Source organism: Pinus tabuliformis, chromosome 3_2, assembly GCF_031772625.1.
Source record: "Pinus tabuliformis cultivar Carrire ecotype Pingquan chromosome 3_2, CPIR1, whole genome shotgun sequence".
NCBI classification, from domain to species: domain Eukaryota; kingdom Viridiplantae; phylum Streptophyta; class Pinopsida; order Pinales; family Pinaceae; genus Pinus; species Pinus tabuliformis.
In genome coordinates, this window is record NC_142302.1 from 132,746,785 (window position 1) to 132,818,873 (window position 72,089).

At 36.1% G+C, this 72,089-nt stretch overlaps 1 protein-coding gene across 2 annotated transcripts; it reads right to left on the bottom strand.

Moving 5' to 3' along the window:
• Positions 1 to 42,680: 42,680 nt before the first annotated feature.
• Positions 42,681 to 51,834, bottom strand: LOC149180182 (uncharacterized). 2 transcript variants are annotated; one of them, XM_089415940.1, is made up of 8 exons: positions 51,597 to 51,834; positions 50,965 to 51,409; positions 49,480 to 50,721; positions 49,172 to 49,369; positions 48,623 to 48,816; positions 45,138 to 45,502; positions 44,505 to 44,910; positions 42,681 to 43,341 (listed from the first exon to the last, which is right to left on the bottom strand). In XM_089415940.1, the coding sequence occupies exons 4-8, from the start codon at positions 49,272 to 49,274 to the stop codon at positions 43,153 to 43,155; spliced, it is 1,257 nt and encodes a 418-aa protein (XP_089272066.1). In that variant the 5' UTR covers positions 49,275 to 49,369; positions 49,480 to 50,721; positions 50,965 to 51,409; positions 51,597 to 51,834; the 3' UTR covers positions 42,681 to 43,152. The 2 variants fall into 2 exon arrangements, with proteins under 2 accessions (XP_089272066.1, XP_089272067.1); XM_089415941.1 differs by having other exon boundaries at positions 50,965 to 51,451.
• Between the last annotated feature and the right edge of the window lie 20,255 nt (positions 51,835 to 72,089).

Sequence of the window (72,089 nt, forward strand, 5' to 3'; positions counted from 1 at the left end):
GAGGTTTGGGATCTGGTAGAGTTGCCGGCTGGAAGGAAACCCATTGGCAGCAAATGGGTGTTCAAGAAGAAGACTAATGCAGAAGGAAAGGTGGAGAAATACAAAGCTCGGTTGGTAGCAAAAGGTTATTTCCAGGTGCCGGGAATTGATTTTGGTGATATTTTTTCTCCTGTTGCCAAGGTAGCTTTTGATTTTGAGGTAGAACAGATGGATGTGAAGACAGCATTTCTTCACAGGGATTTGGAAGAGGAAATCTGCATGAAGCAACCTGAAGGCTTTGCGGTGAAGGGTAAGAAAGAACTGGTATGCAAGTTAAAGAAGTCTCTGTATGGGTTAAAACAGACACCAAGGATGTGGTATCAGAAATTTGATACATTTATACGGGGACTTGGCTTCACCAGAAGCAAAGCAGATCATTGTGTGTATTTTAAATTAATTGGTGACCGTGTTATTTATCTGGTCTTGTATGTGGATGATATGTTGCTGGTTGGAAATGACAAAGAAATTATCTAGGATTTGAAGACCCAATTGTCCTCCAAATTTGACATGAAAGATCTTGCTGCTGCAAACTATATTTTGGGCATGGAAATTAAAAGAGATCGGGCAAAGAGGAAGCTCTGGTTAAACCAAAGGAAGTATGTCGAGACAATACTGCAGAGGTTTAATATGCAAGATAGTAAACCGGTGAAGGTTCCTATTCATGTAGGTGTGAGGTTATCTGTTGAACAGTGTCCCAAGACACAAGAAGAGGAAGAGGACATGTCCCGTGTTCCATATGCAAGTGCAGTCGGTAGCCTGATGTATGCAATGGTCTGTACTAGACCAGACATTGCACATGCAGTGGGAGTATTGAGCAGGTTTATGTCAAAACCTGGGAAGGAGCACTGGATAGCAGTGAAGCGGGTTTTCAGGTATTTGCGTGGCACTAGTGATTATGGTTTGTGCTACCAAGGAAGACCAGGATTGGACAGAGTGTTGGATATTCATGGTTTTGTTGATGCAGACTGGGATGGAGATCTGGATCAGAGAAGATATACAAGTGGGTATGTGTTTAACCTATTTGGAGGTGCAGTCAGTTGGATGAGTAAGAAACAATCTGTAGTGGCACTATCAACTACAGAGGCAGAATACATGGCAGCCACTCATGCAAGCAAGGAAGCAGTTTGGTTGCAGAGATTGTGTTCAAGTATGGGGTTAGTACAGGGAGCTATAAGAATAGACTGTGACAGCCAAAGTGCAATTTTCTTGGCAAAGAACCCTGCTTATCATTCAAAGACAAAGCACATTGATGTTCAGTATCACTTTGTGAGGGATATGATAGAAGACAAAAAGGTGTTGTTGGTAAAGGTGGACACTTTGAAGAATACTGCAGATGCATTGACAAAATCTGTGAGCTCTGAGAAGTTCTCTTGGTGTAGAGAAACAATGGGTGTTTCAGGGCTGGAAAAATGACTAAGCTCTCCTGTGGCCCCCTGTGGAAAGAAAACAAAAAGTGGGAGATTGTTGGGTTGTGTTATATTCTTTCCATGACTAACCCACGTAGTTGAACGGGGGGTTAGAGGGGGGCGAGAGCCCCCCTTCGTTGCGCCGATTGCGCAGCGGGGGGGTCACAGGGGGGGCGGCAGCCCCCCCTGTCCAGGGGGTTTGAGGGGGGCGGGTAACCCCCCTCTACGGGGTACGGGTAGCGCCCCGGGAAAAAAAAAAATTGGACCCTATATTAGGTTGGGCGAACCTACCTATGGTTTTGTGCATGATTTTCGCACATGGTATTAGACGCGATGGTTTTTCGGTCCATGGTATTGGATGCTTTGGCATGTATAAATATGTATTGTAACATTGAAAGGAACATAATGAAAAATCAAGCTGGTAGTCCCGGTTTTGGGATCTAGGGAAAAATCTCTGTGCATATGTGTTTTATGGGTTATGCTCTCGCATTGTTTATTTTCTTTGTTTAAGAATTCGTATGCAGGTAATTTCTGTATAGGGTTAAAACCTAAAATCCTCATAGATTCCATATATGTAACAGAGACTTGCAAAGACATATTTGTGTCTATGCCAGGTTGTTTCGCCTTCACCTTCATATGTGTTTTGTGACAAGTCATTTGAGAGATCATATGGGATTTCAAACTCATTTCCATAATGCATACATCTTGGAGGATAAATTGTACAGTTAGTCATGAAAGATGTGTGGAGATTCAAAACATACTTTGAGGACTCAGAATGTCACCTGGCCCTCCTTCTACCGCCAGAAATGTTGACAGTGTTGGCCCCGCCAACATGTCAGGGGATCTCCTCACTAAGAAGTTCCAACTAGACCTTAAACCATTTGGAGTAGGAGTCCCAAAAGTGGGTAGTAAAGTTATGCCTTGACTGCGATACCACGTAGAGGTAAGTAAGATATCCTTGTCAGAAGCAAGTATGTGACCTTGCAGCAAGTCAAGAGAGATGCATGGGGATGTTCTAACACACGGAGGGAAAAAGGAAGTGTGCCCCTTAGAAGCCTGTAATAGTACGCAGCCTGAAAGGAACACATGAGTTAAATGACATCACAAGCTAGAAATCATAATGGTCGACAATCCAAAGTGATGGGTTAAACCAACAACTCGACTTCAACAAGATTCATACAATCATATACGAAATAGTTCATACACAAATGCATCGGTTAAACAACATACATTGCTAAAGTCACCATAATAGTCGAACTACAATAACAACATATGCATGAAGACATGTTGCCTCTATTATATTATATAAAGTGAAAGTTCCATCCATACATACAACCATGATAGCCGTTATCCCCAATAGTGGAACATTACAGTCAACACTGCCTTCTCCTCCAAAGAGATGTACTCGCTCTACACTATGGAGAAGTCAAGGCTCATCACAATACTCTCCAAGCCCTTCTCTAAGAAATGGCTAGCAAAATCTTGGCTCCCAAAAGCCTCTTCTATGAGTTATGAGGTTCTTTATAACAAAGGGTGGGGTGACCCTTAACATTCCCCTTTGTGACACTTGGACTACCCTCATGACTCTTCAACTTCATTACATAACTCTTTACATTACATATGAATGTTTGCATTCCATTAATGACACTTGGAATTTCACTTTACATCATGTTTACAATAACGATATATTTTCCACATATACCCATGTGGGACAAAAATAGGCTTGAGTTAGTTAGATAAGACAACACTAAGCCTCAGATGGTTGTGGAAAGACCATCTCATTAACATCCTCTCTGTTATCCTCGATGACGAAATAATGTCAATCTTGGTATTGTGCAATGGTGTCTGCGTACTATTTAATGATGTCTTTTTGGAAATGAACTCTTTCCTCCATCGCTTCTAGGTATACTAACCTAGAACCTCTATCCAACTCTTCCTCTAACATGCACAACTTAGTCCTAAGCACAGTCGGACCGACAACATATCTCTGGATGTTCTCTGCATTGATTTGTAATTCTAGGTTGGTGGCCATGTGCATCAACTGATCAAAGCACACGATGAGATCCATTCAAACTTGGTTCTTCTCTTTGGCTTCGGTGAATGTTCTGATTGATGAGATGTCATAATTTCTTACCATGATAGCCAAACTCCTAAACAATCGTGCATACGAAGCCTCAACATTGGTGATGAGTGGCGGGAGTTCCTCATAGTTTCATATCAGACTCTGGATGCATGCTTTGTCCAACCCTAGCTGCGGCTTCATCATCTTGTGAAAGTGAAGTGGGGCTCCCTTGTACCTCATTTTCCATGTCTATACATGATCAACAACGGCATGTATATCTGTGAGTGTTCGCGCTATCTTGGTGCAGTGCTGCTAATGACCATGTAGATGGAAAACTGCCTTGTGCTAGTACATGACTGTCTCAAGAGCCAATACTTTAGAAAGTATCACTTTCTTCATCTCTTCTCTGGCAGATCATGTTGATTGTTCCTCTCTCTGCCTGGTTGCTTGTAATTCCTTAACCATGTGCTCAATTTCTACTATCAAGAACTTCACACTTGAGCTCATGGTTTCGGCATAAGCCTTCGTAGCATCTGCCAAGGTAGCTGGATGTCTTTGCACATCTGACACAATCACCCATTCTTCAAAGTGTGTAGGTGATGCATGCTCATCCAGGATGTGCGCTTTGTGTTCCTGTACAACTCTATGTTGTGACTCATCAAAGGTTATGTTGTACACATTTGTTCCCCGATTATCCTCAAGGAGAACGGTAACCCCTTGTTCACTTGGGACTTGCTCTGTTGCTGGAGCTGGTGAAACCCGTGGGGTGACCTTAGTTGCTTTTGGCATGAGGTCAGTGTCCTGATCGTGTTCTAGTTGTTCCATCTCTGTTTCCATATGTTCAACTATCGGTTCATCCTACTGAGCAAGTTCTTATTCCTACAGCTGCTCACCTTGTTCCTCATCTGTTGCTAGTGGATCTGAGTCTTCAACCTGTATCGCCACAGTTTGTGTTGTCTATGCACCTTGCACTTCCTCCTGTTCCTATTCATGTTGCGCTTCCTTCTCTCTTCTACACAACTCTTGTTCTTCTTTGAGCTTCTGCTCTACTTCCTACAACTTCCTCTCCGTCTCTTCTAGTCTTTGCTTATCTCTCCTTTTCTGCACTCCTCTCCTATTTTATTGTCACCTCTTCGCTTCTATCTCCAAAGCTACTCTCTCAACAAGTGGATCTTCCTTAAACTTGTAGCTTTGCTCTGCCTCCTTGCTTTCAACAATCTTATTCTTGCCTTTGTCTTACGCGGGTTTGCTTCTTGTTGTTGTTGTCATTGTTTCTCCCTATGGTGTTGTTGCCTTGAGTGCTACTAGCTATTCTACTGCCATACTAACCAATTCATTGAGCCTGGACGAGTCATAGCAATATCTCCATCGTTCTTCCTTTGTCCAATGACACGCCATATGGATCCAAGGATAGTACACTCTTGAACAATGGTCCCTAAATAAGTCATGTAGATCATACAGATTGAAACTCTTGGTGTCGAAATGAAACTTCTTGAAATCCTCGACCTCAACATCAACTTCTTTAAAACTCTGGATTGCATACAACCCAATCCGCAAAGGAAGTATATGCCATGGTGTTTTATTATTCCTGTGCAATCCAATTGATAACGCTGTCAAGATGTGGTATGCAACCTCCTGCATGACCAACTTGTTCGTGGCAAACTTTGACAACAAATGTGGATCCTTCTCTGCGTTGTACATCCTGATGAAGGTGCCATCAGGTGAGGCGTACCAATTTGTAATGTTCAGCAATGCCTCCATTTCTACCTGGGACATGCAAGGTGGATATTGTTCAAAGATCATCATGTGGAGAGGGGCAATGGAGTGGTCAGATAGTCTATTCATGACTCATTGGTAGCTGCACTTTGAGAGAAACTTGTAATATACATTCACAACATTCTTTGAAGGTGTCCATGCCCAACACATGCCAGGAAACTATTGACGAGAAAAAATTGCATCAAGCAGGTAGGCGGACACGAAGAATCTTGTTTGCTAATATTTGGGCTGACTCTGGGCATTTGATACATGCACTTTCATTTGGAGAGCCAACATGTCAAACTAGTTGAAAGGTTTTCCTTCACTTTTCAGTTGATCCAACATAAAAACCCAACTCTACAGGAAGGTCTTCTTACTCTCTTGGCCATACAAGTGACATGCAAAGATGATCAAGAGTTGGTAAGACTTCCTGAGTGTCTTTTTCTTGTAGATCTGGTTGGGTGTCATCCTGAACTTTGATGGATCCCTTACCCAACGCTTCAAGATGTCTCTTATGTTCGCATTGTTGTTGGGAGTATAGAACAGTGCATCCATCCTATTCATTGGTTGCAAAAAATAATACATCTACTGATAATATTTCGTCTGGAAGGTAGGAATCTCTACTCCACTGACACTTCTCAGTATCATTGTCTTAGGATCAGTGTGTGAGACAATCTAGTGGATCATGTCTGCGCACGGGAATATGAGATACCTGCATGCAACCTTGTACAATCTTGTCTTATGAACGTTGACATAGACCTGTCGGTCCTCCAGATTCTCCTCAATTCTACCTACGAATATAGTGTTGATGTCTTTCCATGTGATCTTGATGTCTTTCTCAATGAACATGTGTTTCTACAGAAATGGGCAAGCTCATAAGCACCTATTCAAACACATCTCGAGTACTGCTTTCAACTATGTCCTTTGATCCAGCTCTCTTGGAGGCCATGTTACCTATACTACTAAGAAGATGCTCAACACCTGTTGTACCTAGAGACAGAGAAGAAACTCATGGAAAGCCAATGTCAGCTGAAAAACATAAAGTAACTCAGGAATCAATCATGTGGCGAACTGGGTGATCGTTGGACAAGATTGCACTACATTGACTCTGAGAGATTGGGAGATTGTCAGCTGGAACTGCACATTGCGTAATCCCAACTACCAAGGAGGCATGTTGCTGACTGGAACTACGCAATGTGCAGTCCAGAGAGGCTGACTGTGGACTAGAACTGTGCAATACACAGTTTAGTCTAGCTGGGTTGCTGGCTAGAATTGTACATTGCGCAGTCCCAATGGGCAGGACTAAGCATTGTCTCCCAGAATTATGCAAAGCTCAGGTGGGAGCCAGTGTGGGAAGCCTTTGTGCAATTTCTGGAGGCCAGGCAAAGCTTTGACCTCCAGGAACGCACAGTGCATGCCAAGAGAAGCAAGGTCTGGGCCAAGGAAGCCCAGATCTGCCCAAGGGCAACCTGAAAATGGGAAGGACTGAATGTGTGTGCAAATCTTGTGTAGATATGAGTGAATAAACATGCATGCAATTCAAGCAAGTGCAGAAATCACTCAAATAGCAAAACAACAAAGCTCATGAAGAGAGTCATTGCAACGACGACTGTTAGTGTAGAAACAGGGTCATGAATGAGACACTAAGGAAATGTAATGGAAAACTAGAAACAACACTTCTACAAGTTATAACACATTGAAATGTCGACAGTTGTTCAATAAAACAAGGAAAATAGCACTCACACAATGCAAGAAATCAAAAGCAACAAAAGACATGAAAAGCAAAAATTACCCAGAAAAGTTGCGTCGATTGTGTCAAAGGTTCCTAGATGCCCCAGGAATGCCAGAGCTCCAAGATCAAATGTGAATAATGAGCTCTGGGGCGTCCATTAAATAGATTTGTTAGATTTAGGATTTATGATGCGCATGCCACCAATCTAGGAAAAAGAAACACTTGGCGGGAAGTTTCTAAATCAGTTTTGCATGTAACTCGCAACTGCTAAAAATAGATCCCTAAAATCTAGGGATACTTTTTTGCTTTTTACTTCTTTTTTCGTGAAAAATTTGTCATGCATGCAAGGAAGAATTGTGATGTTCTAGAGGGAAACGAGCAACCTACCGGCACATGCAATGGACAACAAGTGAGCAAAAGCTTTTGTGTTTTTTCTTGGTTGAGTGGCCCCGGTTGGCTGGCCATCTCTGCACAATTTTCCAGAGCAAGGTTGTTGGCCTGCTCTGCACATTTCTGGATAGCAGTGCTGGTTGTCCTGCTCTGCACATTTCTGGAGAGCCATGCTAGTTGGCTTGATTTGCACAATTTTCCAGAGCAAGGATGATTGGCATGCTCTGTGCAATCTTTGAGTGCAGGGCAGTTGTTGGGTTTCTTTGCGCAATTTCTGAGTGCAAGGCAGCGTCCCTCTAGGATGTCACAGCTTCCCTCTAAGATGGTGTAGTTTTTCCAGACAACACAAGACCGATTGTCAACCAAGTGTCAGGTCAGCGTGTGGTTAGTCGATAGAACAAGTGAGTGAACACAAGCCATCAGGCGAAAGATAAAATCAAATGAAACACATGTACCTGAGCAATGCAAGATGGATGCTAAGATTCCGAGGAGGGAGGCTCCAAAATGAAGCGAAGGAAAAATTTTGGAGGGTGGTTGTAGCTGCTACAATAAAAAGGTTCCATGTAACTTAGAGTTTCTTGATGTTTTGTACTTATAATATCCATAAATCTCATCCTTTATAACACCCTTTTTTATTATTCATGGAATAAATTCATTTATGTGCTACGTTATGTATTGTTTGTTATCCCTTTAAGACTAAGATATGTTGAAAGTTGTCCTTACTAGCCCTGATTCTTGACCATTTAAATGTCAAGAATAGGTAAGGCTACTGAAGAATAAATCTTTTGTAGATGCCATCTTTAGGAAAATAATTGATGTTTAAATTCTTTCCCTGCATTTTTGAACCATCAAACACTACTAATATTGTTCACGTAATGGCACCTGTCTTCACCATGCTACAATGGAAAATAAATGTGACATTTGACTTTGTTCATAACATGTAAGCTTATAACAACCTTCTTCTTCAAATACCATTGTTTCCTGAAACAATTTTTTATTATGAACAAAATTGGTTGAAGCTTTTCCTTTTCTCCTGAAGGAACAAGCTCCTTGGTCATGATTTTCATTACAAGTATGAATTAATTTAGACTTATTAAGAAGACAACAAAAAGTAACTTGTGAATATCTAAACAAGTTACAACTTCTATTTGATCATACCAACAAAGAAAATGGCATCGGTATTTACCCTTTGGTACTAAACAACAAAGTGATTGAACCTTGGTTTGCTAATGGTACCTTATGCTTATGTTTTTGCGCTGATTTTATGAGTGAAAATAGAGATAAAATCAAAATAAATCATCTCCAAGTCATGTCGCCTTCTACAGCTGCTAATAGTGACAATATCAAGTGCAGAAATTTGTTATTTCATTGCCATATGAAGGGTGCCTTTAATGTGACAAGCATGAAAACCAATAAGATCTAAAAACAAGTCTCAATTGTTGTAAAATGTTGATTTGGTACCATGAAGAAAGGAATAAACAAATGTGCAATGCACTTAGATAGTGCACCCTCTTGTTGGCTATTGTGAAAGAGAAATTAGAATAAACACCACACAAATGTGCACTTGATGCTAGATTTGGGATTGATATATAGTTGGAATTTTTTATTCCATATGTGTTTCTTCTTTCTGAGTTTAAGACAGAGAACACACTAGAGAAAATGAAAAATATTATCACTTATCTTGTAGTTTTCAATGCATTAAAAACACTAAAATGAAATGCGTCTAGTGCTACACCCTGTTTTCTATTTGCATATGTTGGTTTGGTTATGAACACGGCCAAATTTCTGAAGATATTCGTGTTGGCATTATGACACAGGTTTGGCGCTATGACACAGGTGTTTTCCTTGATGGCAACTCACTCAAATGACAGATCACAATTCAGGCTCTTAGAATGAAGGAAAAAGAGATATACACAGGTTACCCTTAACCAAGCCGCGTATACACACGAGTTCGCCGACCAAAAGGCACATATGCGTATACACGCACTTTCACGCAAGAAAAGGCGCGTACATGTTGGACAATTTGGTTTTGGTCCGTGGTATTTGGACCACGGTATTTTGACCCATGGTATTGGTCCAAGGTATCTTGTCCGAAGTGTTTCCCCCAGGTATTTGGTCCAAGGTATTGAGCCTAAGTGGTTTTGGACCATGGTATTGAGTAAGGCCTAAGGCTATAAAAGGAGGAGGAGATCATTAGGCAAACTCACTCAAGTATTGAATATCTAATGAAGAGTAAGATCTATCATTGGGTTATGGTGCATAGCTGGATCTGAATCAAGGAGGAACCTGAGCGCTTGAAGAAGGATAAGTTCTATTGATGGGTCAAGATCTTAAGGCTTGAGGAGAAGTATCTTTATGTGGTTTTGATCTTTTATCTGAATATTTGGTGCATGTCATAATCTGTAAATCTGATGATCTGAGTATAACTAATGTCTGAATAGTTGTGAAGGTTAAATCATCTTTTACAGATCTGTACGCAGGTTCAGTGTATCAAAGGCGTGTATACACGTTGGTTCGGCATTTCAAAATAGTGTATATTCAAGTTTGTCTTGAGCAAAGTGCGTATGCATGCAAGTTCGACACATTGAAGTAGTGTACGTCTCATAAAATATATTTTAGCTACTTCTGTTTATTGTTGCAGTGATCTGGGTTTTGGTTTGGGTTCTGGTACTGTTACTATATTCCGATTACAGCATTCAGAGAAGTGATTGTTTGATTCAGTATTGGTTAGTGCAAGGGAGATTGATTGATGCAGATATATTTTGATGGGTGATTGATGTTATTGATGGATCCAGTCTGAAAATTTGTGAAATGTGGTCCTTGGAAGAAAAGAGAAGGTTGTAGCCTTCTGTAGGTCAGCACCTACGTACTAGTACATCAGCTAATACAAGAGCTAAGGGGGTTGTAGCTCCCTTCCAAGAGAAGCTATAGAACGAGAGAAGGTTGTAGCCTTCTGCAGGTAGAAGCTTGCGTACTAGTATAAGACTGCACCAGTACAGAATTATTGTAAAATGAAGTTTCTTATTAAAAGAAGATAGAGACGAATTACAGCAGGTGGTTTCACCCACATTGGATTTCCACCTTATATCTTGTGTTCTTGTGTGTGATTGTCTGCTCTGTTTTTATTGTACTTGTTACTGCTTATATGGTTCTGATACACAGATTAAAGATCAACTGACTAAATTATAAGTTTACAAGGTATACGCTAGTTGCTCTAAACACAGTTGCGTATATACGCAAGTTGCATTAACAGAAGTAGCATATATAAATCTGTTTATGAAATTAACTATTGTTAAATTTCTAATACTAATTCACCCCCCACCCCCCCCACCCCCCGCGCCCTCTCAGTATTATTTCCAATAATTGGTATCAGAGCAGGTCCTTCAGAAGAATCTTGATCGCTTGAAGGAAGATCTATCATCATGAGTAACTACGAAAGAGAGGCATCCATTATACCACCAATCTTTGATGGGAGAAACTTCGTCTATTGGAAGGTAAGAACCACAACCTATCTTCAAGCTCTTGGAACAGATGTTTGGGAAATCGTGGAAGGAGGATACACATTTCCATCAGCAATTCCTACGGATACAGTAGGTAAAAAGAAATATGAAACAAATGCCAAGGCTGTCAATACTCTATTGGGGATTTTGTCACAATCAGAATTTGTCAAGGTTATGCAACTCAAAACCACCAAATAAATATGGGACAAGATCATTCAGGTTATGTAGCTCAAAACCGCCAAAGAAATATGGGACAAGATCATTCTAAGCTATGAAGGAGATGATCAGGTAAAACGTGCAAAACTACAATCTCTCGTAATTCAATATGAAACTCTCATAATGCACAATGATGAAAGTATAGCTAATTATTTCTTACGTGTAGATGAGATTGTTAATCGCATGAAAAACTTGGGTGAAGAGATAAAGGAAGTTACTTTAGTTGAAAAGGTTTTAAGATCCTTGTCTTCTAAGTTTGAATCAAAAGTTTATGCCATAGAAGAAAAGCAGGATCTTCAGAGTATCACTATGTCACAGCTACACGGAATCTTAACTACTTATGAAATTAGAAAATGGGGTCCATCAAATATGAGAGAAGCCGCATTCAAAGCTTCAGGAAGAGGAGAACTCAATGAGTCAGTACATATGTCAGAAGGAGAGGAAGAATCAAACATTGTCAAGAACCTTCAACGGGGTTATGGAAGATTCAGAGGTAAACTACCTTTCAAATGTTTTGCTTGTGGAAGAGTAGGTCATTATGCTGTCAAATGTCCTCACAAAGATAAGCTTCATAAACGTAAGGAATCAGCAAAATAGAATAGAAAACAAAGTGTAAATAAGAAGAGCTACTATACACATGAAGATAGTGATAGTTTATCAAATAGTGATGAAGATAAAAATAGTAATGATTATAGACTTCTGATGGCTTTTGAAGATGATGATTTCTTGGATGCTTTAGATGAAGATGGTCTCCATGAAGAAATTTCTAAACTTAAAATTTGTTTATAAGAAAAGAGTATGATTATAGATACTTTGATATTCCAACTTGCTGAAAGGGAAAAACACAATGAAAAGTTAGAATGTGAAATTGTGGGTCTAAGAAAAGAAATTGAGAAAACAAAAGCTCTCAATCTTAGGTTTTCTAAAGGATCGGAAACTTTAGATGAAATTATCAAAGTGTAGCATTCTCCTTTGATAAAGATAGGTCTTGGATATATTGAAGAACCATCTCAAGCACAGAATCCATCAACCTCCAAAAGCTATCTTGATGCAGCAAGGAGAAATGAACAGGTTGACAATCGTCAGCAGAGGCTTAAAGCAAATCACCAGGTAAATCGAGTTCAATATACTTCAAGGATGAACAAAAGCTATAACCGACCACAGATAAATCATTCTCAATTTGCTTCAAGAATGAATGTCAATGGAAACTACAATCACCAGATCAGTAGATTCGATAATCACAGGAATTTCTTTAATGGCCAATGTTTTTCATGTCATAACTTTGGACACAAATCTACTCAATGTGTTGCTTACAAGACCATCATGACTAGAGAAGCACGAAATCAAAGGAATGTGACTGGGATCATGAAAAGGACCTACAATAATTTTTCTGCTCTTGAAAATGAAATAGAATGCTCTATCTGTAACAACTTCAGTCATGAAGACTCTGAATGCAGGAGTAAATTTCGGCAAACATCTCAAAAGGAGCAAGCTTCATTGGGTCCCAAAACATGGAGGAAGAAAGAACCGCAAACTGAAAAATGTGATATATCCTTATATGTAGAAGGACAAGAAAATCAATGGTACATCAATAGCGGATGCTCGAAACGCATGACAGGCGATAAAGAAAAACTTCAGTCATATAATGCCTTAGAAAAGGAAAGGAAGGTCTCATTTGGAAATGACACTCTTGTAGTCATAAAAGGTAAAGGCTCTATTCTCTTAGAAGAAAAGGTTAAAGTTGGGAATGTTATGTATGTTGATGGTTTAAAGCATAATCTATTGAGTGTCAGTCAAATGTGTGATCAAGGGAATGAGGTAGTATTTCGATCAAATGGATGTGTTGTTCATGAGCTTGATACAGGAGAAACAATGATCAAAGGCATAAGAACTCCAAATAATTTATACATACTCAAGGGAGGACAACAACAGTTCTATCTCAGCAAAAATGATGAACATTGGCTATGGCACAGAAGAATGGGGCATCTAAGCTTCCCTCAGATAAGGAAAGCATGAAAATTCCAAGCTGTTCGCGATCTTCCTGACATCAGAATTCCAGAAAATACAATATGCAAATCATGTCAATTTGGTAAGCAAACTAGAGCACATTTCCCTGAGAAGGAAGGATCAGCTACTAAGCCTCTTGAACTTGTCCACACTGATTTATGTGGTCCATCAAGGAAAAAGTCACCTCGTGGAGAAGAATACTTTATATTGTTCATTGACGACTTTTCCAGAATGTGTTGGATAGGACTTCTAAAGCATAAAGATGAAGCATTTGAAAAGTTCAAAGCCTTCAAATCTCTGGTTGAAAATGATCGCAAAATCAAATGCCTCAGGTCTGATCGAGGAGGGGAATTTACCTTGGATGAATTCTTTGACTTCTGCGAAGAACACAGAATAAGAAGGGAATTCTCTACCGCAAGGACTCCTCAGCAAAATGGAGTGGTAGATTGGATAAACAGAACTATTCAACAAATGGCTCGTGCTATGCTAGATGAGTCTAGAACTCCTACAACCTTCTGGGGTGAAGCTGCATTTGCTGCCATCACTATTCTCAACAAAATAAACGTTCGGGTAAACAACACTCAAACTCCACATGAACTTTGGTATGGTAAGACTCCTACTGTAAAATACTTCAAAGTTTTTGGAAGCAAATGTTACATCAAAAGGACTGATGAAAAACTTGGCAAGTTTGAAACTAGAGCAGATGAAGGCATTCTCCTTGGTTACTCTTCCCGAAGTAAAGGATACAAGTGTTATAATAAAAAACTAAGTAAAATTGTTGAAGGAATTGATGTAGTGGTTGATGAAGCACGCGAAAATCCAAAGCAAGTAAAAACTGATGAGTGGGAAGAAGATGAGGATTATCCTTCCACATCAAATCAGACTAATGCTGAAGAAGAAGAAACCAATGAAGCACCAGAAGAGTAGATAACGGCAAAAGAAAAGAGTCCATCCAGATATGTTCAAAAAAATCATCCAGAGACTCAAATTTTGGGACAGAAAGAGGCAGGTGTGCAGACAAGAAGAACTATTATAGAAGCTTCAAGCTATCTAGCATTGCTTTCCTCCATCGAACCGCAAAATGTACATGAAGCATGCAAAGATGAATTTTGGGTCAAGGCCATGAATGAAGAGCTTGAGCAAATTCAAAAGAATAGTACTTGGGAATTAGTTCCTAGACCTCATGATAAGAATGTCATAGGAACCAAATGGATATTCAAAAACAAGCTGAATGAAAATGGAAAAGTCATTAGAAATAAGGCCAGACTTGTTTCTAAAGGGTATGCTAAACAAGAATGTATATACTTTGGAGAAACTTTTGCACCTGTTGCTAGAGTGGAAGCCATAAGAATGTTCCTTGCTCTTTCTAGCTTTCAGAAGTTCAGACTTGTTTGTAAAGGGTATGCTCAAAAAGAAGGTATATACTTTGAAGAAACTTTTGCACCTGTTGCTAGAGTGGAAGCCATAAGAATGTTCCTTGCTCTTTCTAGCTTTCAGAAGTTCAAAGTATATCAAATGGATGTGAAATCTGCTTTTCTTAATGGAGGTCTAGAAGAAGAAGTATATATTGAGCAACCAGATGGATTCACCCTTGGAAATGATCCAAAACTTATATGCAGACTCAAAAAGGCTCTCGATGGTCTAAAACAAGCTCCAAGGGCCTGGTATTATCGACTTGATAAATACCTTCACCAACAAGGTTTTTCAAAAGGATCAACTAATAGCAATCTATATATAAAAATTGACAATGATAAATTGCTAATACTTTTTGTGTATGTTGATGATATCATTTTTGGTAGTAATGAAGAAGCCATGAGTCAAAAATTTGCTTTGGTAATGCAGAAATAATTCGAAATGTACCTGCTTGGTGAGCTCACATATTTTCTTGGTTTACAAGTTCAACAAAATAAAGATGGTATTTTTCTATCACAAACCAAGTACCTCAAGCAGATCCTAAAGAAATATGGCATGGAAGACTCTAAACCAGTATGTACCCCTATGGTAACAAGATGCAGCCTCAACGCAAATGATGAATCAGCAGTAGTACATCAACCAACCTATAGATCCATGATTGGCAGTCTGCTCTATCTAACAGGTACCCGACCAGACATCATGCATGCAGTAGGAATAGTTGGAAGATTCCAAGAAAATCCAAAGGAAGCACATATTCAGGCAGTCAAAAGGATTTTCAAATATCTTCAAGGAACACAAAACTTTGGTTTATGGTATCCTAGGGATACAGATCTTACACTTCATGCATATACATAAGCAGATTGGGCCGGAAACGTGGATGACAGAAAAAGCACTAGTGGTGGTGCATTCTATATGGGTTCCATATTAGTATATTGGTTCAACAAGAAACAAAGTTCAATTGCATTATCTATAGCTGAAGCAGAATATGTGGTTACTACATCTTGCTGCACACAACTCCTTTGGATGATGCAAACATTGCAAGACATTCAAATCACATGTACTCCACCCATCTCCATTCTATTTGACAATACAAGTGAAATCAGTATTTCAAAGAATCCTATCATGCATTCCAAGACCAAGCACATACCTATCAAATATCATTTTCTGCGTGAACAAGTGCTTAAACAAAAGGTCAAGTTGGGGTATGTTCCCTCCAAAGAACAGGTTGCTGATATATTCACCAAACCGCTGCCCAGAGAGACATTTGAATATCTCGGACAGAAGCTGGGAGTAGTTGATGCATCATCTTGTTGTTGAAACCTATATGGTTCAGAGAAAATTGGTTGTACGCGAGTTTCAGGGGGAGCATATACTTCTAATAATGCATTGTTGGCATTATCTTAGAAGATCTTGGTTCATTTTCACAGTTGTTTTTTATTCAAGTGGGTCATGTGCAGAGGGAGATCATGGTTGCTGATGGTGATTGACAAATTCTATTAATGATAGTTGTTGATAACTATATTGTTTTAGATATTTTGTCTCTATGTCATGTATATCTTTTATTATTAAGGTCATGTAATTACCTATTTTGTTTCCCCACTATGCCTGGGATGGATGATGTAATGTTCTTGTCTTATCATGCATAACCTTTTGGTGTATCCCCACTTGTTTGGGTGGATGAGACAATCTTGGTATATCCCCACTTGGTTGGGAGATAGATGTATGTATGAGTCATTGGGGATAGGAAGGTCATTTATGATGTATAGAGTCTTGTTCTTCTTGTAGAACATCTTTTTGCAGACCTTGCTTACAGTCAAGGGGAGCATGATCAGCACACTTCAGCATATCAGAGATTTTAGCATGTACTCAGGGGGAACATAAACCTTTGCCCTTGATGATAAAGGGGGAGAGTGACTTGGGGTCACCATCAAGTCCAAAGGGGGAGATTGTTGGCATTATGACACAGGTTTGGCGCTATGACATAGGTGTTGTCCTTGATGGCAACTCACTCAGATGACAAATCACAGTTCAGGCTCTCAGAATGAAGGAAAAAGAGATATATGGAGGTTACCCTTAACCAAGCCGTGTATACACGCGGGTTCACTGACCAAAAGGCGCATATGCGTATACACGCACTTTCATGCAAGAAAAGGCGCGTACATGTTGGAGAATTTGGTTTTGGTCCATGGTATTTTGACCCATGGTATTGGTCCAAGGTATCTTGTCTGAAGTGTTGACCCCAAGTATTTGGTCCAAGGTATTGAGTCTAAGTGGTTTTGGACCATGGTATTGAGTAAGGCCTAAGACTATAAAGGAGGAGAGATCATTAGGAAAACTCACTCAAGTATTGAATATCTAATGAAGAGTAAGATCTAGAATTTTGTCATTGGATTATGGTGCATAGCTGAATCTGAATCAAGGAGGAACCTGAGCACTTGAAGAAGGATAAGTTCTATTGATGGGTCAAGATCTTAAGGCTTGAAGAGAAGTATCTTTATGTGGTTTTGATCTTTTATCTGAATAGTTTGTGCATGTCGTAATATGTAAATCTGATGATCTGAGTATAATTGATGTCTGAATAGTTGTAAAGGTTAAATCATCTTTTACAGATCTGTATGTAGGTTCAGTATATCAAAGGCGTGTATACACACTGGTTCTGCATTTCAAAACAGCGTATATGCAGGTTTGTCTTGAGCAAAGTGCATGTGCACACAAGTTCGACACATTGAAGTAGCGTACATCTCATAAAATATGTTTTAGCTACTTCTATTTACTGTTGCAGTGTTCTAGGTTCTGGTTTGGATTCTGGCACTGTTACTGTATTTTGGTTATAGCATTCAGAGAAGTGATTTTTTGATTCAGTATTGGTTAGTGCAAGGGATATTGATTGATGCAGATATATTTTGATGGATTGATATTATTGATGGATCCAATCTGAAAATTTATGAAACGTGGTCCCTAGAAGAAAAGAGAAGGTTGTAACCTTCTGTAGGTTAGCACCTATGTACTAGTACATCAGCTAATACAAGAGCTAAGAGGGTTGTATCTCCCTTCCAGGAGAAGCTGGAGAACGAGAGAAGGTTGTAGCCTTCTGCAGGTAGAAGCCTGCGTACTGGTATAAGACTGCACCAGTATAGAATTATTGTAAAAAGAAGTTTCTTATTAAAAGAAGATAGAGACGAATTGCAGTAGGTGGTTTTCACCCACATTGGGTTTCCACCTTATATCTTGTGTTCTTGTGTGTGATTTTCTACTCTATTTTTACTGTACCTGTTACTACTTATATGATTCTAATACACAAATTAAATATCAACTGACTAAATTATAAGCTTACAAGGTATACATTGGTTGCTCTAAACACAGTTGCATATATATGCAAGTTTCATTAACAGAAGTAGCGTATATAAATCTGTTTATGAAATGAAATATTGTTAAATTGCTAATACTGATTCACCCCCCACCCCCCCGTCTTAGTATTATTTCCAACAATTTGAAGAAATTTTAATACTATAAAACTTCAAAATGATAAATAGAGGAATAATGAAGTGTTGTGATATTCCATAATTCAATAGAATTTGAAAAATGTATATAGTCTCCTTGAAGAATTGAATAAGGCTTTGACAACCCAAAAAAATTTACAATTCAAGTGAACAAAATTGTAAATATAAGCTCTAGTGAAATGAAAACATTTATTAATTCCTTTGAAACTAACTTACCTAGATAACTAAGAAACCTTAATGTTAACATCTTTTAAAGGTTACGAAGAAATGACTTTGAAAACTTTGATACAAGCAATAAAAAGGCAAGTCCCATCACTAACTTCGACCTCTGGAGTTTTGGTGTTTGGAATCAATTTGCAAGTAGTCCCACCCGTGTTGTAGTGCCTTATAACTCTGAAATTTACAAATGAAAACTCTTGACAAACTGAACTATAGCATCATTCTGCAACTCATGTCCTTCCTTTTTCCATTTTAGTGATAACCAAGATTGCTCAAGAATTCATGCTTACCACACTGCTACTAGTGTATAATCTAACTGACAATTTTTTACACTGGTGGCTAAAGCTTTCATTGCTAGCAAAGGATGAGGACTTTGACAGGATTTGTGTTGCTTGAATTCAGGTTGAATTCGTTTGCATGCAACATTTAGGCTGAGGAATGCTCTCAAGGTTGACAAAATTAGAAGGAGGTTAACAAAACCAAGTGAAACAAGGCAATAATTTTTGCATGGATCATTCATAGCATTCAATCTACAGGTCAAATAATGATACTTGAGCTCCCTCACATTGTTTATTCAATGGATGGCACCATTACTTTGAATTGGAGGCAGGAATACATGTGGAGACAGAGCATATTTCAAAGTTCAAGACAGTTTGGATGTGCAAACAAGTTATAGCATAAAAGGAGTCTATACACAGCTTTTAGAAATAGAGTATTATGGTGAAATAGAGCCTAGTATTATGGTTCAAAACAAATAATTTGGTACACATTCTTGTAGAAAATCATAGCCATGGTTTTAATCATAGTTTTTACTTTATATACACAACGTACTCCACAGTTCAAAGCATCATTTTCTTCGGCAAAGGGTAAGTTGTGACATATAACACAATTTTTTGTAGCCTGTAGGTTAATGTCTTTGGTTTAAGAATGAATTTCATTCAAACTCGAAAACCATGTAATCATAACTAGACTTGGTAGCTTTGGAACGAGAGCTTGTAGAGGTCCTTTCAAATTCTACCCTTAGAAGTTTTTGTTGCCCAGTGTAGAATAAGTTGGTGATCCCAATATTGAAATAAAGTTTCAATAAGGAATAGAATGTTAGGATTTAGACTCTAGAATGGAATGGGATAGGCTTAGGCTAGAATATAATGGAAAGTATAATGGTAATAAGGTTATTGTAAAAAGTTAGAAAATAATGGAAAGTATAATGGTAATAAGGTTATTGTAAAATGTTAGAATATAATGGAATAGTTAAAGAATTAGGATATAATGGAGATGGAATGGTAGGAAATTAAGGTATGATTAAAATGTGGCACAATAACAAATTTTGAGGTTTACACCCATCGAAACTTTTCGGGTAACGATGCATAAAGAGGTATTATTATCATTCTTTATTTCAAAATTTTCAACAAAATTTTAAGACATTAAAAAGTAATCCTTGCGAAATTGTGTTACCACTGAAATGATGTTGTTGTTGGTCTTCAATCCTTCTTTGCATGTTTGATTTATATTTTGATATTTTCTTCTGCTTAAGGAATGATATGTTTCTTTATTCAAAGGGTCTAGATCTTGTTTCCTTCTGAAAGTTGGAATGTCCTCATCAACTTTTGAAATGATCTTGTTTCCTTTTGAAGATGAGATTACTCTTTTTGCCTTAACAATAGAGTATTTAGCTAAAGTATTATGTACAATTATTCATGCAACAACCTCAAGCTTATCTACAAGAATTAAACAATTCATCCTTACAATTACTCAGTGAACTCATATTATCATTTAATCTGCATAACATATTACCAACAATTTTGAACATAAATAGTAACCACCTAGTATATCTTTTATTAAAAAATTGCGTTGGCCAATTTTTTATTTTTGTGATGAGAATTAGAGTTTAGGTTACGCCAATATCCTAGATTTTCACAATGAAAGTCCTTATGTTTTTAGTTTTCCGTTTCACATATTTTTTTTCTTTGTCTTTTGAAAAGTAGATTCAATATGGAAGAGGGGGTGGATAGAGCAAGGAAGTGTAGTAACCTTATAAAAGTAAAATGGGTTGAAGTCATGATCAAGTATTATTAGTCAAATGGAGAGTTTAATATTTACTATGTTTACAAATGGAAATTTGGACTTCAACATGCATGGATTGTGAAGCTTGGAAGAAGGAAATTGGCATAAAACAATATGAATGAATGACATGATGAGGGCTTCTGGAAGGATTCTTTGTTTACAATGGCATGGTGGACATGCTATGGAAATTGACTTATTTTTTGATAATTGTATTCATATCATTTTCCCTTATCTCAATCCATCTTTAAGCATTGTGAGTTTGTTGGTGTCGTTGGTTGGCAATGGGAAGTTTTTTGTAGCACCCTTCAAGGATTTTCAACTTTCTTGATGAATTCAACATCAAATGATGTTCCACTTTTCTTGACTTGGATATTTTTATGTCATACTCTCATGCATGAATTTACAAAACTTGATCTTGAAAATCACTCATCCATAGATTTGACCCCTTGGATCTTCCTACGAGCTATAAAAACTTATCACTTCCTATAGTAAAACATGAGATATTGGAATATGTGAGGTGTATAAGTTTTATTTTTCTAGATTCATGCAAAACAATTACAAAAGAAATGCAGAGGAAACAAATCCAAGGAAAAATGAATAAAGATGAATAAGGATAAAAGAATGATAAAGGCTTCCTGTGCAGAGAGATGGTGCAAGCAAATCCATTGGGGCCATGGACGCACACTGGTAATGAAGCAATACTTGTGATTTATTGCATGACTTTGTCGAGGCTATGGATGTTCACTGGCAGTGGAGCAAGACCAGAAAATCACTTTAAAGTTCTGAATATAATAAGCCTTGTGTCATGTTTTCCATGTCAATGTCGAAGACTTACAGTGAGAATTCTTGGTTGGGTGTCTAAGGACTAACAGGACTTAGTTGTGAGATAGATGGATGAAACATCTATAAATGGTCAGGTAGCTTAAAGTGGTACCCACAGTTTCAGTTCAACAATTTGGAAAAATCTTCCATTGATTCACCTGGTCTCATTCTAAGCTCCTTTTGGTCTCAACCTTAAGTCCTTGACTGTTCCAGAACTCAAAACCTTCCTAAGTGTGAACAAGACAAAAGTAGGTGGAAAGAAAGAAGAGCTTGTTCAATGTATTACAAGCTTGTTATTTGATTAAAATATTTACCATGTTGGATTTCTTAGGTTGGTTTCAGCTATTCATGTTTTCATGAAAGGACCTCACTTCTCAACTAAGTTATTCACACTAATTGAGGAACTTGAAAAGGATGGTAAAATGGCAAAGGAGAAACAACATAAAGGATCGCCTCTCACATCACATTTATTTTTGTTTTATTGTTTGGTTATCCTTGTAAAAATACTAAATTATATAAAATTCATGTAACTTATAAAAGTCATTAAGAATATAAGAGTCATGAGGAAGTCCAAGAGTCGTGGGGAAGGTGAAAGGTCATTCCCATTTGTATAAATGTACCCTCATGCCTATAAAGGAGGGACTTTTTGCACTTAAGCTAGGCTAGGAATTAGATAGTTGGTTTATGCTTAGGAAGCTTGAAGCATTTTGCGCTTGGCAACTTTTAGGCTGAGTGGTGGTTAGGCTAGGGTTTATGTATGAGATGATATGAGTAGCCCTCATTCCCCTATTGGGTTTGGATGGGATTGTGGCACATGTATCTGAATTGGTAGCATTACTAATAAGAAGTTCTTCAATTTTGGCACAGAGTACTAGATAACTAATATTCCAATCATGTCTGCATGTTTATTTTCATATTAGCTTTATGTTAATGAACTAATTCGTGGTTATTACTTATATGTTTGCTTTGAATCTATGTTTTCTTATTCCATGCAAATGCTAGTAAGTAATTGTGAACTAATTTGTAGTTGGTCTCTATTATTTTCTTGCTTCTATGTTTTAGATGATCTCAACTAATTGGTTCCTCTTAAGACATGTCGTTCTTATTATTCTGCTATTATGTTCTTGTACATAGTTCTACTAGTTTGTCAATTATGGGTTGATTTTGTCCTCATACTTCAAGCATTTCATACTTTCTCTCATGCTACTTTCTCTACATTTGACAGCCAAGAGTAACACACAGATGGTGGCAGTCGAGTCCACATACTGGATGGGGCTCCTATCCCAAATGGTGTGAGGTCTAATCGGGAATTCACACAGGGGAGACCCCCCAACTGTTGGTGGTACATTTTTCCCTATCATCACTATGTAAAACAAAATTAAAACTAATTAATCCAAATCCAATAAAAAGTAACTAATATTATCAACCTAGACTGCTTGAGATTACACTCACAAAATATCAAGTTGTGAGGTGAAGTATGCCTTTTGAGGAGGCCTACATAATGGTGGACCATTCGTTAATGTAGGTTATTGATTAAATAATAAGTTTCAATCGCACATTTTTGAAAGAAAAAATAGAGCACATGACTCACTTAGAACTACTTGATTGATAAAGTATCCACTAGTGCCTCACAAGTTCAATTCCAATTGTTAAAAGTAAATGAAATCTTTAGGAAATGAAACATAATGCTACAACAAATAAGCTTCTAAAATATGAAACTAAAACAATGAGAAATTGAGCAGTAAATTAGTGAATAATTAGTAATCATATAGCATAAAAGGATAAAATGGTGAGGATATGAACATGGAACCATTAGTTGATATGAACAGTAAATAAATTATAGAAATTAATTAATAAAATTAAGAGATTATACTAGCAAAGTATCTACATCAAATTTACACATGAAACAATAGTGTAAAGCAAGAAGAATGAGGACCCCTTAAGCTCCAAACTATGTATTCAAGTACTCTCAGCTATACAAACTCAATGAAGCTACATATATTAATAAATAAAGCAAGTCCAAAGCTACAGTAGATGTTGTCTCCAACGCATACCATTAGTTGGGTATACAACCCAAGGGCCTAACTTTCAAACCCATTGCTTATTGCTCAATGCTCACAATAGAAAGCACAAATTAATTAAATATGTGTGGCAACAATTCGTGTAAATGCTAGTTATCAAGAAAAAACTAAATTGACTAGAGAATTTCATTGAATTAACCATAGAGCATATTGAATGTGTTTACATATGTATATTTGATTGATATTCACAAAAATGAAAAGAGAATGGGGTCTAGCTCTGAACTTGTACTCACACAAAATTGGCATTCATAACCATAATCCTCACATAGAAATACAACTATAATATACAATATTTTGCCTGGGAAACCCTAATTGGAAAATCAACATTCAAATAGTTTTTCTCAATGTTTATTCTTGACAAATGTAAGGTTACAATATAGTTTCGTAGCTCTCTTTACCATTTATCAATTTACATATGCAATATTATCTTCTACATCCTCTTGTACTCCACCAAAAGAATCTTTTTTAAGTCAATTTTCCAAATAATATAAGCAAAATTGGGCTTGGATGGGTTGTTGGAAGGCTAAGCATCTATGTCCCTTCATTTCCCATTATGTAATGCCCTTCTCTCTTATTTAATCCTTTTTTATGAACATTCCTCTTTAAATTTCCCTACATTATGTTCTTCTTATGTTTAGTACTTGCATTGTTTTTTGTTAACCTTCAATTTTGTACACTACTTGTGTGTACCAATTCTCATTAACTAGTAATTGTTTTTTAATCTATTTTGGATCAAGGAATGTATTTAACCAAGTGATATTAAGTTAAGAATATTATGTATGTATAACTTGAGTGGGCCTAGTGGTTTAGAACATGTGTTTCCTCCTTAGATATCAATGTTAAAATCCAAAAGATGGTAGTATGTACACTAGTTTAGACTAAGAAGTTAGATTGCTATGTAGAGAGGGGTCTCTTATCTTAGAAACAAAGTGGTCTCTTAAATCATTTTTTTCTCTAGCTAGGCCATGACCTTAAGAATATATTATTATTATTTTGTTTTTGTTGTTTTTGTTATTTTTGTTGTCATTGTTGTTGTTCGATTTAAACTCTTTAAATGAGAATGTATTTTATTCCCGATAAGAAACTTACGAGTGTCAATGGGAATTCAATAATTTTCATAAATCCTTCTCATGTTGCCATTATTGTCTTCACAAGTGAATATATAGAATTAGTATACAAACAATGGCCATTGATGTTATGTTGAAATTCAATATTTAAACTATGGTCATTTTCTTCTGCATGTTCTCTTTGATAATGATTACGTTACAAAGCTTCAATTCAAAGCCTTTCTTATATGTCTTCATTCTAGTCTTGATTTGGTGATTTGTAAATTATCATGGATATTCCACGATAATAAATTGTCAAAACAAATTTTCTATTAAGCTAAAATATTTTATTATGCAAGTTTATTTCCTTGGTTCTCAAATTTATTATCACTAACTTTTTGCTCAAATTTATGAAATTGCTAAATTACAAAAATGAAAAAAAAAAAAAAATGAACATGCCATCCACACAAATGAACACAAGATATATCTTAAGAAATTCAAAATGCAAGAAAACCAATTAGGGTTTCCCAGGATACTTACTATGGAAGGATAATTCAATTCCATAGTGAGTATCCCTTGTGAAGGATGGACATTTTAAATTCAATCATGGCTTAACTTCCACCTTAAATTTGCTCTATTAAATTGATGTGCCAAAAAAACTCCTTGGTCACTTTTGGTCAGTTACAAAAGAACATAAGGCAACAATCAATAATTCAAGGGATTGTGGAGGATTTCAAATATATTAAACTATGCCTATTTACCCTTCAAAGTGGCAAAGAGACTCTAGACTCTCTTCAGTGCTAGTGAATGATAGTGGAAATTGAGTATTTTGCAAAGGTCTTGTTAAGAACTATATTTTTTTTTCGCAATATTTTATGAGTTTAGCTTCAGAAATTAAAGAAGACTTGAGTAGTGGTAAATCTCAACCTCTTCTATTTTCACATGAAGAAGAGTATTGGGTTTTAAGAAAATTAAATGCACCTCAATCACCTAAGTCACCTAAATCTTCTCTAATGAGGGAGGTTTAAGGCATTGCCTATCCAACAGATAAATGCATGTTTCTAGCTAGCAATGGTTTAAATCTGATAAAACAAAATGCCATGTCCTAATTGATTTAGTGTATTCCAAGTTTGTTTTGAAGATTTTGAACAATTCAAAGACCCCCATAACCCCTTCAACCATGATGGAACTATGACCTAGATCATTATTTGGGTTGAATCATGAACCACCTCCCTATTCCATTGAAAATGATTGTAACATACCCAGTTCCCTCAATGATTACAAAGATTACAAGGTACCCAAAATTTTAATTTTCATTTTATTAGCTTGAAAATAAGCTCCATTACCACTTCGTAAAGCACCCTTCCACCCCCTTGGGTCATTCTCGAGCAATGGAAGGTGTTACATCAAGCTAACCCAATCTCCAATGTCTCATTATGGAAATGAGATCACAATTTTTCTCAAATTTCAAACTTATCAAAACCCAAAACTAATGTTTCCATCATGTTCACCTCATTGATATTTTTCCAGCAATATTAAGTTTTTCCTCCATCTGACGCCCGAATTAAAAGTTATGAGCTCTTAAAATCCACCACTTAATACCTACCATTTAAGCAAGGTTTTGCCCTGTGGCACCCACATAGTGCCATGTCACCTTTGGGAATAATCACACCCATGTGGCTCCTATTAGGGTCCAACCCTAACCCCCTTATTTATGTAATAAGGTCCAATCATAGTTATAGTTAGTTAAAGAGTCAATAAAGCCCATATTAATAATTGTAAGTGGTTAACCCGCATTTAAAGAAGGGGCCACAATTAGTTGCAAATGGGCCATGGTATTAGATAGATGGTATTAATAAGAACCATGGCACTGACCCATGGTATTGCATGTATGAATCCTATATAAATGATAGAGACTCCCCATTGAGGAGTGTCGTGTCTTATTTTGTAATCGAGCCCTGCTCTATTAGAGGTTGCCCCCTCGAAGAGGCAAGTGAACATTGTTTTCCTTTCTGAATAATAAAATACATGTTGTTATTTCTCATTGTTCTGTGTTCTGGGTTATATTTCTTTGCATATTTGGTATTCTAGTATCTTCTCGCATGTCAAGAGAATAACAAGTGGTATCAGAGCACTTTCTTGGGAAAAGTGGAGATTTTTTTTTAATTATTTTTGCAGGAACCTTTTGGGGCGGCGAGTTTGCAAATCAAATGGTGTTCAAGAGCTACTCGATACCCAAACTCCACTCAGGCCCTAAACTCAAACGGGCCCCCGAACTCCACTCAGGCCATATACTCAAACAGGCCCCCATACTCCACTCAGGCCATAAACTCAAACGGGCCCCCAAACTGGTTTAGGCTTAGACCCACCGTCGAGCCATTTAGGTCATTATGCCCTTGGCCATTCAACCCATTCGGGTCGCTCAACCATTCAATAATTCGGGCCTTCACTACGGTTTCTAGTGTGAGCAACAGGGAAAATTTTAAGGATGGAAGTTTATCTTAAAATTTAGAAATCTTGCGAATCCCACTAGTCCATAATATGAAATATGTAAAATATTTGGGGATATTTTTTGTAAAAATATTCAAATTTCTGATAATTTTATATAGTCTCTACATAAAATTTTGGCGATTTTTAGGGTTAAATATTTCATACTAAAAAATTTGGGCGAATCATTTTTAGAAAAAAAATGGAAATTAATGAATCTTTTTTTGGAAAAAGTATAAAAAATTAGCCCACCTGTGAATATTAGCCCCTAAAATTTTCCTTAGTGAGCAACTTCGAACTCCCAGACTAATATGTGGCACATGCTCTTTCAAGCTTGGGCCCGCATTCATGACTATTATCCCCCGAATGCCCCTAGCGCATCTGATCTCCTGAATGCCCTAGTCTGGCCCAACTTATGATAATAATTAAATATAAATAGCTCAAGGGCTTCACTCTAGGCTCCCGAAAGCATCTGGTCTTAAGCCACATTTAACAAAAACAATGAATATCTTTGATCTCATGAACTCTTCTAAGCATCAGTTCATACACCAACACATTTAGGGGATTTACTCCCAATTTAAACACAACCTTTTCAACACAACGACTTAGCTACACGATGTGCATAATGATTTAATAGAACACATTAGATACACAACTATTTAAAACACATTTATTTATTGCATGAGTAGCACTTCTTCACAGTATTAAACAAGACCAAGAGCCTTTGAATTTAACGGGAAAATCAAGCATCAAAACAATCGCAATCACAGATCCCTACAGCCCATATGCAACATACTATTTTCCACATATAGTCAAGATTTCTTTCTTAGCAGCCTCAAGGTAGTATTCCAATTTATTCCAATTAATTTCATGCGGCAATTTTCACGTAAATGTTATATATCTCATGTAACTACAACAAATATAGAGATCCATGGAAACTCACATACAACCATTAAAATAACAAATCTCTGTGATTACAAGCATACAACCCTTAAAATGACAAATCTCTGTGATTACAAGCACAAGGGGCCTTTAACACTTGAATAACAATTATGTCATGGAATGTTCTTAGTACCATAGTAGTTTAACCAGATTCTTGACTAACTGCACTAATCATGCAAAATCCCCTACTTATTAGGAAGTATATCTAGGTACACAAGAAACTACAATCCATGCATCTTGAGAACATTCATGCCTCCTATTTCATTATAAATACATACAGGAATACTCATTCCTCCATTAACAGTTTTGATGTATATCAGTCAACCTTGCACACTTATGTATATGGCACAACAAACCAACAAGACAATAGCAATTCATAGATCCTTGTTCTTATCCCATCTACAGAGGCATAAGAATCTTAGTATTCACATAGAGATCTCAGTCACCTCCCTAAGTTAGAACAATCCATACACTCTTCACACAAATTTAATTGCTAAGAAAATCACTCATAAGCATGGTGGTAGCATTGGCTACCCAAAATTACTTATTATAGGGATACCTATCATTAAGGTATCACAGTTAAGCCTGGGTGGTTTATGGTTTCCATTTAGAGACATATCATAAAATTGTGCAATTAGCTAAGAATGTCACAACCACATGATTCAAGCAACTCATAACATCATATGTATACAAGTTAACAAGTCAAACATGCTTAGAATTGTTGGGTTGTGTTATATTCTTTCCACGAATAGCTCTCCTAGTTAACCGGGGGCTTAGAGGGGGGGCCGAAGCCCCCCCTTCGTTGTGTCGATTTCACATCGGGGGGGTCAGAGGGGGTTTGAGGGGGGCATAGCCCCCCCTTTGTTGCGTCGATTGTGCAGTGGGGGGGTCATAGGAGGTTTGAGGGGAGTGGAGCCCCCCCTTCATTGCGCTGATTACGCAGCCGGGGGGGGGGGGGTCACAGGGGGTTTGAGGGGTGCAGGTAGCCCCCCTCTAACGGGTCTGGGGCAGCGCCTTGGGGAAAAAAAAATTGACCCTATATTAAGTGGGGCGAACCTACCTATGGTTTTGTGCATGGTTTTCACACATGGTTTTGGGCGCGATGGTTTTTGGCCCATGGTATTGGATGCTTCGGCATGTATTATGTATTGTAACATTGAAATGAACATAATGAAAAATCAAGCTGGTTGTCCCGGTTTTGGGATCCAGGGGAAAATATCTGTGTATATTTGTTTTATGTGTTATGCTCTTGCCTTTATTTATTTTCTGTTTTTAGAATTCATATATAGGTAATTTCTATACGGGGTTAAAACCTACATTATTTAGAGACATATCATACAATTGTGCAATTAGCTAAGAATGTCACAACCACATGATTCAAGAAGCTCATAACATCATACGTATACAAGTTAACCACTCAAACATGCTTAGAACATATATATTTCAAGAATATATACTCTTTATTATATTGATTCAAATAGCAACAAAAGGTGGGACTTCAATTTTCCACCCAAACATAAACTAACTATAGTCGATATTACTTGCATTTGTCACCCCTAAGCCAAATCCATGATCCAAGGGGATTTCCTCAAGCAGAATCAATTGGATTTATGCACATCTCGAAGAGAATGGGAGTTTTCTTGGCATAACTTCTCTAAGCTTGGACACATCAACCCATATTCCCTCAGCCTTAGTAGGATATACCAGCGCTCAACATGCGCTCGGGCTATCTCTTTCTTCATCATTTTTCTCATCAAATTTCCTTTCTCGAATCAACCGCCCCCTTGTTGTTCATGTCCCCCAATCATTCTCCTTCTAGTAGATATGGAGAACATGGGTCTTTTCTTGAGAATCTCTCTTGACAATTGTTACATGGGTGGGTTTTTTGTCTCCACCAGCAAACACCACTTAGCTCCATTCCCCCGCACACCCCGAAATCATGGATTCACGACCCACTCTTCAAGCCATCAAATAAATTATAATTTTATAATCATAGTATACTTACATTACAAAATCGGGGGGATTACACCAAAAGTTTTTCGAACCCCGCCCACTTAATGAGAACATTGTCCTCGGCCTTTTGTTCCTGAACACAATTTAGCAGTAAGCACAAAAAGAGTCAATCATAACACATGTATCATGGCATATTTCATGGCAATCAGTGTGTATCATTGGGTTCTAGCATCACTGCAATGGATCTATTCTTGAAGTCTTCAATTCCAATGTGTTGTTGCGCATTTTGATATAACCAAGTTGTTGTTAGTTTCCTTGCAGTCAGCCTCATGTATTAAGCTAAGCAATTCAATACTTCACCTTCATCAAAAGTGCATGATTCTTATGAGATCATTCATAAAAACTTTAAATCAATCTAAAACATACTTCCATCAACATATTTATTTATGAGGTTAACCATGAAATTTTTTATCAATTTGGATCACAACATAATCCAATAAAACCTAAATTAAGTCATTACGAATTAACACTTTAAACCAAAATAAATCATAATATTAACATACATTTCTTTAATCTGATAAATAATAGATATATGTGGCTTTCTCTTTGCTCCTACACTGAGTGGTTTATTAGTCGAGGCAAGCACTCAGTGTTGTATCTGCTCCATAGCTTTGTCTTTATCGAATAACGATGTCTTTACCAAGGCCATCTAACTTGAGATTCTTATAAATAAACAAGCACATAGTGGCATGGAAAATATACTACTCCACGTATTGTTTTCGTATCGGTTCCAATAAGACCCTCCCCCTCTTCACTCACCTTCCAATGAGTGTGGGCACCACCATTCAGGTAGCCTTCTGTCAACAAGAATATATTTACCACCCTCCAATATCACCACCTCTCATGCCTGGGAAACCTATCTTCTCCAAGTAGTTTACCTTTCCTTCAATAGCATCACACCTCCATTAAAGCAGGTGTCAATGTTCAACAAGTATATAAGTGGCTAGCTAGCACTTTGGTGGTAGTAACTATCAAATTGTATATGCCTAATGATTTGACCAAGGACTCTAGTTAGTAGTTAGTATATTCGTTGATACCACAATCAACATTTCCTTGTCACATACATAGTATAAATAGAGCACATAAACATCACAAGTATATGATCACAGTAACAATTAACAACAAGAATTCTCACTTTCTCAATGGATCCTTCACATCACAAGGAGTCTCGTTGGATAACATCATTACATTATCCCAAACATGTCATTCATACATTCATCATTATGAACATTAACCAACCATTCTTCCACAAGAATGATTCCTGAAAATAAATTGTCAAATGCAATGGCATAACATATATATTGATTTCATCAGTGACACATTCGAAAAATAGCACATTCATAGTTTTAAGGTTAGAAAGCCTTCTAGTATGCATGTGGAGCATGCATTAATTTGAAACAACAATTTCAATTTTAACCAAAGGAATTCTTACCTAATTCCTTTCTTTTTATTTATTTACCTACTGCCATTACCAGCGCTTCCACTAAGAATTTTTGCGGTTGCGATATTCAGCGATTTATTTAACTCAACGTGTCCTCATCCATGTTGTTCATATGCTATCAATTTTCATCCTTTTCCCTTTTCCATCCATACCAAAATTATCAAGGAGTATCATCATAACATACTTATCATACATGTGGTCTCAAAGTTTAGGAAACTTCCCTTTTATGTCATTCTCATGGTTGTCATATCATTGTCCACTTTATTCTCATGGATACATCCAGTCCAACTATTTGGACCCATCCAATCCACCTAGTTGTTATGTCTCTTCTTCCACCCCTCTCACTGCCATTTATGTTACATGCAAGGCTTAACTAAGGTCTTGCACCTCCAATTGGGTTCTACTTTAGCTCTTCTCCAGAGGTCCTCTTATTTTCTTTCAATACCCAACAACCAATCAAGACCAAAACACAAAGGCAAGAATAAAGGAAAATGATAACAACGAAAACCATAATAGAAACAAAAGAAAAAATAAAAGGCGATATGGCCTTGCTCAAGGTCAATAGTCAAAACATCAAAGAAAATATGAAGCCAATCAATAAAATGTAAAAAATATAAAACATTCATTAACCCATAACAACTCAATCCCATGAGTTCCATTGTCCAATGTATATTTCACCACCATGTGTATAAAAGCATATTGATACTTTTCCAAGGTTTTATGGCAACCTTAAGATTTTAACATACCTCAAAATAGCTCTTGGAGCGATCATTTCTTTTAGTGGAACTTCCCCTTTCTTGTTCATGATGTACTTGGTTCATGCTATGCTGCACCATACCTTTGTCTATGTTTTTATTGCTTATGTGTTGTCACACACACTTAGTTGTTAGTTATATCAACATAAACAAAATCAGTGGTTACCTGGCCATGCTTAAACCAAACATGTTGATCTACAATTGTTCACAAATCTAGAATTCATGTCAGTCACATGTTCCAAGACTTGGGAGTACATATCATCATGTTTATAACCATGTTATCACAAGATCAGAAGTTAGCCCTTACCAAGAGTAGCATCATCAAATTTTGAAATCAATCTTTTACCAAGACTAGCATCATCAAATTTTGAAATCAACCTTTTAATAAGGCTAGCAACCATGACATAATCTGCAATCAATGCACAATCATCATCCATAGTGCTACAATTAACACCCATTGCACTCCTATGCATATCAGTTGTCTCACACATTGTATTAGTACAACTGTCTTAAAACATGCTCGTTCTTTTATGCAATCTCATAAGCACATACTCATGTCATGCACTTTAATCAAGCATTCAAACAATACTCTAAATGTAAATAAAGTTCAAGAATCATAATCAATAAAAAAGTTAACACTTGTTTGGTGGAGACCACTAACTGGTAGCGGACCTCTTATTAATGGATTTACCACATTTTCACAACATGTATATCAATAGACATAGGTATCACCTATGTCATTTTCTCATCATCACCTTATTTTCCATAGCCTTGTTTCCTCAAGACTACATGAAACACTTTCATTGGCTCCCCCATTTGAGTTGTCAACCTACTCTTGGTTGCATTCTTATCATTAACCACTATTAGACATTTGAATCATGTTATGACAACAGACTACTCTAAGTCTTTATGCATGCACATCCATTATCGTATGCACCTGACATACCTTCATGCATCTTGACATGTCATATTTAATATCTATTTGATGGGCATATATCTCTAAACTAGTTCATCTCTTGCATTTTATCATGTCTATACTACTATTCATAAACTTATGATAACTTTTCAAATCATCAAAGAAAAGTATAAATTAGCAAGAGATAAGTTAAGAGATTCCCCCTCATAATTTTCACTGCCACATTCAGTCATGAACTTTTGCAATATCGTTGGGTTGCTCTAGGGAATTTAGTCAACATCTCCACAATCGACCAACCTAGCAGTCCTAGGCCTACCTGGTTGATTCCGAGAATTGGTCAGGCAGGCCCAAGGTCGTTGGGCTGGCCGACCCTGGGCTTAGAAGGCTGATTCCGAAAATTAGCCTAGCAAGCCCAGGGCGGGTGGGGCCTTCAGTTTTCAATTTTTAATTTTTTTGTTAATTTGTTTTTTAATTATGTTTTTTTTAATGATTTTAATTTGTTTTTTAATTATGTGTTTTTTTAATTGTTTTTTGGTGTTTTTTTATTTTTATTATATTGTTTTTGTGTTTTTTTATTGTTTTTAATTTAATTTTAATTGTTATTTATTTATTTTTTATTTATTTAATTTTTTTTTTGTTAATCTTCTATTTTTTTAATTAGATTTATTTTTAAATAATTTTTTTGTATTTTTTATAATGTTTTTAATTTTTTTTTCTCAATTTTTTTATGTTAATTTTTTTTTGTAAATTTTTTATGTTTGATTTATTTTTTATCTTTTTTATATATTTTTTATGTGTTTTTTTGCCATGTTTAAAAAAAATAAAATTGTTCAAATATATATATATATATATATATATATATATATATATATATATATATATATATTTGTAAGCTTAGGTGGGACCTTCTCATTTTCGAGTTTTTACATGTCCGTTATTCACCCCATTTCCAGGGAGGGTAGCACAAGAATCGAACCCAAGATCTCCGGTTCGGTGAGACTTCATTTCCACGGCCATTGCCACTTGAGCTACCCCATGCGGACAAAATTGTTCAAATATATATTATTATTTACTTATTATTTTTTATATTTTTTATGTTTTTGTTTTTGTTTTTTGTTTTTTTTTTAATTTGTGTGTGTTTTTCAATGTTTTAATTTTTGTTTTCTTTTGTGTTTTTCATTTTTATTTTTTTTATTTTTTTGTTTTATTTTATTTTTCCTACAGGGTCTATGTTGAACCTCGACTAGCAACGCGATCTCATTATGTATCAATTTGATTGTTGCTTTTAAAGTTTTTGTTATAAAGGATCGAGTCTGCCCTAACGTTGCGTCAATTTCATAGTTCATATTTAAGTTTTCATTACAGTGGGTCAAGTTTGCCTACAGTGTGTCAATTTGATGGTTGACTTTTAAACTTTGTTTTGCAACCTGTTAATTTGATGGTTGACTTTTAAACTTTTTTTACAATGTGTCAAGTTGTCTTACACTAAGTTTTTGAAGTGATCATATTTTTAGCATTTAAAAAAGAAATTACTCTTGGTATAATGACTCTTTCATTTAGGTGCTCATTTTTAAAGTTTATTTATTCATAAAAAATTCCTTAATGTCATGGTTGAAAAATTGTTAAAAACTTAAGGTTTCCGAGCATTTCAGTATTCTAGCATCAACATTTTTCGTTTTTAGGTTGTTTTTATGTTTTCTTTGGGTTTTTTTGTTAGAGTTCTCGTTTTGAGTTTACAGTTCTCGTTTCAAAGTTTACATTGTTACATATGCATGTAGTAAATAATCACGAGTGAAAATCAATAAACAACAAACACTTGCGCCAAATAATCATTCATTAAACACAGAGCTCCAAATTTTTATCTCCAAAGGTGTTGAACCTATATGCTCTTATATCACTTTATAACATAGCTAGTTCTGTCAATGACTTACAGAAGTTATGGTATAACCAAAATTTTATTTTTCCTTTTACTAGCTTGACAATAAGCTCTAATACCACTTTGTAACACACCCTCCCACCCCCTTGGGTCATTTTCGGGAAGTGGAAGGTGTTACATCAAGCTAACTCGATCTCCAAGGCCTCCTTATGGAAATGGGGTCACAAAATTCCCCAAATTTCAACCTTCTCGAAACCAAAAACTAATGCTTCCATTGTGTCTAGCTCATCGAGAGATCTTCGATGATATACAATTCTACCTCCATCTGATTCCTGGATCAAAAGTTATGAGCTCTTAAAGTCCACCACTTAAAACTTACCACTTAGGCAAGGTTCTACCATAGTACCATGTCACCTTTGGGCATCAACGCACCCATGTGGCTCCCACGTGGCGTCCAAAATCTACTCAGGCCTCGAACTGAAATAGGCCCTTGAACTAGTTCAGACCTAGATGCACCTTAACACCACTCGAGCCCTCATCCATTCGACCCATCTAAGTCACTCGACAATTTGAACATTCGTGCCTTCACTGCAGTTTTTGGTGTGAATAACTCTAAACTCTAGACTACTATATGGCACATGCTCATTTAGGCTTGGGCCCACATTCAAGCCTTCTAATCTCTCAAATGCCCCAAGCACATCTTATCTCCCAAATGCTCTGTCCAGCGATATTGATGATAATGATTGAATATATATAGTTCTCGCAAACGCATCAAGTCTTATGTTATAACTCTGATACCACTTTTTATAGATCTAACCCGGAAATATTATAGATCTTATATGAAAATATAAGATAATGCAAATAAACCCGGAAATAATATGAAATGATTCTTTATTAATCAAACACTTAAGGTAGGGCAACACCATACATTCACTCCTTAAGGAAGGAGAGCACTCCACAAGCCATATGCATGTTCATACAATAATCCTTGACAATATTCCTTGACACTCCTCCTTGACGTGGAGTCTCTAGCCTCTATATAGGCCTCATACATACAATACCATGAATCATTACCATGGTTCCCTCATACCATTGACTAATACCATGGGCCCATTACATTATTACTAACTACTTGTGGTCCCTTACATGATATGGGTTAACCACCTTATTTATTACTATGGCCCATCCCATTATTACCTTGGGTACCTCCCTTGGTACCCCATATTATCCCCCCTAGGTATATAACATTCCACCCCCCCTTAGCATGTTTCGTCCCCGAAACATGGGAAGAACACAAATAATAAGATTTACTCAAAAGAGTAGTCCACTGGTACCATGCACGTGCATCTAGCCATCCAAGAGAAAGGTGAACCCTCGATCTCGCTCGTTTGAGATGGAAGTTGACCGTGGCAGCGCTTCTGTGTTGATGTGTAGTAGGTGGATCTTCGCTCCTCTCTATCTGTCCTGCGGGGGTTGTTGTCTGTGTGGCTAATTGGTTTCCATCTTGATGGTTGTCTTGCGGGGTGATGTGGGTGGTGATATGTTGAAGTTTTAACCCATGATGCCTTTTTCTTTAATTCACCCCTTACGGGAGCCTCACTGTTATCTGGTGCATGTTGTGGTGCCTTCTGTGGTGTCTTATCTTTCAATTTTACTTCAACCACTAAGCCCTCCTTTGATGTATTAGCACCTGTAACCTTTTCTGCTTCAGCCTCTGTTTGTGTTTGATTGTCTATCATCACTGGCTCATCATCTAATACGTCAGATCCCGGAACATCTTCTGCTTCAGCCTCCTTAGACTCTACCTGTTTATTAATGGAAATATCCTGTAATGTAATTTTCTTCTTTTTATACCAGAGCTTCAGGAATTTATTCTGTACATTAATATTGATAGTACCCACTGATTCCATCCAAGGTTATTCCAAAACAACATCCATGTTATCCATATTTGAAGCATAAAAATCACCATGCAACACATATTTATCCATAGAAATCTTCAAATCCTTGTACACTTGAACATCCTCATCATCCACTTGTGTGTTTTCAATGTGTTTTGCTGCAATTTGCAATTTTTTTGCCAAGTTGACATTTATGAGATTTTTCTTGCAACTCGGATTTATAGACACAATGACTTTCTCCTTCTGAATCAATCCATGAACCTGCAATAAGGAGATAGCATCAGAAAATAACCCTTTAGGTTCATTGGTTTCCTTCTTTAAAATAAAATCTTTGCTAGGTTGTGTGTCTCTCTGTGTGGGCTTATCCACAAGATTAGCTTTACAGTCAAAGTGGTCCATAAGATCTTTTGTGAATGTGTCCCAAGTCAAGAGCTTTCAATAGCAACGTTGATGCCATTGCCACCATTGTCGTCTTTGATTGTCCAAGTACAGTTGTCCCACACTCAATTGAGTCTCATCATCCATGATGTAATTCAATCTAAAATATTTCTCCATTTGTGCTAGCCATTTGGCTGGATGAAAGCCATCAAATTTATACAAATCCCTGAAATTATGACCAAGGGCCGCCATCACAAAAAAATGGGCGAAAATTTGAAATGGTCACAATTCTGTCAATATTGCTCAAAATTCGTATTATGACCTGTTTTAATAAATGGAACAACCATTCTGCATCTGCCCATGTGATAGAAATCCTGATCCAGATACTGGAATTTCATATGGGCGCTGCTACTCTCCTACCGTCACCACAATTTCTGCAAAAAAGAGCTGATATTAAATCAGCGATATCTCCCTCATCCGGACTCCGATTCAACTGATTTTTTTTTTGAAATTAGGTATTTTTCACAAAGATTCAAGATCTACAATTATATTTTGCAGATCTTGCACCATGACGTCCAGATCTGCGCCGCAAACTCGCTGCCCTGAAAAATTGTCTGCAACCCCACTGATTTTTAGATCAGCGATATCTCCTTCATCCGGACTCCTATTCGACTATTTTTTTTTTTGAAATCGGATATTTTTTCACTTAGAATCCAGATCTACAATTAGATTTTGCAGATCTTTCACCAAAACGTATAGATCTGATCTGCAAACTCACCGCCCCGAAATCCTGCAAAAAATATAAAAAAAAATTCTCCACTTTTGTGGCCAAGAAAGTGCTCTGATACCATTTGTTATAGATCTGATACCACTTTTTATAGATATAACCTGAAAATATTATAGATTTGATATGAAAATATAAGATAATGCAAATAAACCCATAAATAATATGAAATGATTCTTTATTGATCAAACCCTTAAGGTAGGGCAACACCATACATTCACTCCTTAAGGAAGGAGAGCACTCCACAAGCCATATGCCTATTCATACAATAATCCTTGACAATATTCTTTGACACTCCTCCTTGACGTGGAGTCTCTAGCCTCTATTTAGGCCTCATTCATACAATACCATGGATCATTATTATGGTTCCCTCATACCATCGACTAATACCATGGGCCCATTACATTATTACTAACTACTTGTGGTCCCTTACATGATATGGGTTAACCACCTTATTTATTACTATGGCCCATCCCATTATTACATTATTACCTTGGGTACCTCCCCTGGTACCCCATATTATCCCCCTAGGTATATAACAAGAACAAGGAATATCTATGATCCTAGGAAATCCTTTGAGCATCAGTTCATACACCAACACATATAGGGATTTACTCCCAATTTAAACATGACCTTTTTCAACACAAAAAAACAACGGTTTAGAACACAATGATTTAGCTTACATAGTATGCATAGTGATTGAACCTGACAAATTAGATACACCGTGATTTGAAACACATTTATGCAACACTTCTTCATAGTGTTAAACAAGACCAAGATCATTTGAATTTAATACGCAAACCAAGCATAAAAAAATCGCAATCGCAGAGCCCTACAGGGCCACATGCAACATACTATTTTTCACATACAATTATGACTTCTTTCTTAGCAACCTCAAGTTAGCATTCCAATTTATTCCACATAACAATCAAGGCATTTTCCAATTACTTTAATGCAACAATATTCATGTAAATACTCTATATCTCATGCAACTACAACGAATATAAGGATCCATGGAAACTCACATACAACCCTTAAAACAACAATCCTCTGTAATTACAACCACAAGGGACCTTTAGCAAGAATAACAGTTATGACATTATTTTTTCTGAGTACCATAGCAGTCTAACTAGATTCTTAACTGGGCACACTAATCATGCAAAAGTCCCTGCTTATTAGGAAGTATATCTACATACACAGGAAACTACAAGCCTTGCATCTTGAGAACATTCATGCCTCCCATTTCATTATAAATACATACAGGGATACTTATTCTTCCATTAACAATGTTGATTCATATCAGGGAACCTTGCACACTTATATATATGGCACAACAAACCAACAAGCAAATAGTAATTCATAGATACTTGTTCTTATCCCAGCGATGGAGGCATAAGAAGTTGAGTATTCACACAATGATCTCATCCACCTCCTTGAGGTAGAAAAATCCATACACTCATCACACAATTTCGAAGATCGCTCATAAGCATGGTCACAACATTGGTTGTCCAAACTTGCTAAATTATAGGGACATTGATCATTAAGGTATCACAGTTGACTCTGAGTGATTTATGGTTTCCATTTAGAAACATAACATACAATCGTTCAATTAGCTAAGAATGTCACAACCACATGATTCAAGAAACTCATACATCATACTTATACAAGTTAATCAATGAAACATGCTTAGAACAGATATCTTTCAAGAATATATACTTTTCTAAATGTATTGATTCAAATAGCAACAAAAGGTGGGACTTTTATTTTCCACCCAACCTTAGACTAACTACAACCATTATTACTTGCACTTGTCACCCGTGAGCCAGATCCACATGATCCAAGGGGATTTCATCAAGCAGACTTCGCTGGAATTTATGCTCATCTCTAGGAGAATAGGAGTTTTCCTAACATAACTTCTCCAAGCTTGGACACATCATCCCACAATGCTCAGTGAAACAATGTAGGGAAATCCATTTCCTCAACCTCAGTAGGCTATACCAGGATTCAACATGCATTCATGCTAATTCTTTCTTCATCATTTTTCTCATAGAATTTCCTTGCTCGAATAAACCGCTCCCTTCTTGTTCACATCCATATTTATCCTTTGTGTGTGGTTGTTCATGTCCCCCAATCGTTCTCCTTCCAAGAGATATGGAAAACATGGGTGTTTTCTTGAGAATCTCTCTTACTAGTTGTTACATTGGTGCATTTTTTGTCTCCACCAACCAGCGACACTCAGCTCCACCGTCCCCTTCCCTGCCCCACCCCCCGCAAGGGATCGTGGATCCACGTCCCACTCTTCAGACCATCAAAATAAATTGTAATTTTATAATTAGACACACTTACATCACAAAATCAGGGGGAATACACTAGGGGTGTTACAATGGCACTAAAATATTGGTATAAAATTGTTATGATTTGCCTATGGTTTAGCACACCAACGTTCAAGTGGGATCATTTAAAACTACTTAATTCATCACCATAACCTAAAATAATGAACTCGAATCCTATGCAAGGGAATGACCAAATAAATTAACACTTCCCTCTTCTACTAGCTAACAAAGAGACTATACTCAAGCAAAGCATATAAACACACAATAGTTACTATAATAGGAAATTAGGAAGGCTTGTTTCCCAGAGCAAGTAGATGGAATTTTCTAAAGACAAGGCTTCCATTAGGAGCACAAAGTTCAACTCTATGTCAAGGAAATTATATCAAGATACCTCTGTTCATATGTTCAAATTCAAGGGATCTAAATAATGACTCCTACAAAGTGGATGTATTTGATGTGTCATCACCTCAAAGAACCACACTCTACAAACACATGTTTTGATGTGTTCACTTAACCATATGGATTGTGTTCCAGCAAATACAACCATAATTTGAAATCAATGAAGGTTTTTATATGTGCCTCATTTGTATCAAATGGAAATGTGTGTTATTTCATTTCATTTAACATTATCAATAACCCCAAAACAACCCATATCTCCAAAGAAACTTTTAACCCAACTTGGTAGATTTATGATCCAATGAAATTTTTAAAAAAAGATAAGAAATATATATATATATAAAATTAGTTATTAACTATCTTTTACAAAGTGAAGATGACCACCCTATGTTCATAAAAGAACCACACCCTCTGGACAAGTGGACAGTGTTTTGATATAAATACTTAGCTATACGGATTTTGTTTCAGTGAATACAATAATGATTTGAAAATGGGAAGTTGTCTTCATTTGTTTTAGCAATGTGATTGGACCTAAAATATCTAATATTATAAAATAAAATAAAGTTTCAGGCTTATATTTGATAAAATGAAATTTGGAAAAGAAAAATAATAAAAATAGCAATTAAATTCATATAATTCAGATTATTAAAAAGTTAAATTTTAAAATTATCAAAATAAATGATATTTTTTATTTTCAAAATATAAAGTTTTTTATTTTCATAAAATTTGACAAAATGATCATTTATTTTCAAAAAATAAAGTTTTTTATTTTCATAAAATTTGACAAAATGATTTTTTTTTTAATAAAATTTGACAAAATGAAATACCAAAAAAGCAGAGGGATATCATTTACAATAAAGTTTTAGCAAAAATAATTTAGTTCATTTAGTATTTAATGATTACATTAAAACTTCACAATATAATTATTATTTATAATTTCATTTCTTTATTTAATTTATAATAATAATCATCAAAATTCTGTATTTACTTCCCTAGCTATTTCCATAAAATTTGGTTGCTATGCTTTCAGCCCAAGCGATGCGCTATTTAACTTAAAAGGTTAAAACTAGGTTTTACTCCACATCTGGGATAAGTCCAAAAAGTGGTTTGGAAATGCCTACGCTCCAGGCATTTTTCCTACTATTCCCCTAAACCTTGTTGCCTAGACTCAGGAGTCAGGACTGTTAGGCCAGGCATCTCTTCCTAGACTGGTAGGCCAGGCATATCTCTTACTCTCTATACCTTATTGCATAGACTGGTAGGGGTTTTCCCCGTTTTCCTAGCATTCCACTCTTGCAGGATTGATTTTTTCAACCTCCTAGTCTTAAATTATGGGGGACGAGTCGATCTAGAAATTTGAACGAGTTATATTCATCTTGCTTCCTAAACTCCTCAGCTTTAATCCTTAATTTGCTAGGCTGGCTCCCCTGAATCCTGCCTATTATAAAAGGGAGGGCAGGCATTCAGTATATCTTTAAAGCTTGTCTGATTTCAATGTTTATAAGACGCATAAACTTTAAAACATTGTAACTGCATTAAAGGACCCTCCACCATTCCTGAGTTCTTGCAATTTTGCTTGGAACCTCGCAAAAATACAAACTTCACAACCAATCTAAAATTTGCACTAAATTGTTTAAAATCATTAAATGGTCTGCCTATAACTGAGTATTATTATAGTATTTTATAGTTACTACGTCATTGCATCATTGAATAAACACATTCATAAATATAATTAATGCGAAAACTTGAATTGCCCAAAATATCAGTTTAAAATGTCACCGTGTAATTTTAAAATAGCATCTAAAAAACCTGTTAAATGTTAGATAGCTAATCCCCAGATAAATAGTGTAAAAAGCATACCCTAATTGCAAGTCTGATAAGACATGGGCAATAAACTAAAGTCAAAATATCTTTATACGTTGGAGACTATTTTAGACTAACAATTCCCCTGGAACCAAGAACCTGCTTCTCCATTTAAACCAATAGCCTAGATATATATGGCACTCCACATATCTTTTTATTCCTCCACTAATTCTTGGACAACAAATATTTTAAAGGCCCCCGTAATCAAGGTGAAAAACTAATAATAACAACTTACATTTAATGCAAAAGAGTCTCCCTATCCAACATAATTATGAAAATCTTGAATTTAAGGGGATGAGAAATATAAATCTCAAGAAGCACAATTTTATGTTATCACAGTTGGAGATAATGTAAAGAGGAGCCTTACTGGCAACCTTTTATATTATTAAAAAGAATAAATCAATGAATGGCTAATTTACAGTATTTACATTGTCAAAATACGAAGGGGAAGGCTTGTAGGTATAAACAAAGATTGACAAGCACATGGTACAAATATCATTACCGTTGCAGAGCCTGACAAGCTTCCCTTGAAGAGAAACATACCCATGGACCCACTGTCCTCGGTTTAAATCCCAAATATATCATGCATGATACGTATAGGCTCTTCTAGCTGATTTTTTGTTTCTTAGTTACTCAAATCAACAAGCTTCTACTCAACCTGAAAAAAGTGGAAGTAACATTTGAAGTGAAATAATACATCTTGGGGGAATAAAGGGGTAGATGGCTCAAATGTACAATTTTATCACAAAGAAACCGTTACTAACAAAAATTCCATTCCTGGATCCACAATCTGCTGCCTTGTTTTCAGCAGCAACCCTCTATTTCTTTGATGGAATAACCAGATTATGTGCCTGTAGCAGCCTCACTAACTGATGCCTTGATATAGGTTTGGTAAAGAAGTCATCTACACCAGCAGCAAGAAACTGATTTCGATCACTGTCAAGTGCATTGCCAGTTAATCCAACAATTGGAGATTTGACACCCATAGCCCTGAGCTCTCGTGTTGCCTGTTGAAAATTTCATGGCAAAATATTTTATTGTTACATAAAAATCAATGCAGATATACATCAAAATGAAGAAAACACTAGACTGAAAATTCAAAGAAAAATTCATTAACCCTATCATATAGTACAAGAATTTGTTCTCACATAGAGAACCTGCTTAGTAGAGACTAAATTTTAAAGGCTACACCATAGTGCGGGTGTTGGTGGACGAGATACAACAATTAATTTAAGAGGATTGAGCTCAAGGTAGTGTCTTAACTCTCAAATTATGGCAGCTCTCCCAGTGCTGTGAATTGGATCATCAGACTAGAGAAAAACTAAATCAATTGAAGGAAATCTTGTCCAGAATCAAGTGGCTCCATGGAATTTAGACAACTCAGAGACTCCCTGTAATTTTTGCAGGGTGTAACCTGTGTTTTGGAAGGGGTTGAAAAAGAATGTGAAGTACACTGCAGCAGAAACACCCTGTGGCAGTAGTGTGTATAGGCTTAAAACAGTTGCATAATACAGGTATATCAAGGCATTGCTAGACATGCATGTGGCATAATGTAAACTGAATAGTTGTCTTCTTAATAACACTAATGTCCAACAGTTTGGACACGTAGAATCAAAGAAAGGAATGAAACCCGCAACATTCCACTGACAGTACCTCAAGAGAAAAAAGAACTTTGGTTTGCCCTACATATTACTGAACAGATCTACAATTACTGGATGATAAGAATGTGGCACGACACCCATGTTTCAGAATACTAATATAATATCAACAGATTAGCTCTTAACAAGAAATAAAGTCATATTATATTCTACCGTCAAATGTGGCAGACTTCAATAGGATTATACACCTAAGAAAAAGCCATGCCTCAGGAAACATATTGTAATGGGATATATTAACAGCGTTTATTTAGATTTTATGAACAACATAGTTGTTAAAAACATGATTAACCTTCATTTAGCACAAACTGATATTTTAACACAGTAACAGTCGCTAAACTATGGAAAATGGTGCTGATGGTTAGAGTAGTTTCCATTTAATAACGGCAATGCAGAAATTGTGCCCAATAAGGCCTACCTCTGTATATGGTTAGAATCAAGACCTGAATATCACCTAAAGCTTGAAAAGTTACACCAATAACCAGAATAAAGGACATGCATAAATCACAGCATACCTCCAAGCCATCCATTACTGGCATCTCCTTGTCAATCAAGATCATGTCATATGTGACACCCTTACGACATAAATCCAAAGCTTGTTTGCCATCTTCTGCATCTTCACTGTCAACATCAAAGCTAGATAGGAGTTTCTTCAAGATTTTCCTATTTACTTGGTTATCTTCAACAATTAGTACCTTCGGCTTGTGGCCTGTTAAGGAAGATCCCGCCAATTTTCTTACGGATGTAGTCCGAGCCAATGAATAACTTACTTTCTTAAAATCAAATGGATTCTGATATGTCGCTTCTTCCCTGTCTTTAGCTACAGATGTGACTAGCTCAAAGGGCAATGTGAATGAAAATGTACTCCCCTTGCCAACTTCAGATTGCACTCCAATCTTACCCCCTGCTAATTCAACAATCCTGCACAGTGCAATATAAACAAAAACATTCATCACAACCAGCCTTTTCCCCATCTGCTCATATATATAGGGTTCCAATTTAAATTTTCAAACTCAAAACAATAATTTAATTGCGTATAAAACACTGAACATATTCTTCAAAAATTCAACAATAGTGTGAAGTGAATTTTTCCACACTGTTGTTTCACAAATTTATAGCTATTTCTTCACTGGTTGTATAATCCAGACCTCCTAGAAAAGCACAGCCCAAGGCCTGTTCCACCTCCACCTTGTAGTGAGCCAGCCTTAATTTGAGTATAGGGTTCAAACAATCTTTCTTGATCTTCTTTACTAATACCTATTCCAGTATCCTCAACAGAAAGAGTTACACTAACAAGTGTTGGCCGCTTTTCCTTCACAAAATAATTTTCTTCCTGTTCTTCATCCCACATACAAATTCTGCATTTTGAAAGAGTTCCATTTCGTGGAAAGGGATCAAACCGATTCAATCCAACAGGATCGGTGGTCAGTCTGCCATCACAGACAACTCGAAGTCTAACACTCCCATTCCGTGGGGTAAACTTTGCAGCATTTGAAAGGTAGTTTGCCAGAACCTGGCAACAAAACAATAATTGTTAAGCATGATTATCATATGCCCAAAAGCTGCAGGCAATACTTGGGAGGAACAAATCAAGATTTAATTTATAGAAAAACCGCTTCATTGCAAAGAAGATGCTAGAACTCATAAATAATGACATTAACATATGTGTCTTTTGGCATATGCTTAGCTATTTATATTAATAATAAACATCTGAGCATGTAAGCTTTCACAGTTGGTCAACATGTTGCGTAATTCTCTGGAAGTAAACTGTGTCCACGGGTAGGTTTCTTTTTCCTCTTTTTTTTGCAATTCTGGCTTTCAAAGCTATAAAATTTATTTCTCTTACACCTTACAATCATCGTATTAGTCCAGACTGCATATAACTAAGACAAATATAGCAATAAGCTTATTTAATTATTCCAACTACATCTATATACTTCTATAGATTGATAAGTAGAAGTACAATTGTTTATCACTTCATCCTATTCAGCAAACATTGACATCTACTCTGAAAATGAACAGTCATGATGGGCAAAAGGAGCAACATAAAGTCATCAATCTGAAAATTATTGGGGAAGAAAACAAAAGAAACCAAGAATAGAAAAGGATTCAATTAAGCAAGAACATCAACATCGAACAATGTCAAGATAAAAACTGTAGTTAAAATATAGGAAACAAGAAGGTAACAGTATTTGCTTGGCATAGAACGGTCCTTCAGTACAATCCGAGCAGTTGTGCTGCTTCAAGATAAAAAAGATTTAAAACCTTATTGTGGACATATCGAGATTAGGCCCTACAGGCTGCTTGATAAATATGAACTGGCCTCAAACCTTGTAATGATAAGAGTTCAATATAATGAATTTTTCTCCTTTTCAAAGGAAACCTTGATCTGCTCCCAGCCAAGCCTGTAAGAAAAAAATTCAATATAATGAACTTTCGTCCTTTTCAAAGGAAATCTTGATTTGCTGCCGGTCATTGACACAAATATCTATAATTTAATCTCAATCAGTGGATGTGGGCACCTATCCCAGATTGAAATTTCCTCAAGTCCAAATAAGAAGCACCAGAACCAAATAGATGAGACAAAAATCTGGGATATAAATCATAAAAAATGTCACCGTAGATGATGACATTGATTAAATGAGAAAGCACTGGTATATGAGAGTATGACTAATTACATGTAAACAACATAAGTAAGGTGAATTGATGAAAATAATGGGTTCTCTCGGAGGAGACCCATGTTCAAACTTCAAACCCTAAGCAGGACATTTTCAAGCAATATGGTTGAGAAAATGAAATATGTACCATGTTAATGCAGTTTTTACAAATACCTGAATACATATATCAAACAAAAAATAACCTAAAACTCTATTGGCAGGGCAGCAAAAACAGTCTAATGTTTGTCAGATAGGCAAGGTTTAAATCCCCGTGACTTAACACCAACAAAAAAACTGAACAGTCTAATGTTTGTCAGGTAGGCAAGGTTTAAAACCCCATGACACCCATGTTCAAACCCTAAGCAGGACATTTTCAAGCAATATGGTTGAGAAAATGAAATATGTACCATGTTAATGCAGTTTTTACAAATACCCGAATACATGTATCAAACAAAAAATAACCTAAAACTCTGGCAGGGCAGCAAAAACAGTCTAATGTTTGTCAGCTAGGCAAGGTTTAAATCCCCGTGACTTAACACCAACAAAAACAGTCTAATGTTTGTCAGGTAGGCAAGGTTTAAATCCCCATGACTCAACACCAGCAAAAACAGTCTAATGTTTATCAGGTTGGCAAGGTCCAATGAGAGCCTAGACTTGAAATTCAAGTAAAACCCATAAAGAGATGAGTCAAAAATACGATAATAAAAATAATTTTTCTTTCCCTCCAAAACTACTTAACTTGATGGTTGACGTCATCATCTTAAATCCTATTGGTTCTTTTAAAGTCAATGTCAATATCATTTTTTAGGCCCATTTTTCACCTCAATATTTCTCTAATGAATATTTGTTGCTTAAACAAGCTTCAACAGGGATAGTACTGTACTACTGAAGCAGGTTGCACGTGAGAGTAAATTTACATAGCACAATCGGTGAGCATGTTTCGCGTCTCAAGCTATGTTACCAGAAACCGGACGGTAGTGAGGGTTTCTGGGAAAAAACGCACAAGAAACAGAACAGGACGGAAAACGCCGGTTTCTACGTCCGTTCTGGTCTTCATGGTCAGCACTCAGAATTTATCTTTCATTACCTGTTTGGGAGGTGGTTTGGGATGTGTATCTTCAACAATGCACATCGAAGAATGTATAACGATCTGAGTGATTACACTAATATTCCCAGACAAAGAATCTACAGTTTGATTGAAAGCACATCATTTCATTGCAGATGAAGCTACAGTTTGATTGAAAGCACATCATTTCATTGCAGATGTCGCTTCAATTGCCAATTTGGACCAAAGCTTATTTACAAGATTTGTGGCATTTCCCATTACATTAATGTATTTTCCATTATCTCCCATTTTTCCGATGAAGCTATAGTTTTTATAACGCAAATAGCATAAATCAAGCCAAACTCTACACCCAACATCAATCCCACAAAGATTTTTAATGTTAGAAGTTACCAATTTGGAGCAGGCTATAAGGGTCCACTGTTATATCTCCCTGCATTGGGGCAGGTCATAAGGGTCCACTGTTGTATCTCCCTCGCATTGGAGCAGGGTCATATATTCGGCCCGGGGTCTGGCCATACACACTAATCCATTATGGGTAACTCATAAATGGGATTATTACATTTTCAGCTACTTAAATGAATGTTTTGCTATGTAAATGAATGTTTTGTTTTATGTTTTCTTTATATTTTCTTATTTTTTCTCTCTCCTCGTTTTTTAATGCGAAACCTCTAAATTCCGTTTTTCATCTCGTTCTCATTTTTCTCGTTTCATTTCCAGTTTCCCGTTTCTGGTAACATAGGTCTCAAGAGGCAATCTTTGATTTTTAATGTTGGACAGATATGTCTGAATAGTTTCACTCGATATACTACCACACATGCACAGCAAATGGATATTTAACTATACAACCTAGAAAACTCGATAACTAAAATGAATACAAGCAAGGAATAGTCATCATTTAGCATCATCATACCTGGCGTACACGGTGCTTATCTCCAAGTAGATCATGATGAGAAAATATCGTTTGTGTTACCTCATCAACACATAACGAGAATGCAATCCCTTTGGAGTCAAGAGTATCCCTAAAAGCCCATATTAAAGAACTAACAAGTTCTCCCATGTTAAAAGGTTGCTTTTCAAGTTGAAGCTTCCCGGCTTCAATTTTACCTGCCAAGATTTAGGGCATGTACACTTTAGTATGTTTAATTAAAAAGAAGAAGACAACATAAACATGCTTATTTTTCAACTCAAATAAAGTAACAGTGGAGCAACTGATGTCTAAAGTGTGTAATTGATAGGAACCGTTGCAAAATAATTTGTAATTTAAAGATACTGCTATAATAAGGGTAAGCCCTAGATATGTGAAAATAGAGTGCAACTCAACTAAAAATTTAGAAACTATTGCAGATAGCTAGTATCCAAACATTTCCACTAGTTTACTTGGATTCTAATAAAACAATTTCTTTATTGAGATTCTCAAAAGCTTTTAAACACAACTTAGAGTGCTGGAAAAAAAACCAACCCATGTCAAGAACATCATTTAATATGCGGATCATTGAAGAAGATGATGCATCCATCATTTTGAGAATTTCTCGTTGTTCATCTGAGAGGTTGCTTGCTAGCATATGCCCAATACCAAGGACAACAGCATTGAAGGGGAATGCAGAAAATGCACACAATCTTAAGCATCCTCTGCTTCACCAGAAAAAAGAGTTCTTTACTGCAGAAAGAAACAACCTTATTAACAGCAAAAGCTACGATTGACACATCCAATTACAGTGTCAATTTCCATCAAATAGATTGAAAAGCAGCCATATCCACAATTATTACCCCTTATTTCATGGAAAATGAAGCTGATGAACTGTCGCATCTGGTTTATTTTTTCTGTGTAATCAGACTTATTTTGTTCTGGAGTGCAAATAGTTCCTTCCTTTACTCTGCTTTCACAGAGATCTTTTTCAAGTGCCTTGATGGTCAAGTACAATTGCTTATCTGAACATCTCCCACAGTATCCAATGAAGACAGTAGCAAACATAATAAGCAAGGCGATCCCTGAAGTATACAAAGCTTGTACGGAAAGAATATCTGGTGTCATACAAGAGTGAATTGCTAGTAGTAACAAACCAAATGACGGCAGCGCAAAAAAGGCACAGTAGTTCTTCCAAGACAAAAACAGGGCATGAGATAGGAAACATGGAAGGCTAGTAACCATGAGAAGATCGATATACTGCAGATCCTGTCGAAATGAACTGTGCCATGGAGCACCAGCTTTATCAAAGGAATTATCAAAAACCCATGAAAGTGAAGTGAGAAAGAAAAGCATAGATGAAATACATCTGCAAGCAGTTTGAACAGTCTCATAACAGATAATAAGGCGAAAGAAAAGCGAAAAAGAGAGACCAGCAGTCAACATCAAAGGTATTGCAAATGTGAGACGCAAGCCCTCCGTTGCACAGTGAACCAGCAGGACAGAGAGAACCAAAAGACCAAAGCATCCAACGGCAGAAAGTACAACATCTTTTCGTTGTTTCCACCGGAAATATTCAAAATCAGTAGAGCTATAAGAAGGCATTGGAAAGTGATACTCCCATTTGGCATCAATTTGACCCAACTTTTTTGGATCTTTTTCCTTGGATCTCTGGCAGCTTGACTTAAAATGCGATACACTAAAAGGCCAGTATATCGAATTATATAAACTACTCTTCTCAATTTTTGGAGGTACTTGATATTTTGTTTCCATTGACATTCCCAGCCTGCTTTACTTCAAATCTGATTCATATACAGAGCCATTCATTGTGCCATTCTCCCATAGTATTACCCAAAGGCAACATCACGTTTGCCCAATCTTCAACTGAAGAAGATAGAAAACTAAATTCTATGAGGACTTTGACCGATTTTTTGTTTGAAAGCAAGGCCAAGGGCTCTTGGCCTAAAAACCGCTTGAATATATGGAGTTTGATGTTTGCCTTTACTTTTGTAGTCTTACAGACAATCCCAGAGTTAGTGAAGATGGGATCTTGATTTCTAAAGGTCCTCAAATTCGCCAAATATTAAAATCTTCACTGCAATTTCCTGCAGCACAGTGTTGATGCATTCACAGATAAATAAGATTCTCGCGTTTCCTTTTTGGAATCACAACAATTTGCCGAAAATTCGGTGAAGTGAATTGCTCAGGAGAAAATATGTGATTAAAAGCTACTGATGAATCACTAGAATTCCACGGAGTTCCAAGAAAAGCACCTTCACAAGTCACATTCAACATATACCGCTGCCACTTCTTCCATTATAAACAAAAATATGAAGTCGGACACTCACCATTTCCAGTAATTGTAAATTTCTTTTCCAGCAAGTTGTAAATTTCTTTCTGCGCCCCTTAGACGAATGCCCCCAAATTCGAACAGTCCATCGGAAAACCAGGCTCTGTCCTCCAACATTTATGACGCCTTTAAACCCGCTTTCAGAGTCAAGAAGGCTGCCAAACTTTTGGACGCCGAGTTAGCACTGACTAAATAAGACGCTAACACATCCAAGCACTCGTAAAAGGACAAAGCCGTGCCAAATACCGACGAAAGCAGCAAATGCTCCTGTTTTTTTTCTCTGGCCACCGTTAATTCAGCCTCTCAGAGATTGAAGATTACAAACTAATTGATCCAGAAGCAAATTTCAGTTATCTTTCTCGTCGGCTTAACTGAAAAGTCCGTGGCTTTTACGTCGCCTAAGGTAAAAGATGCATAGCGTTTTTCTCCAAATTCAGCTTAGGCTGTAAATCAGGACAAAAACGTCGGAAATCATACATAAGAGACTGAAGCATTGAAAACAGAAAAGTCGGAAATCATACAAAAGAGACCGAAGCATTGAAAACAAAAAAATACTAGCAGTCAAAAACCTGCATAGAAAAACAAAAACATGTGCAGCCAAATGAGTTCATCAGATATGCTCAAACTCACCAGATATACTAAAATCAAACGGGGCAAAGCTTTGGCAACCGATTACACCCATCCGGGACTCCCAAACCCTAATCTTACTACACCGAAAGAGCAGAATTCCAGACTTCAATGGCTCCACCGCCATCGAAATCCAAAAAGGAAAAAAACACTCGGAAGAAGTCACGCTAAACATCCAGTTCTTAAAATCGAGAATCAGGACAAAGACGAGAGAGACATGAACCGAGGAAAGAAAGGTCGAGCTGAACAACTTTTGTCTGGCCGGAATAGGAGTGCGCCGAGGCTACTCCGAGCCGGGGGCTTCGGGTAGCCCGAATCCGAGCCGGGCACTGAAAGCTATCCAACGCGTACGCAGCACCAAATTCGTTTCTGCCCAAGGGAAAAAAGCCCCGGCGACTTTGCCGGCCGCAAGCCGGGAATAGCGGGGACAGAAAGGGAGAAATCGACAGGGCTAACTAACGAACGAACTGCCCGAAGCACGGCCGCCTGGAAATCTCCGGACGGCCAGAGAAAAAAACCAGTCACATGGCCTGCCGTTTGGACCGTACCACACCCGAGCCCCATCCTATTGAATTTACCCACACACACCAAACAACACAAATTGACTCCCGTAAAACGGGATGCCCATTGAAGTCACTGACGACGTGGATCGATACTGACGCCATCGGTGGCGTCAGCAACTTTCTTTTCTCGGCAAATTTCTTCGCGGTGTCGGCTGCCAGGGTTTTGAGGGGTCCGACCGACTCTGTCTTACCAAACCCCAACATTCAGTTTTCGTTCCTTTGTTTGTTTTTACCAAAATTAATTTTATTTTGGTTTCTGCCCCTGCCCCTGCCCCTCACGTTCTAGGTCCGCGCTGGGCAGGTGGAGTCACTGACCTGTGGGGCTGGACTCTGACCTTTAGCCTTTAATTATATTTTCACTTTAATTTGCCATTCAAGAAATGTCATTTTCATAATTCAAGAATGGTCATTTTCATTTTTTTAGATAGACTACCTACCTATTGGAATCTTTCTTTCTTTACCCGATGTTACATTCCACTCCAAATTTTCTCATGTGCCCACTTTTCCCCTACATTTTTCCAATTCTTTTCTTGCCCTTCCATTAAAGAAAAAGAGAATCAAAGGTTTTAAGTATCTTAAAGTTTGTTAATGCACAACCTTTGATTCTAACCTCTCACACCATTGAATGACACCTCGGCCTACGTTGCCAAATCCCACACATGCCCAAAAGCTTATATCCACCTCCCCCCACTACACAACTGGACAACACAAAAGTAGAGAAGCTAAAGTCAAGTGGATATTTCTGTTGGTGAAGCAAAGTCTTTGGCGTCCCCACACATGTGTTAGGCTTTGAATCAAGTGGGGTCGAAAATGAAAGCAACAGCCCTAGCACATGTGTTGGAGGAAGGAAGCAAGGATGTATTAAATTATATTATTTAGACATTGACATTTGCAAAATTAAAGAGATAAAGCTTGCCCTTTGCTGGTATTCGCCCTCTCTTATACAACCCAAATTGGATTGGCCTTACTTAGTAAAATTGACTGATGGAAACTTCATTGGTTTACAGAAGAAAGGAGATGCTTAGTCAATACTCAGGATATTTTTTTAATAACATTATATGATGAAACAACTCTTAATATGGAAATACAAGTAGTCTATTTCGTTAGGTCTGAATTTGTTTTTAATATAGGTATATAAAGTTTTGAAAATAACAGTTGAGATGTGGAATTTTGATTTTTAAAAAATAGCACTTCTTAATAGGGAAATATAGTTATTCACTTCATTAGGTTTTAATTTATTTTTCACTTATATATTTACAAGTTTTGAAAATAATAGTAGAGATGTAAATTTTGATGTTAGAAGTGAAAAATACATTTTGTATTTATTATTTCAATTATGATGGTAAGGTTTTGGTTGGAGTATTTCAAAGAAAGTCTAATAAATCTAAATTTTTATAATTAATAATTTTAAGTATAATATATTTTATAAATTTTGATTTTTTTAAGATAGGTTTTGATTCATTGAGAGTTAAGTTATGATGAGGTATTTAATGTACAAGTACAAATTAAATAATGTGAAGAATGAGAGGGGTTTATATTACTACTTTAAACATTAGTATAAGTTATTTAATCTTTAAAATATCTTGGACTCAAGATGTAATTTTTTGGCTAATCTTTTTGGAGGATAAGGGAGAAGAGTGCAGTTCAAGATATCAACATTGTTAAAAGCACTATCATTACCTAATTTGAAATACCCCATGGGTGATACAATGATAGTTGGATGACTAAGGTCTGAAGACTAAGAGGTTCAATGAGGCCTTCAAGGATCCAGAGCATGGCCTAGTGGACAATACCCCAAGTCCCTAGTTCATCTTTCAATATAGGGAGGAATTTTCGAAAGTTTGGAGGAGTGCAAGGGCCTAAAAGGCAAAAATAGCTTAAGTTTTTTATATGGTTGGCACTCAATCTTTAGTCCAATGTGACTAGGGCAAGGAGGGATACACTTTCATGGAAGGAGAGAAAGTACAAGAGGAATTTGATAAATCCTTAAAATTTAATTTATGTCATCAAGTAAGGATACACTTTTATGGAAGGATAGGGAACATAAGAGGAACCCATAAATAATTAAAATAAGTTCTTAGTGGAATTGAAAAACCCTATCCATTGGATGATGAGGGAGCGAGGGTGGGGTGGTTGAGACCTAGTTGCCTCGGCCCTTGGCTTGTGCCTCCCTTTCGATCGATATGTTGTGGTGTTTCTTCCTTGTTGGTGTTGTTGTGGATGTCGGTCTGAGGTGCCCTATCTGTGGCACGTTGGGTTGTGTTTTTGGGTTTTGTCAGGTTTTTATGCCATGAGTGTTCCTTTTAGGGTTTGTCTTCTTAGGGTTTCTTTGAGTCGCCACCCAGTTTTTTGTTGTTGATGTTTGTGGCCCTCTTGTTGACACATCTACGGTCACTAGTATTGTGGATGCCATTGGTTGTTCTAGGCCTTCCAGCCTATTTTTGTTGATTGGTTGGGTTTTCTTACTCGGCCTTCAGAGCGGCCTGTGTTATGTTTTCGACTGATGTTTTAGCTATCAGGGCGGCCTATGCCCTATTATTGTTTTATTACGAGGGTTGTTCTCTACCCTGGTTTTTTTAATATCTTTTGTAGGGGTTTTATGACCCGCTTTGTAATGTTGGTTTCCTATTGATGGGCTCATCTGTGTGGCCCCTTTTTGCTAGTTATGTGCCCGATTGTATGGCCTCGCCGAGCTGTTTTTTTAATTTATAAACTGTTCTCGATCCCTTTTGTAAAATGTATACCTTATTCATGTAGAGATCCTCTAATAAGGGATCTCATAACTGAATACATGCGATTCTTGTATCAACAAAATGTAATTTTATTCTTCTATGATATAAAATTATATTTTTATTCCAAGGAAAAAAAAGAGGAACCCATAAATCCTTAAAAGTTAATTTATGTCATCGAGTAAGGATAGCATGTTCATTAAAGGAGGGTGATCATGATAATAATTATGATGGAAACAATGACCTTGGGTTTTATATGAAGGAAGATTCGAGAGGCAATTCCTCAAAGCCCTATTCTTGCTCCAAACAATCCAAAACTCAAACCCTTCTTCCCATGACAATACACTAATATTAGTTTAGGAAATAGCTAGTATAAGGGAAGGCATCGTTTTGGGTGGTTTTGTGGAGAGTGAGGAGATTAATGTAGTCAAGGGGAAAGAGAAAGTAGAAATGTACATGCCTACAGCTAAAAATGGAACACAATTGGAGTAATAAAATATATAAAAACAACAAACACATGGAAAGCATGTACAAAAGAGTCAATATTTACCCTAGAAATCCTTTACCAGGGAAACTAGAACTTAAGATAATAATATGTTTATTGACCTTATCCAAGCCAACCAAACACTAGGCCACTTGAGGAATTTTATAATGTAATATTCCAAAAAGGCTTCATCATATGTAATATGACGAGTTACCTAACATAATGGGTTCATAAACCACCAATGATAAACCCATGAATGATTTATTCAAGGTTATATTAACTATTGTGTAATTGAGTCAAGATGAACTTAGCATTCCCCTCTTTAAGCTTGACTTTGGACAAACATCTAGGGCCCTAAATTTCTATTAATCAAGCTTCTGGAAGTACAACATGCCCCCTCTCACCTAGGTCTACATGTAGACTTATATCAATGAACCATTAAACTAGGGTTATGCATGCATAAATAGGTCTAATAACCATATTCCATTTACATATGATAAACTCCAGCTCCATAAAAATAATTACAATTGCATGCTTGAACACGTGATAATATGAAACATCAACCCATTTTATTTCCAACTTTCCTCCTACTCCAAATACAATTACATCGATGTAGTACTTATCTTACCTCTATATGCTTGAAAAAATGATGCAAGAAAAAGCACCCACTTGCTTCTTTGCTCACAACTCTCTCTACTCCTTATACAATGAGATAAACCAAACACTTGTTAATTAGGTATTTATTCATCCTTCACTATATTTCCATTTGGTTTTTCCTATGCTCCACATGTATCCTTGTGATGCATTTTTAACTGTCATTCACCATAGTTTCCAAATCCATGAAACATTACTTCAATTTTCTACCTTTTATTATTGGTTCCATGTGCATGGCTAACATTTTTCACTACCTCTTGAAACCATTTCTCCATGCTCCCATGCTTTACTCCAAACGTTCACCACCAAATCTAATGCTAATCCCATGGTTGCGTTGACTCCCACACATTTCAACTTTGAAGCATAGCTATATCATCAATTGTCAGTAGATATGTCTTTAAACATCCAACTTCATACCATATCTCATCTCAACCCATTTTAGAAACATTGATATGTTTTAGCAAGGAAGAACCATTGCTTATAGTTGCATTTTGAATTCATGCACTTGAAGTTGAATCAACTAGCCCCCTTATCCTGCAAAATATCCCTAAATTTCATTTGCATGCATTACATTGGTTACTCGTGAATGCAATGATTCATGGTGAAACCATGAATTTGAGAAGTATTATTGGTGAATAGTGATATCTCTTTGATACTTGTATCTTATCCTTCACACAACCCAAGCACTACAGAGTGCCTATCTCTGATAGATGGACACTGCAAACAACAACCTTCTTATCACTCTACCTTATACTCTACCTTCTTTGAGTATAAGGTATCCAGAGTTTATATTGATCTAGGATGGTTAAGTTCCCCCTTTAAATAGGTTATATTCCACATGAATACCATAGGTTCTCGAAGCTTAAAAACCATCGATAACTTGACCAAGTCAAGTTTACCTTGAATACCCAACATAAATTAATAAAAATAATAATAATAACATAGATTTTGTACTTTTATTATTTTAGTTTGAAGTTATTTTTATTTTAACAAAGGGTTATTTTTATTTTATTTTGACCGAGTCAAAATGTTTGCAAGACATTACAACATCTCTACACACTGGGCTAGAGAGTGCCTCTCGGTGCAATCATCAGTTAGTTATCAAGATGATGAGAAAGGACATAACACATAAGCTCACAACCCACAATGAGAATCTTAAAGTGAAGGTGCAATTGGAGCAGGTTCCACATTCTTCCTAACCCCACTTATTCTTCTTGCAATCACAAGACTCAAACCCAAAACTTGTCACTGCTACTATTGGGTAATTTAATTGTCAACTAAACTACTTGCATTTAATTGTCAAACACAAGGTTCGTGAACTTGCAAAGTATACATGCACTATATGTGCTAGGATATCTACTTTCAATTCAAAAAAACTAATCTAATTACACATGAGTATTTAAACCTATTTATGACTAAATTTTGATAAGCATATGCACATGTTTTGTCTAAAAAGGCCAATGAATTCAAACTGAAAACTTTGAAATTTAAATGAACTTTTAAAGCAATCTATACTATGAAAATTTCGAGATATATTCTAATTGGACAAGAAATTAAAATCTATTCTACTGAACATAAATTAAAATCTAAACAATGAAAGGAAATCTAACTAGCTGACTTGAAAAAGGAAATTTATCTTACGAACTGTAAAACAATTCTAATCTAATTTTAATCTACGAGACTTGGAATAAAACTAATGAAATGAAATATAACTATCCAATTGAAAGCACAACTATTCTAAAAACTTGGAATTGAAAACTATCATATAAAGCAGGGAAAAACAATGATTTGTTGACAAAATTTCAAGTGCAAGAGCATGCAAAGATTAATAATGTGCATATTCTATCAAGAACCAACCATATCTATCAAAATGATGACTAGAACAAGAATGAAAATGAAAGCAAATACTTCAAGGAAAGTGTTTTTGGATTTTAAAGTTTATATTGAGCACTCAACCTATAATAGATATAAAGCAAGTAAGAAAACTATATTGAAATCAGAGAATTCAAACATCTAAAGAGATTGAAAAATAAATCGAAGCAAATAGTGAAAAAATGAAATTAAAATGAAAACTATACTATTTGACAACTCCACAGGGGGCCCTCCTAGTGATTGTGAGGAATTATGAACACGGATCACTTGATTTAAATCACCAATTTCATTTAGAGTTGCGACATATCAGAGATTACATTCACTGAGAAAAAAAAAGGAGTTCTTCTTCTTCAAATAGTAGCAACAATTACAAGTTAATATATAGAAATTTGATCCTTCTTCTCATCAAAGGCACTACAATTTATAGAGTTTTGAGGCAATTAACAAACTCAGAATTTCCATGCTTGACTTTTGGTCATGAGATCAATTTTGAAAATAAAATCCAATCTTATTTGATGGATCCCTGGATCAAAGATCAGCCCAAATATGATAAGAATGATATCCCCGCCACAAATTTGCTAAAGAACAACCCGTTCCAATCTTTTTGGTGACTGGGCGTTGACTGTGAAATTACAAACTATTTGCTCATGTAATATGCGAAATAAGGCCCCAAAGAACCCCAAAAATATCTCAAATGGTAATAGAATTGAGAAAACTTCTCACGGGAAAATAATGAGGCTCATGTTGAAAAAACCCATGTTTCCGTTTTCCAAAATTCGTTTTCATTTGCTCATAAAACATATTTGAAGTTGACTAGTCAAAATTATTATGTTTTTGCTTTGATCTCTTGCTGGAGGTCCACACGTGTGAGATGGGTGGAGTTTGACCAATACAAATCCATATTGGAGCTTCTAGAAACCAAGTCCAAGTGTTGGATTTCATTTTAGAGTGGTGCTACTACCTTAACCATGGAGATAGCTACAGAAATTGACTTGAGCTACAGAATCTTGAATTGTCAAACTAACATTAGTGAAACGCATAATTCTCCTTAATATACTAAAAATAAAGGAATATGATGTTAATTAACCACTTAGACATATAGAGACACAACATGAAGAATTATGGTAAAATGGTGGCGAGTGAAATGGTGCAATGGATGGTTGGAAGTAATGGCTTAATGAATGACAAAGGTAAGTGAGAATGATGACAAATGAGTGACCCAACAACTACCATGTTACTACTCTTTTGAATGTCATGTTCAAATTAAGTTGTGCCTTCTCTTGAAAAAATAGATCTATAATACCTCCAATATCAAATAATTTTCTACAATATATTTTTAGCAATTCAATCTTCCAACTTGCCACTTGTAAGGAATTTCCCACAATTGAATCACCCATGATCACACACAAGGAGATGATTCACTCTTTACACATATCCTCTCCCTTGTTGATTCCCAAGGATTAGACACCTACCTGTTGAATGATCACAATAGATCTCCTCAATCCAAGCAATATGTGTGACAAATACAATCAAATCTATGCCAAATATCAGATGAAGATTTTTGCTTCTTCACCATCATATGCAACGGATTTAAAGAAAAAATGGATCTAGTCAGGTCTAGATTTCTTCATAACAAATCTACCCTTGCTACCAGTATATATGAGAAATTTTCACTTCAACATGTGGACCCAAGCACTAGATTTGCAAATCCACTCGTAGATCCATGTTCTACAATGATTATTCATGGATATGAGCATACAATCACTCTCAAAGTGGAGCACAAATGCATCAAAAAATAATCTCAAAACAACAAAGGCACTAAGGAAATTTTAAATTCATCACTAGCAACGGGGCCCCTTGGGTCATTGTTTAAAATGGTGGTGACTAGAGCTTGACCTGAGGGGTGAACCTATGTAATTTAGCAAGTGTGGGTATTAATACATGAATCCCAAAAGAATTATGGTCTAAAGCAATTCTAGAGATATTAGATAATTTTGTGGGTATATTTATAATATGATAGAACAATTTATGGAGTATGGAAGACAATGAAATCACAAATATATTAGTGGATACTGACCTTCATGAAAGAATTCTTGCTAAAATAGAGGTTGAATGATAACCTTGGAAATATTTACAGAATTTGGATTACTAGAAGATGTCATTTCAATGTGGATTTCATCATGACGTGGGGCATTTGTTGGGAGACTTCAAGGGAAAAAATGACAAATGGACTTGGAGGAAGAAGGAATGGACAAAAAAGAGAAGGTGTCTTTGAGTTTTAAATAAAACATGTAGGGAATTCTAAGGAATATGGAGAAAATATAAGATCAAGCTTGGAGGTACAAACATTGTTTTGGTGTTCACAATAGGGTTGAGGAGAAGTCAAAGGCTTCAAATATCTCATCTCAAAAGACTTAAAATGATGCATAAGTGGTTCTCCATGATTCTAGCTCGAAAGCCTGATTACATCAAGGTATGACCTTTTAAGGTTTAGAATCTTGTTCAATTTCAATTGAAAAGGATAAAAATCCTAGTTTATAGAACACATGTTCTAGTTCTATTTATAGTAATGAAGGTATAGATGTAGAGAACCCTAATTACCTAGGTGGAATTAATGCTTTGAATCCTTGTGCCAATAAGCAAGAGGCTATCCCTATCAATTTGGAGGCTAAAGATTATTTAGAAGAGCTAACTCTGAAGGAGGAGGGGGAAAGGTCCAAAAAAATCCCATAGGCCATATTAATTATGAGTTTTGGGAAGGAAACCTCTATATATACGAGAGGAGATATTGAAGAAGGCCTAGAAATGGACATGGGTAAAGTACCTTTTGTTGGAAGGAAATCTTGTATGCTAATTGCAATAAAAAGAATTCTTTAACGAAGTTGGGGAGGGGAAACAAATGAAAATAAATGTGTCCTTAGAGTAGGGAAAAATGGGAGAAGGTTCCTACATGATTATTCTTTCTCTAAATGTTAGAGGGTTTTGGGGTACCCTAAAAAGTCTAGCCCTAAATCTACAAACCAGATAATGTATTAATGCAAGAAACAATATGTCTAGGATCAAAAGCAATAGAAATTTTATTCTCCTTTTTGAAGAATTGAACTTTGTGTACTCTATATGTAGAGGGTTTTCTTATAGGTCTCATCTCACGTTGTAATTGTAGTATAGACCAAATTTCTACTTCTATATTGCATGCATAAATCTAGGTGGAATCTAGGTCAAAGGAATTCAAAAATATATTTAGAATTATTAATTTATATGGGCCAATGGTGATAGAAATACCTTTTGGGGTATATTAATAGATCAAGGAACCTGGAAGAAGATAATGTTTATAATAATGGGGGATTTAAATTTGATCATGAAAATGGGGGAGATCTTGGGAGAAACAAACATAATAGGTCCCTTAGTAGATTAATCACAAATTTGACGTTTTGAAGATTACCAATGTTTATCTAGTCCAAGTAGCCCTAGTTGGAGAAATTCAAGAAGGGACTAAAGGGAATATCTAAAAGGTTAGATAAATTCTTGATGGTATAAAGAATTAGAGAAGAAGTAGTTAAAATAAACCCATGGGTAGATAATGGGGATCATAAGATCATTTACCCATTATTTTCCAAATTGAATAAGAGTCTCAAAAGCTTCTAACCCCTTGTAAATTTAAACAATATTGGCTATATGATGGAGAATTTAGAGACTTTGTAATGTAAAATAAAAATAAGTATGATGATTCATCATGGGAATCAACAATTCTCTAGTTTGTAGAAAATGTAAAAAGATTAAAGAAATTATAATTGAATGGGATGAGGGAAAAACTAAATTAAAACAAAAACAAAATTGAAGGGAACCGAGGAAGAAAATAGCTAGGATGTTTGCAAGTAATTCTAAAGAAGTGTTTTCTAAAGAAGAATTTCAAAATTTGAGAAGCAGGGAAAATTTTAAGAACCCCCCCCAAATTTATAAATATAATAATTGGGCGAATCTCCATGGTATATAGGAAAAATGGAAGGCGATTTTATCAATAATATAATATGTATATATAATTTTCTGGCGAATCTCTCACCAGGCATGGCGAATATTTTACTCAATTATAAAATCTTGTAAGAACTTGGCAAGTCTTTCACTAAATAATAAAACTTTGTAAAGTCCTAGTGAATTTTAGCATTGTGAACTCTTAGAGAATTTTTTGAAGAAGTATAAAACCATATATGATAAGAGCCACATGGTGGCAATATCACTATCTTTTTTCACATTTCCACGACATGGAACTTGTCTATAAAATTATAAAAAAACCAACCAGGAACAGGAACAACTCAAATGCTTTGTGAGAGCTAGTCTAGAAAAAAGCAACAAATAACATGTCGGCAGAATTGTTCATCGGTGAGCCGCTATTTCGTGGGCAATCTGTAAAGGAGTAGTTGGATATCATATTTCCAAATCCGGGAAAGCCTTTCCCATCCCTCACAAGATTTGTTAAAAATGTTGGGTGTCTAGAAGGTGTGGATTTGCTGAAACAAATGTTACAAGTGGATGGAAACAAAAGAATAACAGCTAATGAAGCTTTGCAACATCCATACGTTCAGTCCTACAGGACTATAAACAACTGCCATAAAGATTAAAAATGGAAATCAGCTACAAATCTCTTGATGACAACACTATCAAGATAGAGGCCGATGCTCTCTTAAAGACAGAGCTGCTGGAAATGGAAGCAGGTGCTATGAAGCTGACACTAGTAAAAGATGGGACAGCACAGCTTCCCATAGTGCATCCCACTCTGGGACAATCAGTTTTTTGATGTTTTGCAGATTGGGTTACAGTCTTGCAACTTGTTTTGGATTTGTCACCAACCTGATGTTTTGCTTCTAATTTATTTTCATCTGGTGATAAACAAAGTGTCAATCTTTTCTCAGGATAAAATAGTATTCTTTACAGACATATTAACTTGGCTGAAAAGTCCAGGACAATATGAACAGGACAGCTTCCAGGTTTTTTTGAAGATTTCTCCTATCAATTTACTGCCGGAGGGTTTTCTGTGATTTCTTGCACTTCTGAAATTTAATCAAATTTCTACTTGAAATAAAAGTTCAGAAGAGACTATATCACTAATGCTAAACACACATAATTAAGAAGCCGATATGAAGCATTGTTTTTTTGGGTGTGTTACAACTTTGGTGACCATGCAGCTCAGTCATTGCATGTTCAGTTTGTAACTCCACCTTGAAAGAGTGAAATGTGTGGTGTAGGATAAGAAGCTCTCTGTTAAGGCACAATTGTTTTTCCCCAAAATTCTAAAATCTAGATTCTATCTTGTTCATGTCTGTGTCAGGTGATGTTTCTTTTCATGTGCATGTGTTTAGTCAGATATAAAATACTCAAGTTCTCACCAGCCTGGGCTACAGTGGCCATTCTGATGATCTATTTCATACTCATTGCATTTTTCTAATAAAATGACATTATATTCATTTAAATTATGTGATTGAAATAGGGATACAAGAGCTTATTTGTATTTGAAGGTCTATAAGGCAGAGTATAAGCTCACACCAATCCTTGTTATTCTCTGCAAGAGAAAATCAGTTTCTATTTCACTCCTCAATAACACTGACTAAATCTCAGTTTGAAAATCAGTTAAATTAAGAAGACTAAATCCCAGTTTGAAAATCAGTTAAATTTAGATGAAATTACTCATTCAAAATCATTTGGATGAGGAAATTGTCAAATAATTGTAAGTTGTCGTCTTAGAGAACATGAAGGGAGCACATTCGTCATATTCTACCAACTGCAACATACCTACCTTCAATGCACTCTCTGTAAGGACCATAACGGGAGCAAATGTGGACCCATGTACAAATTTTTACTGCCTCAGGGTTTGTTTCGTCCTGTGACTACTAGGCTCGTTAGTCCTTCACATAACTCTCGAACAAAATGAATCCAAGAGTGGAATATAGACTCTTTACACGCAATTTATTTTCTAGAAAGTCTATACAGAGAAATGAAAGTTGCAAGTATAAGAATTATGCTTCAAAAATGAATTTTCTTGTGTAGTGAGCTATACCAAGGGTATGCTTTTGCAAAGTTTTATAACAGAAAAATTTGTCAAGAGGAATTTATTAAGGAAATCTCTTGTTAGAAATGAAATCCAGTTGAGTTGAGATAAAGTCCATAGTTACAAAGAAGTATTGTTGTGGAAAGCAATTCCACTATGACATTCCTGTACATTTTAATACAATATAAAAGGAAATTGATGTGATTTCCAAGCTACTTGAATCCATTGAACACAGAGAGAATCAGTTGAGAACTGATGAATGAACATGGAAATCGATGTAATTCCTAAGCTACTTGAATCCATTTTGAACACAGAGAGAATCAATTGAGAACTGATGAATGAACATGAGCTGAAGCAAAAGGACACTATCATTAAGCTAGTCGACCCTGAAATTGAAGAAAATGATCATGTCAAACAAATCTACTAGCAGTGTACTAATAACGGTAAAATCGACTTGCAAGAAGAAAGTAACTTAAATACCACATTTGTTGGAAAATGAAATCAATCAACATCTAATCTTCTTCTGGAAAAAAACTAAAAGAGCTTTATTTCACTTTGAATTTCAAATGCTTGTTAAATGATCAAGTGGTAGTTGCAAAGAACAACTCAAACTGGGTGATATCAAAACAAAATAATTTAGTATTTCCAAGACAAAATAACATTACTGATGTATCTTTGGATTCCATGAAAACAAAGCAATTTGATGTATTGAAATGATATTAGGAGATTAGTAAAGAGGATCAAATTAAGTGATGTTATGGCCATACCATTGTATCCATTTACGCTTCGAGCGAAGAGACTCAGCAACACCAAGAACATCGAATGCCCTCCAAGAAAATGTAGTCCTTGTGGTTTGTAGAGAGTCTTCACACTCTAACATCGGGCTCTTCAAACCATCTCTGCACAAGGTCATTACAAATGTAAAAAATCAGCAAGACACAAATTTGGTAGTAAATATGACCAAAAGAAGAACTAGTGCAAACAATTTTCACAATCCTGTTTTTGAAACCAACATTATAATCTCCTTAGCATTATGATCAGCTGTCAGTGTTCTTCCCAAGTCAGCAAACTCAGCTCCGCCTTGAAAAAGTGTAATTGCATAAAAGGAATGTCGGTCTCATGCCAATAGGTCTCCTACGATGAATGCGCAGGAACCTAGTACATAGACCATTTTTCTCTTCGCTTAGCTACCTAGGGCTTATTTCCCTTTCCAAATATCAATAATTCTTTTCCAAGAAAACATAAAATAAGAATAATATTTTACTATATTCTAAAAGGTGAAGATGTTGAAATCATGCCACAAAGTGAAAGGAAATCAAGTATCTTTCCTCAAACCACCAAATATATAAAGAAAACAACAATAATTATAAAAATAAAACTAGATCTGTCGATCTATGCATGAAATAAGTCAAGCGACTAAAAAAATATGACCAAAATAAACCAAAAATTTCAAACTTGACAAAATCCTCTAAACAAGCAGCAAACAAACTGCTAAAATTTTCTAAGATATTAGAGCTAGACATCAACGCAATTTCATGTACTTGAATAAGCCCATTGTTGCTTAGCGTTAGACTTCTTAAATTAGTTATTTATCATTTAATACTAGGACACTGTCTATGTGAAAAGAAATAGGTCCCAGCTTCATCAAATCTGACTTCATTTCAAATCAAAGATCAAATCCAAAGGACACTAACTCGTTACTCTTGGATGGTACTAATGTTAAATACACAAAATAACAAAAAATAAAGATATGATAAAAAAGTAGACCTGCAAGATTATATTGGTCGAGTGTGACAAGGACACAAATAACTGAGACTAGAGAGATTTATAGAAGGCAGTAGTTACTATTGTGTGATTAGTGGTATGGTGGAGAGACCTACCAAGAAGGGACGTTGGTCTCGGAAAAGTATAGTAGGGAGATCCATAGAGCATTTATGTAAAAGGAAGATGAGAAGTGTCGTCTTCAAGTTGGTTTATGTTATGGTAGAATTTTGTTGGTGATAAGTGGTAACAAAACACTTACATCAATAGGTAAAAAGTAAATTTGGGGCATGAGTTGGACTGACTCATGTTATCTCATCCCTTAATGGTCCTAAGGACATGTGGGGACCCGAACAACTTAGTACCTAAAAGACTTGAAAACATGGCTGACAAATCACTGACAAGAAATGGCTAGCAAATGAAAAGAAATAGGTCCCAACCTCACCAAATCCAGCTTTATTTCCTGTCACAGATAAGAAACAAACAATGTAATGATTAAATATGAAACATCAATCTTAAAATAACACACATCAAAATAATGTTGCTGCAATGTTACAATGAAAAATACAAATATAGAACCTATTTTTACCTGAAGTTGACATATAGTAATTTTGCATGATCAATGGAACATGTATACCAAAATAAGAGTCCTAGGGTATTTCAATTTCCCAGTTCTCATCTTGGTCCTCATTTTCTAAATTGTGAACATGATCTTCTCTAAATGAACTGTCATTATGAGCCTCCAAAACATTATGTTCTATATCAAGTTCATTAGATAGATTTATTATATTGTTTTCTCCCCTTCTATCACAATCTGATCGCCAAAGAGTTAGCGCTCTTTCATATGGAAAATTGTCAATGTCATACTTTGTTACATATAATCTTAAACATGTATCCACATGTTTATCAAGCTTGTTCCTCAACTTTGACTTCAAGAATGATAATGCACTAAACATTCTCTCATCCTCCACTGATCCCAAAATCATGGTTTGACACAAATCTGCTAATTTGAAATATTCTGATATGTTTTCTTGCAGGTATTGGCTAGCACTTAAAGTAGTCCATAATCTTGTTATAGCACCATTTTCATTAGGATTCTCCAAAAAAGGATATTGCTTCCACATTGTTTCAGCAAAGCGTCCACCTTGTTGATACAATTTTGATGAATCTAAAATACCTTCAATTTGTTCTCCATGTATCCAGACTTTCTTGCAAAAATGGTCTACTAAACATTTTAATCTTTTTTGAAAATCAGCTTTTAAAGTTCTTCGACATTGACAATTGTTCCAATATTGAGGGTATACCACACACATGGCCTCCAACAATTCATCTCGAGGAAATCGTTCTCTTATCTCTAATGATAGTGATCTTGCAATTTCTATCAAATTTTGTCTCACTAAAATCACAATATTATCAAATTGGTCTCTTGACACGGGGCAATCTTTGGTGATTCGTCCTGTCTTACTAATATAATGAAAGGGAACCATATACCCACGCACTACGATACATAGTATCCCTTTTTCATCAAAGGTCAAAAAATTTTCAGTATTTTCTATATTGATGATCTCAGTCCAACTTTTAAACTCTGGACCAGTAAAAGAGTCTGGCATCATATACAAATTATCCAATGCAAGACATGCTGACTTTCTTGCATTTGTGTATTCCGCAATATACATTGTGCGATTCTGAGACATTTTCACGAGGACATTCATTTCATGTAGCATAGGAAGAATTCCAGCCAATGTCAATAATGTCTCTATATTAGTTAGTTGAGAAAGAAGATCTTGAGCTTTGTCTACATTATAGCGATTTTCATACATCAACCCTACCAAAGATTTGAACTCACTAAATAGTCTTTGAGCTGGTCCATTTAATGAGATCCATCTTGTATCAACATCTTTCAGTAGTTTTTTTCCATTCGTAATACCATCTGCAAATTGTTGAAACTCTAAAAATCGTTTGGGACTACGAGAAAAGTATGCATGAGTCTCACGTACAAGATCTTCAACTTTTGAAACTGATGGAAACTTGCTTACTATTTTAAATGCAAGATTCATCCTATGAGCCATACAATGAATATTAAGCATATATGGTGAAGCTGATAGTTGTAGCCTAACACAAAGGCCATTCCTTTGTCCTTGCATTACCGCTGCTCCATCTGCTCCAACACATACCAACTTTTTTGCAATCATTAATTCATCCATACCACTTTCCTTCAATCCATTAAGAACAAGTTCATAAATATTTTCAGCTGTAGAAGTCTCTCTCATCTTATTAATCCCAAGTAGATAGGAATGTCTAATATGGTCATTAACCATATAAATGCTCATGCAAATCCATGAAGTATTATCTATAGCTGTAACCTCATCTAAAGACAATGCCAAAAACCTAGCATTTGCAATCTTCTCTTTCAAATCATCCTTTTCTACTTGAGCTAGATATCCTGCCCATCCCCAACCACTAGTTACAGACCAATGAGAAGATGGAAAGTTTGGCACTTGAAGAAAAGATAGTAATTTCCTGTGATCTGGATAATCTGTCATAGGACGACCTTTAGATAAGATGTGAAATACAGTGCTCAATTGTATCGTCTTGGATAACAAATTTCTTTCCATCGTCTTTTCAAATAGAGATATGATGGTTCCTCCGTCCGCCTCAAGTTTCCTCTTACATAATAAATATTTTTTATATTCTTCTGCATATTCAACATGTCGACATTCCTCGGAAGATTTCCATCTAACAATAGATTTCTCTTTACCATTTACAATTTTCTTTTCATACACCTTTCCTGCATGCTTTTGTACCGTATCTAGCTTCATCTGAAATTTCACTTCCTTTTGAGTTTTCCAACTACACGCAATACATCTAACTTGTCGGAAAAGCTCTTTCTCATTTGTAGGAGGTATTTCTTCAATAAATGGAAAACTTGAGACCCAATTTTCTTGGAATCGTCTTCCTATGGCCCACTGGCCTCTTTTCCTTTTCCGCGAATGGATTGTGTCACTTTCCAAGGAAAAATCTTTAACATTTTCATCACCAATTTCTGTTGAAACTGCATTTATCTCACCCTGACCACTTGAAGAACCTATTTCTTCATCCATCGTATGGATATCAAATGCATTTCCACAAGAGTTAACCTCTCTCTCAGTAACAGATTGTTCAAAGGAGCTTGAATCATGAAGAGGATGTGTATTTTTGGATGGAGCCTTTTGAAAGTATGATAATACATCTGTTTGCCTTGATGGTTTCTTCCCATGATTATCTTTTGACATCTCACTAAATATTCCACAAGTAAAATTTCCAATCGATCTGCAAACCTGCATCAACAGTTTTCAAGCGTTGAGATATGCTTCATATAAATTCACTTGTTCATAGAAAATAGAATTATACTTTGCAAAATAATTGTTGAGTCAACATTGAAAGAACATATATCAGAAATTGAATTTTGAGGCAAAATGGAATTTCACAAAAATTATTTAACAATGATAATGGGAAACTATTAAATTTTAAGACATAAAATATAATAATTCATTTGTATAACATTGAAACAACATCACTTTATTTGAATTATTCCTAATTTCCTACAGAAGTTGGTTGACAGGATTCAGGACATGGTCCCCTCCTCCCAAGCCAGCTTACAGTATGTCTACCATGCCCAAAACTCAAAAGCTAATGCTAAGCCAAATGAAAGGGTATTGCTACTTGAGGAAGAAATTTGAACAACCAGAAATCTAAGTATGGAAAGGGTAGAGCCTCCATCTATAAGACTTGGTAAGTTTTCTTTGGAATAAATAATTTCTATAAGATTTGGTAAGTTTTCTTGGCCAATGCCAATGTTAGCATGTTCAAGCCACAATTATCCAAGCCAACTTTGTCCAAAATCAACCATTTCAACAAAAACTACATTGATCCTTACCAAGAAAGAATATAGCTCTAGCGATCCTCAAACAAATAAAGTTATTGATAATGGAATCATAGTAGAAGGATGCTTACAAATATCTGCTGATCTCACGAGTCCGACAAAATAATGGGTTTAGGGTTCATATTTTTTTGCAAAGTTGCAAATCACTTCATCAAAAAACACATTGTGAATTTGATCCATGGGTGGAAAACCTAAACCAAGTGGTATAAATGAGTTCCAAAATATAAAAATAGTGTGTCTAACCAAATATGAGCACACTATTTGAAATGGAGACTTTGTGAAAAATCACATTTATACATTCTAAGTTAACTCTATCACAAAAGATATTGAAAGAGTACAATTTTAAACCGATGGGATCATAACAAGAATGATTCACCTAGATATGATCTAATTTTAGTTGTCTAATATAATTTATGGGTAACCTCTCTATGTCCCAATTATATTTTTTGGTATTTTTCAACATCTTCCCTTGGATTTTAACAACTGGCTTTCTCCTTTATTTGTATTTCAGCATCAATATCTTGATTCCAAAGGAGTTGAAAGATCAAATAATAAGAGTAAAACTAAGACATACTTCAAGCTTAGATGCATTTTTCAGAGCTAAGATTTGGTGGCATTGGATCCAAGGTTTGAACATGTTTGGACATGAATTTGTATGAAAAGACATGCAAATGAAATTCCTATTAGGCATTTTGAAAGAATTATCCTCTCCAAAGAAGGCTCCTACATTTATAATTTAGAAATTCCTATGAAAATAGACTCCAATTCTTGATTGAGGGAATTTATAAGAGGCACCAAAAAAAAACTAAAAGGGGCTTATCATTTTTGCATTAAAAAGAACCAAAGATAAAGTGAGCATTCATTATAGTATCCCTTAGTATTTCCTTGTTGGGTATGCCATTGGATGTGAAGCTAAATATCTTGAAAGCTATTGGGAATATAGTTAGGGTAGTACTTGAAATTGACAAGGCTACTCTACCTAAGCTTGTAGGGAATTTTACTTATAGAATGGGATGTAGATATTTTTGAGAAAAAGCATACCATGGAGTTGCTCATGGTTCGACTATAGGTCACAGTTATGGTTAATGGAAGTTTTGTAACCACATGTTTGCCGGAAAAACTGAGTGTGAGCCCTTAGTGAGAAATATTAGCTTGGGAATTCGTGTGACACAACGATGGTGAATACAGAAAAATAGGTCTTCATTACAATGCACATACTTCCATGTTGTAGGGTTCTAGTGTTTATCGAAAATATGGGTCTACTTTCAGTGTCCTATCTTCAAGAACGAGCTACTTTATCTTTTGGTATTGTATTAACACTATTGTAATCAGCTATCTCGTCGACCTACTTTATGGTAAAAAATTGGACCTAAAAAATGTCATCTTATCACCACAGCTTCAACCTATTGAATTTGGAGTGTGTACTATCTGATAGAACATCACTAGTGAAAAATTATCTAAACATGGAATGTAGATTCAAAACTGGAAAATAATTACCACAGGAAACCAAAACAACCTAAACTAAGCAACCTCTCGTAAAAAATATATGTAATAAATTTATAAACACATATTATAGAAAACAATAACATAAATGACCAACTTCTTATCAAAACCTATCACTAATGATCATTAATTCTGCACATGAAAGTCTACTACAGAAGAACCACTAAATTGTTGAATTTTAAGTCTTTGTTATTGATCTATACCCTTACATTTATTTTATAGAAATGAAAAGGCGAGCTTAGGGTATACAAAACTAGATCTAATCATAGATATATGGATTTTCAAGATGATGATGTGGTGAAATCCAAGCCAAGAGTTCATATTACCTTCGGATCTACACCATAAATAAAGGTCAAACTCCAAGACATAAAAGATTCTAAAAATAAAATTGTACTATCTTCAATCTACTATCTACTTTGAATGGAGATTAAGGACATAGATAACCTTATCCTATCCTTACCTACCTAAAACTCGTGCACACATGCACACTAACTAATAGAAGGAAAATTTAAGGTTGCATCCACTCATTGTTTATTCATGGCTACCATCACCTACAGATTAGATATGATGCTAATGTAATATAAAACAACAAATCTATTGTACGTACTCGAACACATTGAATATTACCATAGGCACAGACTCTAATAGGTTTTTGAACATGTAATTTTAGGTAGATATGGTTAGAAATTGTGAGTCACTAATAGATGTTACAAGGATGAAGCCTTGCAGTAACATGCATACTTGCATGTATACTGTAACCTCTAGAAGAAACAGATAAGAATACATTAAAACAATATTCCATGTGGTTACAAAGATAGATGCATGTAATTGATATTATGACCCCTCGATCCAAAATGGTACGATATTGAGAAAACAATAAAAAGTCATCGAAGTGCAAAAGAGGCCATGAAACGTTTCATGGGAACAATGACGATGATGTATGGTTTAGATTAAGAAGAAGCACCCAT

Coding starts and splice junctions, on each gene's coding strand:
- LOC149180182 (XM_089415940.1), bottom strand. CDS start 49,274: ATGCTAGCAAGCAACCTCTCAGATGAACAACGAGAAATTCTCAAAATG. Junction 48,817..49,171: donor AAATGATGTTCTTGACATGG/GTTGGTTTTTTT, acceptor AAATCTTGGCAG/GTAAAATTGAAGCCGGGAAG. Junction 43,342..44,504: donor CAGTAATGGATGGCTTGGAG/GTATGCTGTGAT, acceptor AATTTTCAACAG/GCAACACGAGAGCTCAGGGC.